Raw genomic sequence first — 67,080 nt, 5'->3', positions numbered from 1 at the left:
AATGGAAAGGAGGAAATGACATATTTTGAACAGGTAATCTACTGCATGGTATTCACCATGCATTGCTCCTTGATTAGTGGGAACAGGTGAAATTAAATCAGTTCTACCAGTGGTGAAACCCAGCCCAGATCTGTTTTACACGTGGCACCCAGATTATCTGAATGAATCCTCATAAGACACTTCAAAAGGAGGACTATGATTATCCCTTCTTTCATGAGGAGTTGGGCTCAGAAAGTTAGAATGCACACAAAATGCTCAACCGCCCACTAGCACATAGTAAATGTGCACCATGTCATAGGTACTAATACAATAATGATTATTTACCAAGATGCCCCACCTAGTAATTGGCAAAGCCAGGGAATTTCAAATACACACATTTGACTCCTAACACCATGTGCTTCCCAATACTTTGCGGAGACTTACCAATTTTCCTCATTCAGTTTTTCCCTACATTCAAATGACAAACCTTTTTTGAGCTTCCTCTCCAACAGCACCTTATTATGTGCAAGGTCTGCTCAGTTTGACACTGCCTTTGAGTCCCAGTCTTGTAAGGTAAGCAGAGCAGAAAGTGCCCTCCTCGTGTTTCAAATGAGGACGCTGAAGCTCAGGAAGACTTCACAGAATTCTTAGCTCTACCTTTTCCTCCACATTCCTGCACACACACAGTTGTGCACACGCACCCCAGTCCTCTGGGGTTTCGGTCATTTGTTTTTTTCTTTAATTACAGAACTACTCTGTATTGATTTATGAAACTGGAAAATTACCAAAGCTATGATATTCAACCAAAGTTGAATTTTTTCCAATAAGCACACTCATCAAAGGTGGTGGATTGGTGGACCAAATGCTAAAGCCAAACCACCACCACCAAAAAAAAAAAAATGTGTTGGCCCACCAGTGTTTTAAAAAGTGTAAATTAGTTGCTAATGTTTAAAAATTGGGGAATTTCACATTAATATCATGATTTTCAGTTTCTCTTTTGAAGTTTGGAGAGCTCGTGCTGCATGGCAACAGCTGACTTGGAGCCCCTTTCCGGAGGGCACGTCTGTCTAATCTGCTCGGTGCCCACCACCCCCTATGGGCATGTCTGGTCTGAGCTCGAGTTTCTGTTCACCACCAGCTCCTGCAGTCATCGGTCACAGTCATCGAGTATGTCTCTCCCGTCCTTTGTCCATACAAATAGCTTTTCTACATTTGAGATCATCCTGTATTCAGTTCTCCACTTGCTTATCATCAGCCATTTCCTACATTGTTAGAAATTCTCTAACATATTAGCATTGTTGTATAGTATTCCATGTACCTTAACTTATTTCTGACTTTTTGCCATTATAAATGACCATGATGATTTCTTGTAGATTACTTAGATTTGGAATCTTTTTGTGTATGTGAGCCTGGGATGACTGGAATATCTACTCTCATCTGAGTCTCCCTTTCCAATGCCATCCATGACCTGTGACTTTGGCTATGGTGGCTACTGCTTCTTAATAACCGACCACTAAGTGTCAGGTCTCTGAGTGCAGGTTCTGAAGTGGTTCTCCATGGAGTCAGGACATTTACCTGTCCACAGGTATGGAAGGAAGGGTTGCCAGGTTGTGATGCCACATGGAAGAGAGCCATTGCAGGCCTCCAGGGCCACCAGCTCCCATTCCCCACTCTGCCCCTTACACAGGCCACCCTGCAATGATGTAGCCCATCTGCCGTTCCCCCCACCCACCCTTTGGAGTCACACTTTTACTCTTGCCCACTATGGCACAATGTCACTTAACCTGGGAATTTCACCTTTTAGAACATGACTCAATATAGAAAAAAGTTGAAAGGACCTTGGCAAAGTCAAAGCTATTGTCATCACCAAGCACATGCAGCAAAGCCTTTGCACACAGCCATGACTCATACTTGAGACCGATTTTAACAAGGTTAGTTATCTGAGATCCCAGATCACAGCCAATTAGAAATAATGAATTTAGAGGGGGCAGAAATTAGAGAGGTGGCTGACAGGTACAAAAAAAAAAGTTCTCATTCACAGCGAGGAAAGAAATGCAAAAGCTATTAAAAAGAAACCAGAAAAATTTTTTTAAAACCCCACAGCAATCTATTTTGAGTCCAATGATAAGAGACATCATCTGGATGGGGAAGGGCAGTAGGTAATGCCAAAAAGTGAAGGCCACCAACAACCCAGAGCACAATCTCATTTAGCTCAAGGCTGAGCTGCAACTGGACTGCCCAAGCCTTTGAGGGGTGGAACAACCGGCCTGAGGACACACAACAAGTGGCCCAAAGGACTGAGGGCACATCCCCAAGGCCCCACCACCACCTGTAGCGCCCTGATCCTTCCCCTCACTCAGGGTCATGTTCAGAGCTGCGAACAGGCTGGGGCAGCCCCACAGTGAGGAGCACTGTGAACACTGGAGCTGACATTCCAACCAGACACCACTGTGGCTTCTGCAGAAGCTGAACATGACCCAGGCAATGGTGAAACAGCCCGGACCCGACTTCTCATCCAGTCCCCAGCTCCACCTGCACCCTGACTGGCAGGAATTTATTAACCCTCTCAACCCCACTCAACTGTGATGTGGAAATTTTGTCCCGTTTCCTGCCTCGTGGGCAATCCCAATGACTAACTTTATTTAACACATGAGAGATTACGAAGTGGTGATTGATGTGGGGGAGACAGCGCAGCAGTGGGGAAAGGACTGGGCCTGCAGGCTTATAAACGTGAGATGATGCTCCATACTGCACTCAATCGTGTGGCCAGCCTTCAGGATTATCCAAAACATTTGCTCCATGACAAATGGGTGTTAGAGAGGCTTTGTTCTAAAACTGTGCAAAGGGAAAATTATAAAACAGACAGGAGCCAGTCACTCCACCAAATAGGAAACCTGGAGTTATCCTTTTGGCCAAACAATATTTATGCTAAATATATTATTTTTTCAAGTAATGCATCTTTTCTGAGGGTTGTGACCCCTATGTGCCTGTTGTGGTTACTTTTGCTTTACTCCTGATGAGGGTGCCATGAGCACTGCCCCACTGCTGTTAAGACAGGCCAACTGGAGACTGGGTAAGAAAACTAAGGCCAAAATGGCAAAGGGATTTGCTCCCCTGAGCAACTGAATGGCAAAGATGAGATTCAGGTCCAAACTCTCTCTCTGCTTCCAAAACTTTGTCAGCAGAATGGCTCTGAGAGACAGAGGCTCAGAGAAGGGAGGCCAGGGGCCTGAAGCCCTGGACATTTTAAATGATGTTGTCCAAAGTGGGGTGGAAAATGTCATCCTCTTAATGAGCATCTGACTTTATTTGGGAAAATATCTTGATGAGACATTTGGGGAGAAGAGGCCATATAGACAGAAGAAGCAAATTGCTATTTCTTGGAATTGCCCAAGAATGTGCAGACAAGGAGGGAAGGAAAGAGAAGTGGAGAGGAGGTGCCCAGAGGTGTGGCTGTAGAAACTAGGGCACACCGTGTGAAATGCCTGCAGGGGGCTGTCCCTGGGGCTCCTGCAGAGATGGCCCGCAATTCAGAGTCAGGATGCAGCAATCCAACCCCTCCCCTCTCTCCTTGCACATCCTCACAAAGGAAAGCCTAACATACTGTCAAACTGCCCTGCGTGCGTGGGATTTTGACCAGGAGAGAGATTCAAAGTTCATGTCTGGGCCCATTAAGTGCAAGATAAAGAAAATAGGTGATCGATTATAGGGAACTGATCAGCATGGCAGTGGGCAATGTAGCCCAGCATCAAACCAGAAAACTGATTCAGTGCAAGGTGGCACACAGGACCCAGGTGTGCAAATCAGCGTTCCCGTGGGGAACCAGGCTGGCATTGTACCTAGGCTGCTTTAAGGCTTGCTTTTGCTAAAACTCCCTCACCCTGAGTTGAAACTGCAGATATTTAATGTATATCTCTGAAGCAACTCCGTAAAGTCTGTGTTAAGCTGCCCCAAAGACAAAATGTAACCAAATCAATCATTTTTACCATTCCCTTGCATTTGCAACATTTTTTTCTTTTTTGTTATCTATAAGAAGTAATCTCTTAAAGTAAACCTAAGGATAATAAATGAGAATCTTCTTTAATATAACGTGACTGAAAAGCAATAAAAGCTTGTCCAGGCAAGGGTCGAGGCGTTCTCCTCTTGAGAGAGTGGCCAAGGCGCTTTCCTTCTCAGACAGTGGACGTGTCATCCCTTTTTCTCCACAGGACTTCTGCAGTCTGTGTGAATTTGTTCACTGCATCTACAACACACAGACTCCTTGGGCCGGAGTCTGCATCAACCAATAAGTTAGAGAAGTCACCCTAAGAAGGAGTCCCTCCCAGGAACTCACTGGGACTTTGGGGAGAGGTTTGGACTTCCATGGAGAATGGTCAAAATGGGGCTGCATATTAATATCACCTCTATGACAAGGGACAAGGGACCTCACCTGACATCTGATTCCAAGGCATTCTGCAAAAACTGTGATTGTCTACTCATTGGACTTTTTCAACATGCAGTGCAGGAAGCAAACACAGAAACCACTAACTCCAACAGTCTCCCTAAGCATCCCTAACCCACACTGGCCTCACCAATCAATGTGACTCCCCTTCAGTTCTACACACATTGTGCAAGAAATGATTCCCCACCCTTGATTCTAGCACTTGGCTGGGAGTATTACCTCAGGAACCTATTTTAGAGCTAATTCCACATAACAGTTCCATATGCAAGAGAAACAGGAATTTGAAGAGTGGTGGCTCTGAAAATTGAGCTCTAGCTGCTGGGTCCATTGGTGAGTGATAGGATGGTCATTTTAAGGAGGTGAGATGAGGGTGAGGCTTCAGAACACAGGGATGGTGCTTTAGCAGAATCTCCGGTCCCTGTGCCCTGGGAGAGCATCGGGCCAGGGCATCAGTGGCCGGGGCTCTTATCCCACCACTTTCTCACCTTTACTGAGTGACCTCGGGAAAGTCACTTTGGGCCAGTTTCCTCTTCTGTAAAATAACTACAATGACACCTGTTCTCCCAACGTTGAAGCAAATTCAAAGTGAAGGTGCAGTGTAGAATGGTGGCACGTTCTGAAGTAACAAGCAGGCAGGCTTGAAAAGTGTGCTCACCCTGCTCATCTCCCTCATGGCAGCTAGAGTGGAGGAAAAGTCAGAGAAAGCCCTGGGCCTTGTTCTAAAGGCCACGCACCCCCACCACATGCCCAGAACAGGTGTAAAGCATGATGTGGAACAACCGTGCTCCAGGCTGAGTGGGACCTTTGAAACAATAAGAATGATGGTGGCAATAGTGACCAAATGTGTACGTGAGCCAGTCACTGTTAAAATGCTCGTTGCAGGTATTACCTCATTGGAGCCTCCCAGTAACTCTAAGACGCTGGTACTGTGGAGATTACGGTCATTTTTGCAGAGAAGGAAACTGAGAAACTTGATCGAGTTATGCAGCTAGTGAATGTTAGAGTGGTGATCTGAGCCTGGAAGTCTGCCCCCAGAACCCATGCTTTCAGCCACTATGCTACAAAAATAATTATTATAAATAATAGTGTCATATCATAGTTATTAATACAGCTATACCTTCATAATAAAATAGTAATAGCAATTATTATTATCCATTGCATTAGTTCCTCCCCACAGATCAGTGAGGAGGAGTTTCCCTATTTTATCAATAGGGAAACTGAGGTTCAGGGAACCACTCAGAGTCCAAGGGTCAAAGCTAAGATGTGACCTCCTGAACACATACACTTCCAGAGGTGTAGCCAGTAGACACAAGCTCACAGAAGATTTTAAAATAAGAATAAAAATTATCACCTTGAGATACTGCCTGGCTCCAGGTGACCCTCAGCTGGGACATGTCTTGCAGATTTAAAGTCCAAATGTAGAAAGGCAGGTTACTCCCAGCCTTCACGGCACACTTCTCAGTCACAGGAAGCGCAGGCAGGGTTCTCTGACCTCTGAACCCAGGTGTAGGTAGCAGGGTGGGGGGTGAAATTTACAAAACGCAAGTGGTAAGAATAAAAGAAGGTTTCAGGTTTCTTCAGATAATTCCCAGAAGTGGAAAAGCTGGGTCATAAGGCAGTTCCATTTTTAATTTTTAAGGTAACTCCACACTGCTTTCCACAGTGGCTGCACCAATCTGCATTCCCACCCACAGTACAAAAGGGTTCCCCTTTCTCCACATCCAGGAGAAATTACTGCGCCAGTACTTGTTTGCTGACTTACTGATGATAGCCATTCTGACAGGTGTGAGGTGATAACTCATTGTAGTTTTAATTTGCATTATACAATGGAATACTACTCAGCCATAAAAAAGAAGAAAATTTGCCCCTTGCAACAGCATGGACAGAGCTGGAGAACATTATGCTAAGTTAAATAAGCCAGTCAAATAAAGACAAATGCCATATGATTTCACTTGTATGTAGAGTCTAATGAACAAACTAAACTAACAAGTGAAAAGGAGACAGACTCATGGAGAGAGAGCAGACTGACAGCTCTGGGGAGGGGGTGGTGCATTGGGAGTACAGAGGGCTCAAGCATAAAAAGAAAAAGGACTCATGGACACAGACAACAGTGTGGTGATTGCAGGGCAGGAGGAAGTGGGTAGATGTGGAGAAAGGTATGGGGGAATAAATGGTAATAAAAAAATACAACAAAAATGAACTACTAAAACAAGGGTTTCAGTCCAATGAGGGAAAATTAATATAATTTGAATGGTGAAAAGGGAAGAATATAGAATATCTTTAGTTGGAAAAACAATTTTTTAATAGAAAAGATGCTGGCCAATTGTTTTCTCCAGGTACCCAGAAAGATAAAAGAATGGAAAAGATTTCAGCTGGGAAAAAGAAAGTATGTCTCCCATGTGAGCTGATAAAACACTAGGAAAGCAACGAAACTAATAGATTTAAGCAGAGAATTAAAACAATGAAAAGGTTATTCAGTAGCTCACAGAACCTCCAGGAGCATCAGATAACTAGGTTTCCCAGCCAGGATCAGTATGGTAAATCATGTCACAGAACTGGGTTGATGAAGGTGCTAGTGCAGCTGCCGCTGGTCACAGACACTCCAACCATACCCCACATCTCCCACATGGGATGGGGCATTGCCACAAGAATTGGTGTCACTGGAAACTGAATGTGGCCACTGCTGCCTGCCTCACTTCTCCCATTACCAGCCTCCAAACCAAAGGTGTCATAGCATCTGATTGGAGGATACTGGGTCATGTATTACACCTTAGTTGCAAGGGAAGGTGGGAAGAGAGTGGCTGACATTTTTAGCATAGGGTAACCAACTCATCCTGATTTGCCTGGGAGAGTTCATTTTTAAACTGCCAGTCCTGTATCCTGGGACTCCCTCAGTCCCAGTTGGGACAACTGATCACCCTTTGATGGGGATGGTGAGCTCTGGGTGGTGAGGTAGGGAGGTCATGATGCTCCAAAATGCAGGAAGTTCACATTCTGAGTAGCTAAAAAGAATGGGATATACCCACCACATTCTCCAAAAGAGGCCACAAAGATTCCAGTCCTGGTGAATTTGAGGAAGAAATGACAACTGCCTGAAAGCAGGGAAGTAGGCTCAGTGAACTCTTGCACATTTTCCCGGTTATAGAATGCTAGAATTCTGGAGCACTATGAACTTGTAATGCTGCAATGACTCTTTCCAATGATGATGTTTGCAGGTACTCGAAGCATTACGTAGAACTGTTACACAGAGCTCCACTGCTGCTAGTGGAGAACCAAAATGAATTTAATAGCTTGAAATGCAACACCATTTTTCATTCCACTGGGCTAAATGGGATGATTCAAAATAAAAATCACTTCCCAAAAGTAAGCCTCACTCTGCAAGTCTTCCTAGAATCTACATTGCAACCCCCAAGGGACATGAGACAGGTACAGGGGCTGAGTTGTAGATATATTGATTGCTCCTCTACCCAGTAAGCGTTCTTTTCCTAATCCTCCTCCTCTCCTGAGGGAGCTAGGGAGTCCCACCCCACACTGAGCCCCATGGCTAAGAATAAGCATGTGACCCCAATCTGGCCAATCACAGAACCCCATTGCCCAAACCCAGCTAGCACGACCCAATCCAGGCCAATCAGGCCCCCCCCCCTGGGGTTTCCTCATTTTTGAGCTAGGACAGAGGAGCCCTGCTTTGGGCTCTTAGCGTCAGAAGAACTTGAAGCTAAGATGTAAGTAGCCATCTTTCCTGTTCTGTGGAGAAATCCTGCTGGCAGCAAGAAATGGAGCCCTTGGGAGATTAGCAGAGACCTGAGAGATGGGGAGTGAGACAGAGCAAATCCTAGTGGCATCAAACTTCTGCTATGGTGTCTGAGGTACTGGCTCCTGCAAGGTACTCCCCATCCCTTTCTAGCCTGTGAGCCACCAGGTCTCCTTGCTACTGATAAAGCCCTTGACTAGCATGCAAGCTGAAGGTATGGGAGTTATAAAGTCATTGGGGGTAAATGACTAGAATGTTACACTCTATAAATTGCTCTGGGTATATTGGTATAAAAGTACTCACATTAAATGGAAGATGAAGCCAATGGTCAGCCAGTTTACACTAACACTCTCAGCTTTTATTTAAAAATGTTTATTTTATACAAGGCCACTGTAATCAAAACAGCCTGGCACTGGCATAAAAACAGGCACATAGACCAATGGAACAGAACAGAGAGCCCAGAAATAAACCCAAGTCTCTATGGTCAAGTATTATTTGACAAAGGAGGCAGCAACATAAAATGGAGTAAAAATAGCCTCTTCAACAAATGGTGTTGGGAGAACTGGACAGCCACGTGCAAAAAAATGAAGCTTGAGCACCAACTTACACCATATACAAAAATAAATTCAAGGTGGATAAAAGACTTAAATATAAAATGTGACACCATTAAAGTCCTAGAAGAGAACATAGGTAGGAAAACCTCAGATATTTCATGAAGAAACTTTTTTACTGACTTGTCCCCTAGAGCAAGGGACATAAAGGAAAGAATAAACAAATGGGACCTCATCAAAATTAAAAGCTTCTGCACAGCTAGAGAAAACAATATCAAAATTAAAAGAGAACCAACTGTATGGGAAAACATATTTGCCAATGATACCTCAGACAAGGGTTTAATCTCCAAAATATATAAAGAACTTACATGACTGCACTCTAAGAAGACAAGGAATCCAATTAAAAAATGGGCAAAGGACATCCAAAGACACATGAAACGATGTTCAATATCGCAAGCTATCAAGAGAGATGCAAATTAAAACCACAATGAGACACCACTTCACACCAGTCAGAATGGTCATCATAAACAAAGCAACAACCAACAAGTGTTGGAGAGGTTGTGGAGAAAAGGGGACCCTAGTGCACTGTTGGTGGGACTGCAGACTGGTACAACCACTATGGAAAGCAGTATGGAACTTCCTCAGAAAACTAAAAATGGATCTGCCTTTTGACCCAGCAATTCTACTTCTGGGACTATATCTTAAGAACACTAAAACACCAATACAAAAGAACCTTTGCACCCCGATGTTCATAGCAGCACAATTTATAATAGCTAGGTGCTGGAAGCAACCTAGGTGTCCATCAGTAAATGAATGGATCCAAAAACTATGGTACATTTACACAATGGAATTCTATGCAGCAGAAAGAAAGAAGGAGCTCCTGCCCTTCACAACAGCTTGGATGGAGCTGGAAAACATTATGCTAAGCGAAACAAGCCAGGCAGTGAAAGACAAATACCATATGATCTCACCTTTAACAGGAACCTAAACAACAAAACAAAGAAACAAGCAAAATATAACCAAAGACACTGAAATAGAGGACAGGCTGACAGTGACCACAGGGGAGAGAAGAGGGAATTTCAGGGGACATTGGGAAGGGTTCATGGAAACAAACTTAAAGGACACATGGACAAAAACTAGGGGGAGGGTGGTAATGGGAGGGAAGTGGGGAGGGGTGGGAGGAGGGGCTGGATTGGGAGTAAAAGGGAGAAAACTGTACTTGAACAATGATTAAAATAAAAAATTAAAAAATGTTTATTGATTTTAGAGAGTATGGAAGGGAGAGAGAGAGAAACATCGATTGGTTGCCTCCCATACATTCCCCAACTAGGGATTGAACTCACAACCCAGGTATGTGCCCTGACCAGGAATCGAACTGCCCAATCTTTTGGTTTATGGGATGGGCAACCCAGCCAAGGCAATACTCCCTCTGAGACTGAGTCACCTCCCCTAAAAACAGGCTAATAGATAGAACCAGCTTCAGAGGGTTGTTGTGCAACTTTGATGAAATAACACATAGAAAATCCTTCCAGCTTGAAGATTTGATAACTTTGGGTTATAATCCAAACTCTTGATGTGAGGTGGCTGAGGTCCAGTGAAGTCAGCTGTGACCTTCTCAGGTTCTACAAGTGGTGAGGACAGGTCAGAGTCTCTGTCAGGCTGCAGACTCCAAGTCCACTGCTCCTTCTACACTGGCCCCAGCTCATGAAGGAAGGGGGTGCCCAGATGATCTGGTGCTGGTGGAAGAAGAAATCAATGAACAGACAAGAGGCACAGATGAGGGAGTGATGGCTGTGAAAGCCTCCCACTAAGGGTTGTTTGCCTGGCTCAGTGGGTTCCTTGGCCAGACAGGCAGACAGAGCTGGCCTTCCCCAGGGCCCAAGGAATGAAGAGGCTCCTCAGAAAGTAGTGGGAGCATCCAGACAGGTCTCGAAGGGAATCAGATCACCAGAGGCATTTCTTCTGCAGTGATTGATGGCAGCAGCAATGCTCACAGTCTACCTGAACGGTCTCACATCCTCTTTAGCTAAAGAGTTGGAAGAACCAAGAGGAAAGGAGGAAAACAGGGCAAGGGAGGATGAAAGCCAACTGCTCAGTTGGCACTAGACTTGAGATATCAGGCACACAGAAATCCATTCCTGCCTAGACTTCAGACAGAATCTAAAACCAATTATTTCATTGCAAATTAAACTTCCAATATTCTAAGTGCTCAGCCTCTGGGAACACCATGAATTCTTCAGGCATCATAAGTCAGAGGTATACAGAGTTACGTCATTATAGCCCCCAGTTTAAACTAGCTTGAGCTGGGAGAAAAACATTAGCCACATGTAAACAAATATATCAGAGAGTTAGTATCTATGTAAATAGTTTATACAAATAATTAAAATGGGGAAAAAAGAGAAGAAAATTTCCCCCAGGAGAGAAAATAAACATCAACTAACAGAAAAAATGTTTGGCATGGAAATTATTATGCTCAGTGAAGTAAGTCAGGCAAAGACAAATTCCATATGATCTCACTTATGTGTGAAATCTAATCAACAAAATAACAAACAAAATAAAAACAGAAGCATAGATACACAGTACAGACTGACAGCTGTCAGAGGGGAGGGGGTTGGGGGGCTGGATGAAAAAAGGTGAAGGGATTAAGCAAAAAATATATACGACACATCAACATGGACAACAGTATGGTGATAGGCAGGAAGGGGATTGGGGGGAGGTGGAAAAGAGCAAAGGAGGGACAAATAGGAAAGCAAAGAGACTTGACTTGGGTGGTGAGCGCAAGGTGCAGGAGGTAGACAGTGTTTTATGGAGGTGTACCCTTGAAAACTGTATGGTTTTACTACCAATGTCATCCTAATAGATTTAATAAAGGATAAATAAGTAAATAAATCATTTTTTAAATATTTGGCATCACAAATTACCAAAGAAATGTAAGTAGAAACCATGATGTGCCAACATATATATTAAATTAGCAAAATCGATAAATAATGATAAAGCCTAGCGATGGCAAAGTTGTAGGAAAATTGGTAAGTTCAAATATTGCTAATGGCAGAGTATGTTGGAAAGGAACTTGGAAGTGTTTCTTGAGCCATAAAATTATAGATGCCCTATGACCCAATGATCACACTCCACAAAATTTTTTGTACAAGAATCTGAAAGTCCAGTGTCCAGAGATGTTGGCACAGCAGCATAATTTAATGGTGCACCAAGAAAAGTTTAAAAAACAATCTAAATATTCACAATATGAAAAGAGTTCAACAAATTATAATATGCCCTCCAAACAGAATGTTTTGGAGCCATTTAAAATGACAGTAGTGAGGGTTATATAACAACTTAGGCAATGTTTTTAATATACCTGGAGCAAAAAGAAAAAATGTATAGAGGCAAGTTACAATTACGGGAAGTTTTTATTTTCAGGGGTGCAAGAATAAAAGAAGCTCAAAATAATGAAAAACATGCTGTAAGTTGGTCAGGTTGTGGGGAATGGGTGATTCTCAGCTTCTCATCAAGGAATTGGGGTCAGTGTCTGTCTGTCTGTCTGTCTGTCTCCCTCTCTCCCCACCCACATCTCCCTCTTTCTCTCCACAGTCGGCAAGTAGAAGGAGATTCTGTATGAGAAGAACAGTGCACAGGGCAGGCTCAGTCCACGTTCCTCTTCCCCTCTCCCTTCAGTTCAGGGCTTCAGGGGGGTGTGACCTGCAGGGGCAGGAGCCTGAGGTGAAAGGAAAATGCCTTGGTGGAAGTCAGAGATAAAGGGCGCCTTCTGGCCGGCACTGCCCACACCCACTTTATCAACAGGCCTTGAATCCTTTCCCTCACTGGAGATCCAGGCTTTCAGCACCCGGAGATTTGTTCAGAGGAGAGACCCCAGGGACCCAAGCAGTAGGGAAGCCTGAGAGTCATAAACTAACCCCACAGTCCCCTGGGTTTTCAGTCTGTAAGGGACTTCTGAGTCTTTGGTCTCCTCTGAGACTCATGAGAATTGTGGAAGGAGGTAGAGTGGGGTAGAGTGGAGCGTATTCTCTCAGAAGGAAACCAAGGCTCAGAGAAACGAACCACCCTCCCCAGGGCTGCACAAGGCTGTAAGCAGCAGAGATGGCAGAAGCCAGGCTGGTGACTCCCAAGCCCACATTCTATTGCTAAAGAGGGAGGTTACTGGCAGAAACCAAGCTCCTCCCCCAAAGCCCAATTTCCCTCGAAACCTCTATAACAAGCAAACATCTGGATTCACCAGAAATTTCCCAAGGGAAAGAACACTAGTTGTCTAGACCTGATCTTTCCAAACTCACCTGGAGGTCCCTGGGCCCATCCCTGAGTTTCCATGTCAGTAGGTCCAGGGTGAGCCCAAGACTTTGCACATCTGACAAGCTTCCAGGGATCATTCATACTGCCGTTCTGAGGACCACACAAGAACCACTGGGCTGGAAGTCTTGACAACAGTTTGAGCTTAAAGATGGACTTGGGACAGAAGGGAGGAATGGCCTTCATGGACACCAAGGAGAAAATGCATCCTTTTGCTCCCAGTAGGGAAGTGCAATGAGAGCAGAGGATGGAGCAGAGGGAGGAAGACTGTGGCTGTGAGAAGGAACCTCTCCTGAACTCAAACACCTGCTTACCTTAAAGCCATTAGAATGGTGAGTGCTCAGTGTGAGTGGTTTAGGGAGTGTGGAGATTGAGGGGGTGAGAGATTGAGTGTCACATGGGAATAGGGGTGGGACACACGGCCAACCGTGGTCAGATGGGCAGGCTGGCGATCTGGATTCCAGCCACCTGGAAATTAGTGAGACAGGCTTTGGACATCCAAGGCTGTCGTTTCAGGGGACTGAGGATATGTCACAAAGCTCCTGTGGGCAGAGCCAGCTGACACACAAATTGGGTGGATGGATGGAGAGGGCAGACTTTTGTGGCATCTATCAAGCACTGGCACAATTTCATCGTCGTGCATTTGTGAACATGGAGTGAAGGACATGGTCTCATTCGATGGCAGCACTACTCTCTGGGCACAGGGAGGGGAGGTGCAGACCCGGGTCAGCACCCTGAGCCACAGTGGCTGGTGTGAAGATGCCTGAGGTCCCACCACAGGAGACAGATTCCTTCAGGGAGGGCTTTAGCATCTTCCAGAACTCTCTGTTAAAATGTCCTCAGAAAGCTGATTTACCCATGAGCTCAACAAATATTCACAAAGCATCAACCAAGTAACATAAAACCTACAGAAGTCATGAGCTAATGCTTTAGTGGGTTTTAATTGGCAGACGGCCTATCTCGTTTTAATTTAAAATGGCCAACAGAGTGAAGAAGCAGGGAGCTGAATGGATAACTTGATGGATTGGGAATTTCATTCTAGTTGTTGGCAGGCTAGAGCTGTTAGGATGGGTGGGTGTACTTGTCAGAGAGGCCAGCATGGCCAAGAGCTGTCCATGGGCAATATGACTCTTGAGAGCCAGAGCCCTCAGGCCAAGTGTCAAAGGAGTGTATTAGTGGTGTGAACCTGGGGGGAGGGGAGAGGCTGCAGGGGACACAGGAAAGATGGGGACTCAGGTGGCCTGGGGGTTCTGAAAATGCTCACTCTGACAGGTGCTGCAGAGAAGGACAAACCCCTGTGGTCCCGCTCAAGGACTCCAGGGGAAGGTGAGGAGTTAGGGCCGGTGCTTCTGGAAGTCCACCCCAGGCATCCCAGAGGTCTCCATTGTTAAGGAAAGCATGTTTGCAGTCCGTTTGAGAGTGGTTCTGGATGTCTCGTTGTGCTAGAAAGTTTTCAGAAGCCCAAATGGCAACAGAGGGGGGTGAAGAAAGCTCTTTAGCAAAGAGCCCAAGCTATTATCCTGCAGGAAGAGGACTAGACTTGGAGTCACAAGCCCCAATTAGAATCTGGGCTCTGCTGCCTAATGGCTGTGCAAACTCAGCAAAGTCATTTCCTTACTTGTGAGAGAAGCGCTAACACCGAAATCCTCGCCTCTGAGCGGCTGTAGAGAGAAGCGGTTAGAGGCCATGACTCTAAAGCCTGACTGCTGGGAACCAAATTCTGGCTCTGCCACATACAAGCTGTGTGACTTTTGGCAGGTTAACTAACCTCTCTTTGCCTCAATTTCTTCATCTGTAAACTGAGGCTAATATTCACTTCTATCTGACAGGATTCCTTGTAAGAACTGAACAGGATACTATGTGTGAAGCACCTAGAGCCACTTCTGGCATTTAGCAAGTGCTACATGAGTGTTTATTTATTTAACAGGTGACCAAGTAGGACATTTAATTGTCAAACCAATCATCTGCCCATGCCTATATAAGGGAAGGGTGGCGGTTTTTAGAGGGAATTTACTGCAGGTGCCAGTACCATGGCATTTCCCCCTGGGTGAGGGAAGAGGGGTCCTTCCTGTGCCTCCCAAACCAATGGGGGGTGGGGGAGCTCAGGAGAGGCACTGGGTAGGCTGGGGAGGGCTTGCAAGATGACATGGGTGAATCGTCCCAGGCTGGATCTCTGCTGAGCTGTAGTTAATGGAGCTTTGATAGCATCTTAAGGAGGTCCCAGGAGTTCAGGGGTATGCAAGGATAGGCCTGGGGCCTGGCCCTTCCAAGAAGCCTGAGGAAGCAGCTGGCGGGAGCAGCCTACAATGCCAGAGCAGGGAGAGCAGCCTGCACATATGGTGGGCCCTGTGCTCCAGCTGAATCATGGCCTCCCCAAATTCATAGGTGGGAGCCCTAGCTTCCACCCCATTGTGGGGCACTCCACTGTGGGACTATCTGGAGTAAGGAATGAATAAAGGTTAAATGAGGTCATAGGGCTGGGGCCCTGATCTAATAGGATCATGTCCTTATAAGAGGAGATGCCGGAGAGCTCATTCTCCTTCTCTGCCATGTGAGGACACAGTTTAAGTAACTGGTCCCTGGCCATTTTTTCATGGCAGCCCAAGCTAAGGCACCCAGGATGCCTGCATGTCCCTGGGCACCAGGGAGCTCTGGAGGGCTGCCTACAAGAGCAAGGGATCCCCAGAGCTGTGCATGGGGGCAGGATTCAAGGTCAGGCAGAGTGCAGCTGGGGAGGCCAGGGCAGAGGTCCCCACAGAGCATTCTCCAGAGAGAAATAGGTTAGGGGTCTGCTATTTGTCCTCCCCGAAGGGACAGCTAAACATAGCACTAGATGAGACATGGGCATCACCTGGAATCCTATCAGAAAGGCAGAGTCTCAGTCTCTACCCCAGGCCATCTGAGTCAGAGTCTGCAATTTAACAAGGCCCTCAGGTGAGTCACATACTTACAGAGGTTTAAGAAGCTCTGATTAATAAAGACTCAGCTCAGGAAATGTTTACATATGGGCACATTCACCCAGATATGTATCATCTCTCCAGCGCTCCAGTGGGTTAGTTCCCCCAAGAAAACTGAAGCCTGGAGGCTCTGCCCAGGACAGCAGCAGGAGGGGAGGGGCGGCTCAGCAGGGCCATCCATGGGGACCAGCTCCAGAATGCACATGGCCCATCTAGCTCCTGCAAAAGCCAGCACCCTTGGGCCACCTCCTCATGCCCCCAGCTCTACCTGCACCCTGCACACCTGACTTGGTGTTCTGGTTTACCTGGACTCCAGATCCATGGACATGCAGAGGGTGGAGCTCTTTGGGTGGGAGCATCTGGATGGTGGGCGTTATGGCTGTGGATTCTCTAACAACCATGTTTCTCTCTCCATTCCAGGCAAGAACATGCTGTTTTGTTTCCACACTTTGCAATTTCTTGAGTTTGCCACCCTCACCTGTACAATCAGACAGCCAGGACTTAGCCATTGGATGCTACTTCTCTTCCAGCTGATTCATTAACACCTTGAAATGCTGGCACATCCTCAAAAACCACCAATTTCCTCTGTAGCCAGTGGCCTTGCTGTGTGCTGTCAGGTGAGTCTCCAGGCCTGCATTTGCTCTGGCGGGTTTGTCCTGGGGGATGGGACTCCCTCCTGACAAATAATCATGCCAGGGTGACCAGCTGCCATCATCTGAAATGGGGTTTGTCAACCTTTGCACTACTGACTTGCAGACCATATAGTCTGTTGTTGGGGGACTTTCTTGTGCATTGTAGGATATTCAGCAGCACCCCTGCCTCTGTCTACCAGATGCCAAGTAGTTTTGTTCAATTTGGGTTCTCCAGAAGAAAACCCAGAGACAAGGATTCTGGGTCTAGCACATCAGTGTACCTCTTATACCTCAAGTAGTTCCCACCTTCTTCTCAGAGTTATAATGGAGATCCAATGAGAGTGGATACAGTGTGCCTATCACGGTGTCTAGTATCAAATCCTCACAGCCCACTTGCTCAATATAAAACTAACAAAGGTCACCCTCCCTCTGTTTGGAAAACATTACTATCATTGATTAACAACAAAAGCTAATGCATCGAGCTCTCGCCATGTGTGGGGCACTGTTGTGCTTTCTCTGCATTAATTTGTATGTTCACTCACTTGTCCTAGGAGTGAGGAAACATCATCATCCACTTAATAGAGGAGGAAACTGGGACATGGCAAGATTAAGTCACTTGCCTGAAGTCACACTGGATGGGTATGTGGCAGAGCCAGGATGAATCTGAATTTATACAGCCCAAAATATATCTCATTGTTTCAGAAACACACATATCAAGGTTTCCCCTGTTTAATAGGAATATATGAGCCTTCAACATCAATTCAAAAGCACTTGAACTCCAGTTGAAATCTGCCCGGTTTCTTGACCCAGTTCTGACATGAGTCTTTATTGTGCACTGCAACAGCCACTCCTAATAATGTCCAGAAGCCAAGAGCAAGCAGATGCCGTCAGCTGTTTCCCTCCTGGTGGAGCAGACATTCAACCTGACTGGAGCTGGACCCACATTCACAATCCTTGCCTTGTCCCTATGGGAAGCAAGCCCAGAGATGCCAGCGGCCCAGGCCTATATAGCTCATGGGGACCTTATACAGCGTCCTGTAGAAGTAACACCTGCTTGGGGGTAATTAGTAGAGTAATAACATGGGTGTAATAATTTATAGTTTTAATTTAATATTTCACCTAAAATGTCAGATGGTGTGTTTGAGTGTGATATTACTATGTTATAGAATTATGTACTTACGATTTTATAATAAAAAAGGGGGCATTATTTGTGCTGGACCATGTATAATAAAGCACAACTTTTTTCTCTTATTCTTCATTCACAGAATTTATTTTTATTTATTTATTCAATTAACAATCATTTATTAGAAATTATTTTTACTGTTGTTCAATTACAGTTGTCTACATTTACCCCCACTATGCTGCCTAGCCCCACCCAGCCTCACCTTTGACCCTCAATCCTACCCCCTTTGGCTTTGTCCATGTGTCCTTTATACATGTCCCCTGACTACCTTCCCCTGCTTTCCCCTATTATACCCCTCCCTGCTGCCCTCTGGTTACTGTCAGTTTGTTCTATATTTCTATGTCTGTGGTTCTATTTTGTTCACTTGTTTGTTTTGTTGATTAAGTTCCACTTATAGGTGAGATCATATGGTATTTGTCTTTCACTGCCTGGCTTATTTCACATAGAATAATGCTCTCCACTTCCATCCATGCTGATGCGAAGGGTTGGAGTTCTTTCTTTCTGCTGCATAGTATTCCATCGTGTAAATGTACCACAGTTTTTGGTACACTCATTGATTGATGGGCATTTAGGCTGTTTCCAGCACTTGACTATTGTAAATTGCACTGCTATGAACATTGAGGTGCATAGGTACTTTTGAATTGGTGTTCCAGGATTCTTAGGGTATAATCCAAGCAATGGAATTGCCAGGTCAAAAAGCAGTTCCATTTTTAGTTTTTTGAGGAAATTCCATACTGTTTTCCACAATGGCTGCACCAGTCTGCATTCCTACCAACAGTGCACTAGGGTTCCCTTTTCTCCACAGCCTTGCCAGCACTTGTTGTTTGTTGGTTTGTTTATGCTGGCCATTCTGACCAGTGTGAAGTAGTATCTCACTGTGGTTTTAATTTGCATCTCTCTGATGGCTAGTGATGCTGAGCATCTTTTCATATGTCTCTGGGTCCTCTGTATGTCCTCCTTGGAGAAGTGTCTGTTCAGGTCATTTGCCCATTTTTTAATTGGATTGCTTGCCTTCCTGATGTGGAGTCCTGTGAGTTCTTTATATATTTTGGAGATCAAACCCTTGTCCAAGGTGTCATTGGAAAATTTATTTCCCCATATGGTTGGTTCCCTTTTCCTTTTGCTGATGTTTCCTTTAGCCTTGCAGAAGCTTTTTAATTTGATGAGCTACCATTTGTTTATCCTTTCCTTTCTGTCCCTTGTTCTAGGGGACATATCAGTGAAAATATTGCTGCATGGAATATCTGAAATTTTTCTGCTTATATTCTACTCTAGGACTTTTATGGTGTCATGACTTATATTTAAGTCATTCATCCATCTTGAGTTTATTTTCGTGTATGGTGTAAGTTGATGGTTGAGTTTCATTTTTTTGCATGTAACTGTACAGATCTCCCAACTCCATTGGTTAAAAAGGCTATTTTTACTCCATTTTATGCTTCTGCCCCCTTTGTCAAATATTAATTGACCATAGAGATATGAGTTTATCCCTGGGCTCTCTATTCTGTCCCATTGATCTATGTGTCAGGTCTTATGCCAGTACCAGAGTGTTTTGATTACATTGGCCTTGTAATATAGTTTGACATCAGGTATTGTGATCCCTCCTATTTTGTTCTTCTTTCCTAAAATTGCTGAAGCTATTTGGGGTCACTTATGGTTCCATGTAAATTTTTCAAATGATTGTTCTATGTCTGTGAAATATGTTATTGGTATTTTAATAGGGATTTCTTTGAATCTGTAAATTGCTTTGGGTAGTATGGCCATTTTGATGATGTTAATTCTTCCCATCTAAGAACATGGTATATGCTTCCATTTATTTGTGTCTTCCTTAATTTCTTTTTTCAGTGTTGTGTAATTTTCTGAGTACAGGTATTTTATCTCCTTGGTTAGGTTTATTCCTAGGTACTCTATTTTTCTTGTTGCTATATCAAATGGGATTTTTTTTCCTGATTTCTGTTTCTCATATTTTGTTGTTCATCTACAAAAATGCCTTCGATTTCTGAATATTGACTTTGTATGCTGCTATCTTGCCAAATTCACTTATTAGATCAAGTAAGTTTTTGGTGGAGTCTATGGGGTTTTCTATGTACACTATCATGTCATCTGTAAAAAATGACAGTTTTTCTTCCTCCTTTCCAATTTGGCTGCCTTTTCTTTTCTTGTCTGATTGCTATGGCTAGGACCTCCTATACTATGTCAAATAAAAGTGGTGAAAGTGGACATCCTTCTTTTGTTCCTGATCTTACTTTTTGCCTGTTGAGTGCAATGTTGAAAGTTTCTTGTATATGGCCTTTAATATGTTCAGGTATGCTCCCTCTACTCCCACTTTGCTGTTGTTTTCATAAACGGGTGCTGTATTTTATCAAATACTTTTCCCACATCTACTGATATGATCATGTGATTTTTTTCTTTCCTGTTGTTTATGTAATATATTATGTTTATTGATATGCAAATATTGTACCATCCTTGCATCCCTGGGATGAATCCCACTTGATTATGGTGTATGATCTTTTTAATGTGTTGCTGGATGTGGTTTGCCAATATTTTGTTGAGGATTTTAACATCTATGTTCATCAGCAATATTAGCCTGTAGTTTTCTTTCTTTGTTGTGTTTTTATCTGGCTTGGGGATTAGGGTGATGCTGGCCTCATAAAAGGAGTTTGAGAGTCTTCCCTCTTTTTTGGATTTTCTGGAATAGTCTGAGAAGGATGGGGTTAGCTCTTCCTTAAATGTTTTGTAAAATTCTCCTGTGAAACCATCCAGTCCAGAGTTTTTGTGTGTCAGGAGTTTTTTGATTACTGTTTTGATTTCACCAGCTGTTATCTGTCTGTTCAGGCTTTCTGCTTCTTCTTGATTCAGTTTTTGGAGATTATATTCTTCTAGAAACTTATCTATTTACCCAGGTTTTCAAATTTCTTGCAATATAGTTGTTCATAGCAATTTCTTACAACCCTTTGTATTTTCATGGTATCAGTTGCAATATCTTCTCTCTCATTTCTGATTTTGTTTATTTGGGTCCTCTCCCTTTTTTTCTTGATAAGTCTGGTTAAAGGCTTGTCGATTTTGTTTATCTTTTCAAAGAACCAGCTCCTGGATTTATTGATCCTTTGAATTGTTCTTTTAGTCTCCATGTCATTTAATTCTGCTCTGATCTTGATTATTTACTTCCTTCTACTTACTCTGGGCTTTTTTTGCTGTTGTTCCTCCAGTTCTTATAGATGTAGGGTTAGGTTGTTTATTTGAAATGTCTCTATCTTTTTTAGATAGGCCTGTATTGCTATGAACTTCCTTCTCAGGACTGCCTTTGCTGTGTCCCATAGATTTTAAACTGTTGTGTATTCATTTTCATTTGTTTCCAGAAACTTTTTGATTTCCTCCTTGATCTCATTATTAACCCATTCATTGTTTAATAGCATGCCATTCAGTCTCCATGAGATTGAATATTTTGTGTGTTTTTTTCCTTGGGGTTGGTTTCTAGTTTCAAGCCCTTATGGTCTGAGAAAATGCTTGAACCAGAAAACTGTTTGAATGTGAGACAGCACTCAGGATCCAGGTGTGCAGATCAGTTTTCCCATGGGGAACCAGGCTGGCATTGTACCTAGGCTGCTTTAAGGCTTGCTTTTGCTAAAACTCCCTCACCCTGAGTTGAAACTGAAGATGTTTAATGTATATCTCTGAAGTAACTCTATAAAGTCTGTGCTAAGTCATCCCAATGATGAAATGTAACCAAATCAATCATTTTTATCACTTCTTTGCATTTGCAATATTTTTTCTTTTTTGTTATTTATAAGAAATAATCACTTAAAGTAAACCAAAGGATAATGAATGAGAATCTTCTTTGATGTAACATGACTGGAAAGCTATAAAAGCTTGTCTAGGCAAGGGTCAATGTACTTTCTCTCTCAGAGAGTGGCTGTGCTGTTCCTTTTCTCCACAGAACTTCTGCAGTCTGTGTGAATTTGTTCACCACATCCACAACACACAGACTCTGTGGGCTGGAGTCTGCATCAGATATGATTTCAATTTTCTTGAATTTGTTGAGGCTTGCTTTGTGTCCTATCATATGGTCTAGCTTTGAAAATGTTCCATGTGCATTTGAAAAGAATATGTATTTTACTTCTTTGGGATGAAAGGTTCTATGTGTATCAGTTAAGTCCATTTGCTATAATGCATCAATATCCTTGTTGATATTTTGCTTGGAAGATCTATCCATTTTTGACAGTGGGGTACTAAATTTTGTTGCTGTCTATATCTTTCTTGAAGTCCTCCAAGATTTTCCTATATATTTGGGTGCTCCTATGTTGGGTGCATATATGTTTATAATGTTTATGTGTTCTTGATGGATTCTTCCCTTGAGTATTATGAAGTGATCTTCTGGGCCTCTTTTTCTGGCCCCTTTTTTGAAGTCTATTTTGTATGATAGGAGTATTTTTACCCTGGCTTTTTTTCCCTGTCCATTTGCTTTGAATATTTTATTTTTCAATCCTTCACTTTCAGTTCATATAGGTCTTTTGTTCTGAGGTGGGTCTCTTACAGGCAGCATATGTGCAGGTCATGTTTTCTTATCCATTCAGTACCCCATCGTTTTTGATTGGAGCACTTAATCCATTTATACTTAAAGTTATTATTGATAGGTATTTATTCATTGACATTTTCCCCTTTGTACCTGTGTTCCTCTCCTACTCTTTTTCTTCATCTTCTTAAAGCAGTCCTTTAGCATGTCTTACAGTGCTGGCTTGGTGGAAGTGTATTCTTTCAGCCTTCTTCTGTCAGGAAAACTCTTTATTTTGCCTTCCATTTTAACTGAGAGCCTTGTTGAATAGAGTAGTCTTGGTTACAGGACTTTGTTTTTCATTACTTCAAATATTTCTTGCCATTTCCTTCTGGCTTGTAATGTTTCTGTTGAGAAGTCAGCTGCTAGCCTTATCGGAACCACTTCATGTGTTACTTCCTATTTCTCCCTTGCTGCCTTTAAGATTCTCTTTTTGTCTTTGAATTTTGCCATTTTAATGATGATGTGTCTTGGAGTGGGCCTCTTTGGGTTAATCTTGATTGAGACCCTCTGTGCTTCCTGGACTTTTGTGGCTTTTTCTCTTATCACAGTAGGGAAGTTTTCCATCATTACTTTTTCAACAGGTTTTCTATCCCTTGCTCCTCTTCTTCTCTTTCTGCTGCCCCTCTTATATGGATATTATTACGTTTCATGTGGTCCTGCAGTTCCCTTAACCCCTCTTCATTCTTTCAGAGTCTCTTTTCCTTTTCTTGCTCTTTCTGGGAGCTTTTTTCTATCTTGTCCTCCAGTTCATTGATTCAGTCCTCTGCTTCATCTAGCCTGCTTTTGATTCCTTCTACTGTCTTCTTCAATTTGGAAATTGTATTCTTCATTTCCTCTTGGCTCTTGTTGATAGTTTCTATGTCCTTTTTCATGCTGACATAATTTGCAGTAAGTTTGTGGCTACCCTGTAGTTTTTGGTAATTCTCACTAAGCTCATTGAGCTGCCTTATAACCATTGTTTTGAACTCAATAACTAATAGTGTACTTTCCTTTATTTCATTTAGCTCTCTTTCAGGGGATTCCTCCTTTCCTTTCAGTTGTGGTTGTTTTTTTGTATTCCCATTTTTGGAGAGACTCCTCTTGTTTGCTTCTCCTACTTAAATTGATCCATTTTGACTCCCTATCTTTGTGGTGTGAACATCTATGGTAGGAGACCTGTGAGATTCAGTGGTACAGTCTCCTTGATATTCTGAATTTGATGCTCTTGGGGTGCCCTTTATGCCATTTATGTTGGCTCTCTGGGTGTAATTGGGTTTTGATTGTTGTTGGGTCATTCTTTGGTGATCCAAGGTGGGTCCTTCCCACCAGCTGGTTGATTGAGGGTCACTCTGCCCACCAAATCTTGTATGCTGCTGTGCATGTGCTGCCAGAACAAAACCACAAAGCCCAGAAAACAAACCTATACCCACAATAATAACTCCCCTCCCCAGCAATCCCACTATCAACAGCAAATGAACCATTATTAATAAAAGTGTAAAGAAATTAAGACTATTATAAGAAAAGAGTGAATATGAGATGACCTACTGAAAGAAGAATGATTTTGAGAGAGTAGAGGGAGAAGCACTAATAAGAGTTGGGAATTGGAGCAATGCAAAGAGAGAAAGTAAAATTTACTTCATAAATTAAAAAAGGGTATGAAGAAGATGGGATGGAGTAAGAGAAGGGAAGTATATGGTAGGTTTAAACAGAATAAAATAAATAAAAAAGAAGACAAATAAATAATTAAAAATAGGAACAAAATTGGAGAGAAAGATCCACCAGAGCACTATCAGCAACACATGAGCTAAAATTAATACAGGTGGGATGGGAATAAGAGGGAAGAGAGAGAGAGGGAGGGGAGGGAGGGAGGGTGGGAGAGAGAGAGAGAGAGAGAGAGAGGAGAAAAGAAAGAAAAAGAAAGGAAGAAAGAAAATTGTAAGAGATGTCTAGAAGAATGGGAAGTAGTTTTGAGATTATAGAGGGAGAGAGAATACTAAGTGAGGAACATAAACTAGGCTAAGACAGGGAAAAATTAAAATTTGAATAAAAATAAAAAGAAAAAAGAGGTAAAAGGATAAAAAAGAAAGAGCATGATGAAAGAGAATAAGAAGAAAGAAAAACAGGCTAAGACTAGGTAAAATTAAAATTTGAGAGAAAAAAGAGTAGGAGAGGGAAACAATAAAATTTGAGATTTAAAATATAAAATTAGTAAAGATCCAGAGATAAAATTGAAAAATGCAACAACAGCTACCCTATCCACAACCAATGAGCAAAGACTGCTAAAGGTAGGGAGAGAACATGGGTATTTTAAGAGCAGGAAGAAGGAAGTGAGACAACCATTGACAAGAAAATTAGTTTTGAGAGGTAGACAGGGAGAAATAGTAAGAGTGTGAAATGGAAACAAATTGTAGCAAAAGAGAAAACAAAATTTAAAACAAAAATAATGAGAGGAAAGAAGGTAAAACGGGGTAAGAGAAGGGAGGGGGAAAATATGTTAATTGAAATAAACTATAATATAAAATCTAGTGGCTTAATATGTACAAACTTGATGGACAAGAAATGAATGTTAAAAAGCAATACAGGAAATAAAGAATAGCAAATAATGGAGAAGACCACAGTGGATTTCATCTTGGTAGCATTTAGTATTTACCACTGTTTTTCTCTCCAGATCCACCTCTGGTGATGTCAGATGTTGACCCCATCTGACCTTAGGCAGCCTGCTCAAGACTTCCATGATCTATTGTCTGGCTGTCTCCTTCAGCTGTTAATCTAGTCACTCTGCACTCAACACTCAAGCATAAGTACCAAAGGGCAGGACAGAGTCCCTCCTGGGGTTGGGGCTATTGCTTCCCCTCAGGCCGCTGCCACTCAAAGGGGTGTGCTCTGCCTGAGAACAGTGGCTGCTGACACATGGGGGTTGACTCTGTACTAGGATCCCTGAGTCTACTCTCTCAGCTCTCTCCCCAAAGCCTCCATCCACAGTCTCTCCTCAGGCATCTCTAGCTCACTCTGCCCCTGACTTTGCCTGAGCCCCAGGTAAGTGGCTACAAATGAAAATTTGTGTGTTGGCCCTTTAAATTACTCTTTGCATCTCCAGCTCTCTATCTCTGGCAGAGAGCAACCTTGCTGCTTTTTGCCACTGGATATTATATGTATACTTTTTGGGCTCTGGTGCTCTAGGCTGGGCATCCCAGCTTAGGGCTTATATCCCTCACTTCCCAGTGGGTTGCAACCAGTTGCTTAGTCATCCCACCAGCACTGCTGCCTATGGGCATGCAGCCAGCCCTCTCACATCTCTACCACACTCCCTACCAGTCAGGTTGTGCCAAAGCTGATTATTCTGTCTGTCTGGGGTTATAAGGCTTCTCTCTCACTATCGTTCAATTGTTTGTTCCGGTGATTTCTCCACAATTTAGTTGTAATTCCAGATTGGTCCTGGGAGGAGGTTAGCATGACCTCCACTCACTCCTCTGCCATCTTCTCCCCAAACTCCCACTCACAGAATTTTCTGGCTGAGTGTTTCTACTTTTATTTTCTTCCCAGATACAAATCAATATGTCATTACCTCCACATTGTGCGGGGTAATTTATTCACTCAACAAATATGTAGAGTGCCCCTAAGGATGCCAAACACTAGTCTCCAAAAAGCTAAATTCAAAGGAACAACTTATTCCCAATTCTTATTCATTTTCCCTGAATCAATTCCTTCCCAAAGTCTCTCTTGGTCTCTGAAAGGGTCAGTACAGTCAATTCCCCAGAACATACTGTCAGAAACCTTAAAAGGCTGAGTAACTCCCAGGTAACCAGACTTAGTTAAAAGGAAAGACTCTCTTGTTCAGATCCCTTTAGATAAATCCACCCCCATCCACCAAACCCACCCTGTGGCAGCACACGGGGCCACTAGTTTCCCCTCCACACGTCCTCTCCTTTCATGCTTCCATCCTCCTTTCTCGGTTTGCAGGCTGACTTCCTCCCACCTCCCTTGGTCTCCTTGCCTCAACTCCAAAGCTGCTTTTTTTTTCAGTACCTCTCCCAGGCAAGGTGCCTACTCCCTGCCTCCAATGTGTTTTCCCTCGACCACCAAGCAATTCTGTGACACCAGCTGAGTGTCTTATAATTCAACTTAATTCTGACACTACCTGCCTGGAGCTAACCTCAGACCCCACAGGTTACGGGCTCAGTCCCACAAGACTGTCCCCCCACATACATTTCAGATGCTGATCACAAATCTGGGTTGTCACCTGGGCTTCTAACCAACTGACTAGAGACTGGAGGTCCCCACAACCCCTTCATTGGGTTCCAGTAGTTTTCCAGAGAAGCTCAAAGAACTCAGAGAAGCAGTTTACTTACTATATCACCAGTTTATTATAAAAGGATATAACTTAGGAACAGTCAATGGAAAAGATGTACTGAGTGGGTTATGGAGAAAGGGAATGGAGCATCCTTGCCCTCTCTAAGTACACCACCCTCCTTGAATGCCCACATCTTAACCAACCAGGATGGTCTCAGATCTTTGTCCTTTGGGGTTTTAATGGAGGCTTCGTTACATAAGCAGGTTGATTAAATCACTGGCCACTGGCGACAGAATTCAATGTCCAGGAGGTTGGGGTGTAGGACTATGCCAGGAAAGGGGACAAAGACCAAATTACTTTTTGTTACAAATCACAGTATCACACTGCCCCTTTCCCACATCCTTAACACATCTTTCTTTGTCAACTTCCTTGGCTCCAGAGAACCAACCAACTGGACTACTCTTTGCCTGGTCCACCAAGTGGGGATAAAATCAAGGTCTGTCCAAAGGATCCTATTTCTCCTAATAAAATTAATTCCTCCTATGTGAAAGCACAAACAGCAGATGTATTCATGCATGTTGGCAACAAAACAATTTAATGTCATCTCTGCTGCATATTAAAATGAAATATTACAGTGATATCCTCACATATCTGAGCAAAACAAACATTTCCCATGTATCTGAACAAAATAATGACCAACTGCAAACCATAAAAAAATCTCTTTCAAAAAGAATGGCTTTTACGTATTGGGCAGAGGTGCCACATCTCTCAGATAAATGCCACCTAAGGAGTCAGTCTCTTTTGCTGCCCCAGTTTAATGATAATATTGAGGTATCTCATAATGTTTCCTCCTGGCTGAGCAAGGACTATGTTTTTCTAAAACACTCTACTAACCTTCAGACAGTGATTTCCTACACACCCTATTATCTTCATTTCCTTTGAGCTGGGGTTAAATATAAACTAGTAATGGTTGGAATATTTTATTTCCTTCCAGCCCCTCTGCAGCTAACCCTATACTTCTCATACTGATGCCAGCCTGGGTAACTACCAAAGGCCATCCCCCTAATTTCCAATCTGTCAAGCTTCCTTCTCATTGTAAATATGCATTGAGTAACTCTTCTCATCTGAGTTCTGAAAAGGATGCTCTGCTCCCCATGAAAAAACAACCACAACTAAGCAATTTCACAAAAATATTGGCCTTTTTGTTCTCAGGAAGTCAGCTGTCCTTCCTACTCACACTAGCTGTTTTAGCCCCTGTCATTTTTAATACTGAACTTGGTCCCTTCTTCCCCATGACAATAGGCATGCTGGGACACAAGAAGATTTATGAAGAGGATGAAGGGTTGGTCGGTCACAGGGAGGAGTCACACTGCATAGCAGATGGCACTCACCCCCAAATCCCCACCAGAAATCCCTTCACTCCCTCAGTCAGTCTCCCAAGCCCCAATCCATGCCCTTTGATTTCCGTGCTGTCTGTGACTGCTTGTGTGCTACAATGGTAGAGCTGAATCACTGTGATAGAAATGACATGGCCTGCAGATCCTAAAACCTCATAGATGAGTAAAGCAAAGCCTGGGGGAGGATGATGTGCTGACTGGCATGTGGCCAATTGCTCCCAGTTCTCCAGCTCTCTCTCCAAATCCCCAGCTCCCCCCTCCACCAACCAAGACACTTTAACAGTCAGTTTCTTCATCTGTTACATGCAGAAAGTGTGTCTCTTCCAGCTCTGTAATGCTGTGGCTTGTCTTCTAAATGCAAGCTCTGAAAGCCAAATAATTAAGAGAAAACAGAAGCTTTCTGCCTAGATCTAAAACTCCTAGGGGAAAAAAAAATTTCCTTTTCTACTGTTCACCCTAGCCTTATCTTTTCATAAGTGATGTATCTTGCTGGTTAACGGCAGCTCTAAATCTGACAGTTAATCGAGCCTTTAGATCAAAGGGCTATGACTTTCTCAATGATTTGGTCTATATCATCTTTCCTGTCATCCCCTCTTCTCGCACTCCACAAATTTGCATCTTCTTGCACATCCTATTTTTAAAGATTTATTTCTCTCCCCCAAACAACAACAACAAATGACTTTAAAATAAGCAGCAGGGTCCTCCACAAAACTGCAGGCACAAAGTGGGTTTTGGAAAGTTGCTCCGCCCTCCCCTTTACAATGTTCTCATGTCAGGAGCATCGCCCCAGGGTGGACTTGAGAGCTCCATCTTTCAGTGTGTTCTTCACATCATTTTGTCCACAGGCACATGGGCCTGTCCGTGCCCTGGTAGGTTTGCTCCCTGTGTGTCAGAAATGAGGTAGGTTCGCCACCTACACCTGACAGGTGAGAACACTAGGCACAGAGAAGGTAAACACCTGACCTGCTTAGTGATGAGGCCAAGGAAAGACCTCAGGACTAACAGTTCCTGGGTTAAGTGCACTTTCCACTACATCATCTTTAGATTGTCATAACGAAATGAGAGACCATTCTGCCGTGGTGTCTTCCTCTGAACACTCTGCCTCTCTGATTCCAATCATTCTTCTGCTCCAGCTGAAGTGCCACCACCTTCAGAAAACATTCCCTGGTCACTTCAGGCCATAGCAGTTCCTTCCTCTGAAATTCAAAATCTGTATGAGCTGCCCCACGACTGTGGCCCTCATCACCGATCCTCAGCTCAGAGCTGCAACACTTTCACGTGACAAATGCACCAACTTCCACACACTGTGGGGTTTGAGCATGACACCAGCACTCAGGAACCTCATCACACAGTAGTAGCTTTAACTGCTAGTGTCACTCATGGTCCTTGTCACTATTATGACTGTGAAACAAGCTACCTCCAAATATAATGACATTTTTTAAAAAGTCTAATGCTCATGGACACTGTGGTCTATATATTTTTAAAAGACACAGTGGGAAAAAACAGCTTGTCTGTGTTCCATGATGTCTGGGCTTCCTCACAATGTGGCAGCTGAGTTCCAAGGGCGAGACTCCTGAGAGGACAAAGCAGAAAGCTGTATCCTTCTATGGCCTGGCCCAAAGTCACATCATGTCAGTTCTGCTGCACTCTGGGAGTCAGAGTAATCTGCACCCCTGTCTAGGTTAAAGGCAAGGAATGCAGGCCCATCTCTTGGTGGGAGGAGTGTCGGTCCCATTGTAAGGGCTTAGATGCAGCCATCTTTGAAAAATACAATTTTCTGTAATCATTACTATTATCAGCTACTATCACTTCCCCTTTACGGTGAGCCTCTTCTAGGTGGCTGCCCACCCCTTGTGACAGTACCGTTGGCCCAGCAGCAGCCCCACATTTGGCTGCCCCAGATTTTCCCATGTCTGTGGACACAGCAGTAGACAAAGCTCAAGGTCAGGCAGATCCCTGCCATGTTCCACCTGAACACAAGCAACAACACTTTCTTTGTCCCAATTGCTTTGCAGGAGGAAGTACATAGCCCTAGGACAGGGTCCAGACAGAGGGATGGAAAATAAACAAACAAATAAATAGGCAATTCCTAAGAGATTTAGCAACAGAGTTCTCTACTTACCAATCATTTATCTCCAGTGACACTGTGCGGATTGACAATATGCTTAGTTAAAAATCTACATTTCTAGCCCCCTTTACCAAGACAGGGGATCAGTGAGAAATAAGCAGAAGTTGTCAAGGGGACTTCTGAAAAAGGTTTCTAATGGAGCTGGCTCAACTGGCAGATGCCTTTTCCTTCCCCTACCCTTTCCTTATTCCTGTCTAGATTCACATACGATGGCTGGAAGGGCAGCAGTTATCTCTGCCTATGAGGTGGCTATGAGAACAGCATGACAGGAAGATGGAGGTCTGGGTACCTAATGACATCATGGAGCCACCATAAAAGTTCTGAACTACCTATTTGTGCAGAGAGAGAGAGAAAGAGAGAGAGAGAATGTACCTTGTATAAGCCACTATTATTTTGCATCTTTATTATTATTAAGTAGCCAAGCACAATTACTGATAGAGTACTTATTGCCTCCAAATTTTGATTAGTCATCCTGACTCAAAACTCATCCACTTTCAATTGTCAGTGATGTTCCTCACACACACATCTGATAAAGACCCTCTGCTGCTCTGAAGTCTTCAATGGCTTCCCAGCACCTCTAGATCAAATCCATACTCTTTAGTATGACATTCAGGATCCTTCACACCGGGCCCCAGCGGAGCCATATCTCCGGCCCTGCCCCCAGACAACCATGCTCCCACCACCACACACTCGTCAGCATTCTAGTTCACACCAGCACTCTGATATCTATAGTCTTCCTATGTGAAATGTTCTATGTGATGAACTCCTGCTTGTTCTCCACATCTAATTCTAAAGTTACCTCCACCAGGAAGCCTTCCCTAATGACTTCAGTGTAAGCCATTGCCTTCTATGGACTTCTCAGGCAAGTTCTTTGTAAAATACCTCTTATCTGTAGCACTTACTGCACTGTAATATAATTACTTATTTTTTTGATCAGTCTGTCTGCCTACCAGGGGTGTCCAAACTTTTGGTATATCTGGGCCATATTGGAAGAAGAAGAGTTGGGCCACTCATTAAATATATTGAAACATGTAATCACAAAAACAATCTCATAATGTTTTAAGTAAATTTATGATTTTGTGTTGGGTCACATTCACAGCCACCCTGGGCTGCATATGACCCATGGGCTGCAGGTTGGACACCCCTGCCAGACTATGAGTTCCTTAAGGCAGGGACAGAGCCTGATGGGTCTGCTTAACCCCAGATGTTAGCAAATCCTGAATGAATGCGTAGGTGGGTGGATGGCAACTGGGGACTCAGAGTCTTTACTCTTCATGCCGTGGAGGCTTCGAGTGATGGCTGAGTCAGAAGAGGATACAGAAATACTGAGCAGACACATAGGAGAGGCGCACCCCAGTGGTGCCCATGGCCTGAGAATACCCTGGAAGCCATCACTAGGGGTAGGACAAAGGGCAGCATAAACATGGGCTTCACATCTTCTCCATGTGGTGTGAAGAAGGCAGAAGAGAGTGAGCCAACCCCATCAGTGGTCTCCTTCCCTGTCTCACTCCTAGCACCACCCCATGCCACAGCCCACCAACTCTGTCCAGGGAAAAACCCCAGAAGTGGGACAATCTCGACCCTGCTCCAGGCTACAAAACAGCAGGGCCAGGTACAAACAACTCTAACACAAGTCCCTCCCAGATGATATTTCAGGCCCTTTGTGAAGTGCTTTCTCACACATGAGCTTGGCTCCTCCTCTCCACAAGGGTAAGCAGAGCCCCGATTATTATTGTTAGGGCCCCATTTTACAGGTGTGGGGACTAGGTGGCTTGGAGAGGGGAGATGTGTCCAGCTCAGACAGCCAGAAAGAGGCAAAGCTTGGGCCTACCCTCACCCCCACCCCCAGGAGCTCAAATGCTGATGCAGTGGGACAAATTCCAGGACCTCACATTAACAGGCGAGCTATGCTGCCTGGTGGCAGCAGGGAATGCCAGGCCCTCTGCTCCTTGCGTGAGGCCCAGTGCCCACAACAGCCCCCTTTAAGGCTGCTGGGCCATCCAGCAGAGCTCCAGTCTTAATTTTAGCTTGGAGGCCTGCCACAGAGGCTTTAGTGAGAGGCAGGCTGAAGTTATGTGGGACAGCTGTCAGCTGGCATTCTGGGTGGGGCCTATTTAGCCAGCAGGGGCACAAGTCCGGGGACACTGAACTGGTGTCCCTGCCCCGAGTCTTTCCCACCCGACCAGGCACACGGCTCACATCTCCCGCGGGTCCCCCAGTTCCATGATGATGTCTGAAGAGCACACAGACCTGGAGGCCCAGATTGTCAAAGACATTCACTGCAAGGAGATCGACCTGGTGAACCGAGACCCCAAGAACATTAATGAGGACATAGTGAAGGTAGGCTCGGCGGGCCTGCCCAGGCGCCGCCTGCCCACAGTAGGTTGGGTTTGCAGAGCTTTGGGCACGGGATGAGGGAGGGCTCAGCTCCACACACCATCAGCTTCCTCTGTCTCTCCAGTCCCTCCCTGACAATCCAGCTTGCACAGCCCCAAAGAACCTGTACATAAGTAAGACCAAATAGGTCACGCTGTACATGCGTGCCCTAGGCATTGACTGGGGCAGGGAAGGCATGTCACAGGTTCCGTACTACTCTGAAGCTCTTCCTATTAGCTCCTGGCCCTTGTCCCAGGATGAAGACAAGGCAGCCAACTTGGGCTCTTTTCCGTGCCAGGAGGCATTTCTGTGGTCTCCCCAGTGGGCACTGGGTTAATCCCTGGAGGCCGGCTTCTGGCAGGGCTGGTGGCCCTCCCACGGGCACTCACCACCTCTGCCCCCTGTAGCACTGCCCAATGTCTAGCCACCTGGTGTGGGGGCCATGCCCAGAACTCAAGCCAGCTCCCTTCCTGACCCCTGGTCCAGTGTCCAGGCCAGGGCAGAGGCCTCTCAGAGGGCACCTGCGCCCCTGAAAGGAAATGCTTAGATGAGGGTTGGGTGGGCAGCCTTTAGGGAGTCCCCCTGCCCACAGCCACTGCCCGAGTCAGGCCTCTTTCCTCACCTGGCTGCCTCCAGGCCCACACCCTCACTCTGCCCTCCACTCGGTACCCATAGGGATCTTCCTAACACAGAATTGCTGGAAGTAGGGTGCCCACCACAGCATCAGAGTCACTGGAAGGGCTGTTAGAAGGACAGGTGCCCAGGGCCCCCTGGGTCCTACCAAATGCCTCAGACTTCAGACAAGCACTCTGTGGTGGAAATACAATGCCACCCATTACACAGTCATTCAGTGCAGTCATGCATTTTCTAGCTGCCATGATTTAAACAAGGAAAACCAAACAGGTGACATTCATTTTCTTACTTTTCTTTTAGCCCAGTACATCCAAAATAGTATCACATGAACATGTAATCAATATAAAACAATTATCAGCAATCTACTGCCCACTCTTGCTTCATCTTCAAAATCCAGTATGTATCCTAGACTTAGGGTACATCTCAGTTTAGACTCCAAATTTTTATTGGGAATTCTTGTTCTATATTTAATTGCATAGAATGTTCAGTGGAAATGCCCATATTGATTCACTTGCCCAAAATGTTGCAAACTTTCTTAAACGTTTGCCAATCCTGCAACTGTGTATCAGCTTTCACATGGCCACTGATTATACAGCATGGCTAAGGACTTGTTCTAGGGCGGCCCTGCACTGCCTTCCTCGCATGCTGGAAAAAGTCTGACTTCTCCCATGGCTTTCAGACCTCAGCACAATCTTGGCCCAAACCATCTTCTCCCACCTTCTATCCCCTATGCTAGGAGCCGGCCACACCAACCAGAACACACTCCTGTGTCTATGCCAGAAGTACCTGCCTCCTCACCTCCACATGGTAAAGCCTCTGCTCAGCCTTCAAGACCCAAGTCAACTGTCACCTCCTCCAGGGAGCCTTCCCCAACTCTTTCAGGCATTTGGAAATACAGAAAAGCCAGCTTTTCTGTGCACCCACTTTAACTCAGGGCATTTCTCTAGAACAGCTCATACAATGCTGTGTGTGTGTGTGTGTGTGTGTGTGTGTGTGTGTGTGTGTGTAAAATCATCAATGGTGGAGATAGATTACTTACAGCACAGTGTGAAAAGTGCTACTAAGGGGAAGACTAGGGAGCAAACTTTGCAAGCTGAAAAGCACCATATAAATGGAAAACAGTGTTTGTCATGGTTTGCACAGTGTGGTCTAGAAGGAATAGTCCTAAACTTGACTTATGATCATGTTTCAAATCTAGGCTCTTCTACCTAAAAACAATGACCCTAGACAAGATATCTAGGTTTTCTGAGTCTGAGTTGCGTCTATAAAATTAGCATAATATCATTTGCCTCCGCCAGATAAATCAACTCAGAGCAGTGCTGTGCAATAGAAATACACCGTGAGGACTAAATGAAATAAGGAATTTGAAAGTGTCTGACACAGTCCCCAGCTCAAAGCAAAGATGAGATCAATGTGAGCTGAGTGGGAGCCTGGAGGAGCTTGCAGGATAAGAGAACTGGGCCAGAACCAGCTTTTACACCCACACTGTCCTCTGGTGGTTCCCAGCTGGCTTCTGGGAATGGAGAAGAGGACCCCAAGGGAAAATGTGGTTTCCAAAGAAGACCCACAGTAGGTAGCATGTGGAGAGAAGCTCTTGGGTCCTACTGAGCCAGGAGTGAGCCCTCGCCAGGCACTAGGCCCAGATTATAAGATGAAGGAGGGATGGGGAGCCCCACAGATGCAGCTGCTTATGCACCACCCCTGGGGGTGAGCCTCAGAATATGTCTCTCACAGGTGAGGAAAGAGGTCCCACAAATAATCTTGTCAATATTATTTGGTATAGTTATTGGACATTCCCTGGCTTGCGTGGTTATTTAACTTTTTCTTTCATTCTTAATGAGAAGTGAAAATGTTTTGAAATTTGGAATGGGGATCTTGAAACAAAGTCAAATAAATACCACGCACAGTCTCAATCATTCTTCAGGGTGGTGCAGTGGTCTGTGAAAGAATCCAGGGAGGAAAGGGGGAGAAAGGAGAGTGGGTGTCACCTGGGTGTGTTTCATCAACTGGGAAAAGGCAACCTGGGAGAAGGAGAAAGGAAAAAGGAGTGAGAAGGTGAGGAAGACAGGTGGAGATGAAGGCTAGGGAAGCACCTTTCAGGGGTGTTTTCGTCAGTGGTGACAGGATCCATGAGGCCTACAATGAGTGATACAGTAAGATGTGGAAATAAGACTGGGCTTCTGAGACCCAGGTTCTGGTCCCTGCCTTGACATAAACTTGCTGTGTGATTCTGGGCAGACCTCTTTCCCTCTCTGGGCCTGAGTCCCTAGTATAGATAGAGGCTGGGTAGAAAAGAGGGAGATGCATCCTCTCTACCAGCTGCTGAGGTTTCATAAAGAAAAGCCAACAATGAAAAGTAGGGGAGAGATCCAATGTGTCCGTGGATTTGTTCCCCAGCAGATGGGAGGTGCTCCCCTTTGAGTTTCCAGAGTTGAAACCTCCCCAAACTTCCCCAAGAAAGGCCTGGTGCTGCCCTTGAACCAGGTTGGAAAACAAGTGCTAAAGTCAGAGGGCAGCCCTGTACAGCCCAACAGACTTGAACTGCAGTCTCCAAGGTTCAGGGCTAGGCCAGGGGCAGAGGGTAGGCTGATAGAGAACTAGAGCTGAGGAGGTGGGAAAGCACACCCCATCCCCTTCGCTGCCCTCCGTCACCATCATTCACGGAACGTTGATTCCATGGTTTGTTACTGAGTGTCTGCTGTGTGCCAGGCACTGTGCTCTCTCAGAGGAGACAGTGAGGGTTAGGAAAGCCTCCCTTCCAGGCTCTTGTTGGGGGGATGAATGTGTGCCAGTGGTCCTGAGGGGTCTCCTGCTCACCAGTGAGGACACCTTTCCTTTCAGACCTAAATTGTAAAGCCTCCAGCCCTCTTCCCCATGAATTCCCATAGGACCCCATCCCCACCCTAAAGTCCAGAGCTATTTCTGAGAGGACTCAGGGTTGTCTCATCAGCACCACACTCTCCCTACTTCACACACCGGCTTCCAGGTGCTATCACAGTGACACTTGAGCCCAGAGGGTCACGCAGGCCCTTCAATTTCTAGCTCCAACCTCTCTCTCCTGAGACACTCAAAGTCGGCCCTTCCAACAGGGCCAGGGACAGACATGATCCCAGCCCACCTGCAACCCACACCTGCCACAAAACACCCTCCTCCTGCAGAAAAAACACAAGCGACAGCTTTTGCTGCAAACACCCAGAGGACCCAGCAGCCCACCAGTTCTACAAGCTCTGCTCTCAGTGTGGGCCCTCTGGACATCTTGTTCCAGAAAGATCAAACTAACCTGTACTTTCCCCTTTTTCTTGAGAAAAATCCAACCGAGCAAATGAGATGAGACTAAACTAATGAAAATACAGAGGAGGTGCCAATGCCATAAATTAGTGCCAGCTGAAGTGTCACAGCAGTGTAAGGGAAGAAGACATTACTTTCATCTGGGAAAATCAGGAGCCAGCTTCATGAAGTGGGGGGAGGGGAGGAATGTTGTCCAGATGCATTAAAAAATGGGAAAATTTTAAAATGTAGAATGGGGGAATAAGGCTTTCCCAGAAGAGGAAACAAAATAAGCAAAGGCCACACATCATTGAAAAGAATGTTGGGTAGATTCAGCACATATGAGGGATGGGTATTGCTCCTCCCCAACATGTGTCCACAGCAGACATGACTAATGGATCACAGCACTTTTCCAGGAAGCCATGGACCATCAGTTAAGCAGAGTTGGCACACAGATTAAACCTCTTTGCTACCCTGTCTGCAGGAGAACAAGGGGACTAAGGCAACGCATCTGAAAGGGAATTTGTGGGAGAGAAGGCAAAAAGTGAGGTCGAAGTAGAATTATGGAAGTTCACCCAACCTGTCAGTCATTCCATATTGGCAATTCTTTCTTCTCAGAAACGTCTTGCCCTAGGTCAAGTACCTTTAGGAAGGGCAACATTGGACTAACTCGCACTGAGGTATTTAACTTAGTGATAACTAAGTGTTATGGGGAGTTCTGGGTATCAGCTAGTCTAGAGTTCTTCAAAATATGGTCCACTTTCTTGGGGAGCTTGTTAAAATGCAGATTTCTGGGACCTGCCACAAGAAATTCTTGTTCAACAGCACTGGTAAATGGTTTGCACTTTCAAGTGCAAACAAGTTCCCCTTATCCTATAGAAGACAAACATGGAGTCCAGAGTTATCAATAGTTTTCCCTAAAGACACACTGTATCAGTTATCTATTGCTGTGTAATGAATCACCCCAAAAATTGACGGTTGAAAGTAACCATCATCTGATGATCTCTCACAGTTCTGTGGGTTGACTACACTCAGCTGGGCAGTCTGTTGGTCTTCCTGGCAGCAGCTCCCGCAGCTGCAGTCAGATGCTAGCTGTGGCTGCAATCACCAGGGGCCTCTACTGAGCTGGGATGCCCAGGATAGCTCTCTCGTATGCCTGGAGCCTTGGTGAGTATGGCTGGGAGGCAGGGCTCAACTCTGATGTTAGGATGGCTTGGCCTCTATCTGTGTGTGCTTTGTGGCCTCTCCCTTAACATGGCCTCTCCACCAGCCTCTAGAACAGGGTATAGCAATGGACTTGTAACCCCACTGATGTCTACAGTAGCGTATAAAAAATGAACTTCTAATATGATGGCTCAGAGCTCCCAAAAGCAGAAGCTGCCAGACTTTCTTAAGGCTTCATTCTGGAAATGGCACAGCACCCTCTCTCTCTTGTTCCAGTGGTTAAACCGTGTCACAGGGCAAGCCCACACTCAATAAGAATGAGGCCATTTGAGAACATAAATGCTCAGAGTCATGACTAATTGGATGTCTCATCTTCAGAAACTGGTTAACCACCCACCAAAAGCTGGTGCACAGCCAAGCCTAGAACTCAACCCAGGGCTATTTCTACTTGCTCTCCATTCTACCTGCACCAACTTTTCTACAGGCAGAGACTGAGAGGGCAGGAGGGACCACAGGCAGAGATGGGCAGGAGGGAAAGGACAGGGCTCATGAGATCTGGTGGGAGTTCTTCTGACAGGATCCTTTCTCTTGTCCTGAAGCCTTCTGTTATCTCAGTCTCTTGACAGCTCTTTTACATGAACGCACATCTTTTCATCACCCAGCCCAGGCACCCCAGGTTCCCCCTGTAGGGTGCTCTGGACCTCAAGGTCCACTGAATCCCTAACCCCTCCTCCTGCCCTCAGAACTAGCCTGCGCTGCTTTCTGTGCCTCAGCTCCTACTGGTGTGTCCAGTCCTGTGATGACTGTGGTCGGGGAGATGGCAGAGGAAGTTCAGGATTTGATGTCAGGCCAACTCAGGCTCCACCCCTGCCTGTCCCTTACAGACTAGGTGAAATACTCGATATAAGATACATGGCCAGAAATTGACATCTAGAAGGGCCAAACTGTGGGTGTTGCTATGGTTATCCCAGATTATACAAAATTCTATTATTGTTATTACCAATTATAACACAAGAAGCAAAGCTTTGCCATTTTTCAGCTGTTTTGCTGCATTCCCCTCATTTTAGCTTCTTCCTACTTTCTAGGCCAGTGTTCTTCAAACTGTCCCAGTGAGGGCTAGCTTTATTAGTGTTATTACAGTCTGTTTATACACCAATACTTTTATAAAATTTCATAAAAGTTACTTACTAGAAAAATCAAATGAAAAGAGGTATCCACAAGGTAAGCTTCAATTTTTAGTATTATTAGAGTCAACAGACAAAATTACTGGGTCAAATTGCTGTGAACATTTCTAATTGTTTACCATCAACTTCTGCACCTGCCTTGTTGTGGAGGGGCGACTGGCTGAGGACCACCCTTAAGTAGCAAGGTAATGAGCAAGAAAACTAAGACCTAGCAAAGCTAAGCCACCCTCCTGGGTCTTCTGACTCCAAAACTAACTCTGTGTCACAAGGGCTCTTGGCCCAATCCTCTATGTGTAGAGTTAAAAACAAAAACAAAAACAAAAAAGTCTGAGAGGCCCAGAAAGGGAAATCCCCATGCCCCAAATCTCACAGTAGTAAGATTTCACTCAATCTCCACTCAATCACTCAGTGGTCGAGTGGAGACTGAAACCAGAGGTCTACCCTCCTGCCAGGAGCTGTTTCCCCAACACAGATACCCCAGCCGAATTGTCCAGAGCCCTGGATGCCCAAGGCTGAGTCATGTGGAAATGTGGGGGAGGTATTTTTGACAGAGGGTGGCTGCTGACCTCCCCCACATCCTCCAGAATGCCTGGCCCTGCAGTCCTGCACCACCCCTGCCCTCTTAGAGACTGCGGGGGCTGTGCTAGCTGGTTCTGATTAATCAACTGACTCTCTTGCTGTTCCAAAAATAAATAAGCCAGAGAAGGGGACACCAACTGAATGAGCAGTCACATTCCCACCTTCCCACCCTTGTCCCCTCCCTCCAGCTGTACACTGAGCCCTGGGGCTATGCTGATGGATCCAGCCGGCCATCCCACCACCCTCCCCAAAAAAGCCATCTCCCCATCTGCTTCTAGAAACAAATTAAGAAATGAAGTCACTGTGTGCTTCTGATACACTGGCACGACTGCTTTGGGCTGCCTGAGCCAGGCCTTATAAATACCTCCCCAAACCAGCCCACTGTGACCAGCGCTGTCTTCATGCCTAATCCCAGTTAGGGGAACAACTGCCTGCTCCCCACGCAGCCCACACCTCTGAGGGTATGTCTTCTGAGTCACAGAAAACAGGTTAGCTGTCCCATGCATCGGGCCCAAAGGCAATTATTGGAAATAATTCAAATACCAGCACCAATGGCTTCTACAATAAAATGATAATTCAAAGACACAACAGAGAGATCATTGGGGATAGAATTATTACCATAAGCAGAAAATTAGAGAAAAGAGGGCCCATCCATTTTATCAGTGCAGACGGAGGTACTTGTGCACACACACATTTATGACTAAGTAGGCTGGGGAACTGTACTTATGATCTCAGATATCAACAGATTTTCTGAAATATGTTTTCATAGGAACTGCAGAACAATTGATCAAATAATTACTATCACTGAGCATCTACCATAGGCCAGGTATTGTGCTACGCACCGCTCAAGAAGTGGAGTGCCTGGCACAAAGTGGGTGCTGAGTGAGTATTTGTTGGGATAGATAGATGGATGGATAGATGGATGGATGAATGGATAAAAAGTTATTTTGATTCCTCATAGCAAGGTTGTAAGAAGTAGAAACCCCATTTTACAGATGAGAAAATGAAGCTCAAAGAGGTTAAATTATTTGCCAAAGTCATTCATCAGATCAGCAACTTCACTGGTGTGCAAACCTAGGCTTGGGACTCTAGCTTTCTGTTGAAGCAAGCCCTCTGTAACCACCACCACCAACAGCTGCTAACAGTTCTTAATCAGGTGTTCTGTGCCAGGCAGTGTTCTGGGTATTCACGTGGTTTAACTTATTGAATCCCCTGACAAACTTTTTAAGTCTAGGAGAATGAGGCATAGAAAACTTCAGCCACTTGCTGAAGGTCACAGAGCCAATAAGTAGCAGAGCTGCACTCAAACCCTAGTAGTGTGGCTTGAGCTGGGGCTTTTCCATTCTGGAGCCTCTTAGAGGCCAGGCGCAAATGCTCAAATGTGTTGAATGGAAGAATGTGCTGGGATAAATGAACAAAGCAGGCTGGGGACATTGCTGACTACTGGGAGCAGGGCATGTAGCTGGGAAGAAGGGGCCAGGGAGCCGGTCTCCCTGGGGCAGGGAGTTGAGGCAGGTCTCTGGCTGACAAGGACCAGACCCCAGAGGGGGCAGTTGCCCTCCCTAACAGCTAGCATCTACCTCGGGGTCTGACCCTGGCTGGAGCTGTGTGAGGCACTTAGATTAGAATCAGGACACTGAGATTTAATCCAGGCCTCCCTCCTCTGGGCTTGTCTGCCCGCCTGTAAGGCAAGGAGGCACAGCTGGGTAATCTGTGAGTGGGGACGCACCCTCCTTAGGAACAGCCACAAGAAAGGCAGGAGAGGTCACAAGTTCTCAGTGGGAGAGAGAAGGAAGGAGGGAGTGCTGGCTGGGACACAGGCAGGGAGGCATATCTGTCCAAGTGCCTCCCCCTGCTGGTGAAGTCCCTGAGGTGGCATCTTGCTCCAGAAGCCAGCCTGGGTACTAAGAGGCATGGGGCACAGGCTGGGGATTGGCCACAGTGGAGGAGGGGCAGGCAGCAGAGAGCAGAGCACCTGGATCAGCAGGTTCCCGGCCCCAGGAGTTTGACTGAACCTCAATAATCATGGTGGATGTACCCAGGTCAAGGCTGGAATGGTCCCAGGTCCACAGTCCCCAGCTCCCCTAAAAAGCAGCAACTGGATTTTTGCCACACATAAACAGATGTAGAAGATGCCAGCATTTTCTGTCCACTCTTTAAAGCCATGAGACATTCCCCAACCAGCTTGGGCTTTCTTTTCCAAATATCCAGTGCACCACTTTTCCATCTCTACCTCCCAACCCCATAGTCCCCCACATTCCCAGCTAGCCACCACCTCCTGGAAGCCCTCCAGGAATAAGTGTCATCCTTCCCATGAGATGAGGACCATATGCATATGCTTCCCCTTCCATCCAGGGGGACCTATGAGGCTGAGACTTACTGGGGCGGGCGGGCGGGGGGGGGTGCTCTGCCTTACTGACTACCTGAGTCAGCTTTTCCACTTCGCCTGCAGCCTGAAATCTCACCCTTTAAACTTTGCTCCCTGTTAACACACCACCCTAGGTGAGGCCTCATCCAGAGCTGTCCCAGGGGGCTCCAGGGATCTGAGGCAGGCACAGGAGCCCAGAATCTAGTCATGTGAGAAAATCAGGCCTCAGACTTTTATGTACAATATGATTATGTCCATTCCCCTCCTCCAAAAAAGTTACACTGGAAAGAAAAACACCCAAGCAGTAACATTTTTAGTACCAGAGAAATACAAATTGGAGATGCTTTTGTTTTCTTTTTGCTATCCCCCTAATTTTCTGCAATGTGGCTATGTTATTTTATAATGAAAAGTAATTGTAATAATACTATTGTGCATGGAGGAGAGAATTTCCTGCCCCTCAAAAAAGTGGGGATGGAGACCTACCCTGGAAGACTGAAGTTTGAGCTCAGGCCCCACCAGCCCCCATGGGGGGCCCCACCCATTAGCCTATGCATTCATGCAACCCACTTTTATTAAATCAGCCCAAGAACAGTGAAGATGGCCACAACCCCCATTTTAGACAAGACAGCTAAGGATTAGTGATGCTAAGTGACATTGCACATGAGGAAGCACCTAGAACAGTGCTTAGTGCATAGCAGAGGCTCAAGAAATGTTAGCTGGAAGTCATCTATTTTTTTAAGTCCACTGATTACGCTCCCACTTCCCAAATGAGGTCTTAGTCACCATTTTAGCAGGATATGTGAGCTGGATTCCCTGAGCACCCATGTTCCTTCCAGCTACAAAGAGGAGGGATGTTGTGGGCAGTGCGGGGAGGAAATCTGAAGTCCATTCAGAACTAGGTCAAGGAAAACAATTCTGCCTTCTTCACAAGGCCAGCTTGGCCACACTCAGACGCCAGCCTCCCTCACTAGCCAGAACGGTGTGGCCCTCACGTTGCCACATGCCAGACCCTGAAATAGCTCTCAGACCTGTGCAGCTCTCTCATACTCACCACCACCACACCCACCCAGGCCACCACCCAGTTCTGCTTGGGCTGCTGCAACAGCTCCCAGCTGGACTCTACGTCCATCCTCACCACTACCCCATCTCAGCAGCCAGAACAAATAATCTCAGCACAAAAGCCTTCAGAGGCTGCTCACTGTATGGATGCTTGTCCTGCTACCTCTCCAGCCTCACTCCAGTCACCTAGGCTTGTACTCAGCTTTCTGGAAGCCCCTGCACCCCGCCCCCCCAAGAGCACACACTGTCCCACCAGCTCCTGGCTCCTAGCGATTCCTCTCCTTCTGCCCAAAACACTCTTTTCAGCCCACAGTATTTCCCTCTACCTGACTACTTCAGGTATCAGCTTAGCTAGATGTCTCTTCCTCCAGGAAGACTTCCTTTCCCCAGGCTGAGTTCAATGTCCTCCTGTGGATGCACACAGCACCCCTGTTCTTCCTTTACCAAAGCACTTATCACTGTGGCACAACTACCTGCCGTAAGCTCTAGGACAGCAGGAACCTTTGCCTGTCCATCGTCTTATCAGCAGGCACCCAGTGAATCTTTTCAGTGTGACTATGACTGTCCAACTCCCTGGGACCATAAAATAATAACATTTGAGAGTCATGCCTCTGGGCCTGCCACTGGCTTAGCTTTGGCATGAAGCAAGTCCCTCAGCTCCTCATGCCTGCTACCCAAACCCATGAGGTGAGGGCTCCAGTCTCCATAGGGACCTCCTGGGTCAGGAGCCCTCCCAGGGGTTCTGATGCTCACACACCAAAGCTTGAGAAGCAGGTGGGTACTGTGATTGAAGATCACCTTACTGCCCCTGCAGGTGGATTTCGAGGATGTGATTGCAGAGCCCGTGGGCACTTACAGCTTCGACGGTGTATGGAAAGTAAGCTACACCACCTTCACTGTCTCCAAGTACTGGTGCTATCGCCTGCTGACCACGCTGCTGGGTGTCCCGCTGGCCCTGCTCTGGGGCTTCCTGTTTGCCTGCATCTCCTTCTGCCACATCTGGGCGGTGGTGCCGTGCATTAAGAGCTACCTGATCGAGATCCAGTGCATCAGCCACATCTACTCGCTCTGCATCCGCACCTTCTGCAACCCACTCTTCGCCGCCCTGGGCCAGATGTGCACCAGCATCAAGGTGATGCTGCGGAAAGAAGTATAAAGCCTCGTGAAGTAAGGCAAGGGGGTGGCCAGGCAGGGGGAGTCAGACCAGGCTGGACCCACAATACCGCTCCATGGGAACTGCTGGCTAGCTCTTTCTCGGGACTGCTATTTCCCCCCAAGACAGGAGCATAGCGCTTTGGGAATCCAGAAAGAAAAGAAGGCCCTGCCACAGAAGCAGTGGCCCACCACGATACCCCCATGACCAGGCATGTGGGAAGATCATTTGCTAAGAGGCAGCTACTGCAAGTCTTTGTGTTCACGTGTACTGTAACAGCACAAACCAGCACTCGGTTCCCACCCGGGGTCGACCTGTCCACATGTGCCGCCCAGGAAACCCACCAGTGACTGTTGGCATTGCAATGGTGGCTCCAATAAAGGGTTTTGGCTGCATTCAGAGAATGCTGTGTTTTGTGCGTGTCCATAAGGCATGTGCATGTCCTGATTGGTTCCAAAAATATATTTCACTGCCCTGAAAAACAGATGCAGGACAAGTTGGTTAGCCCTTCTCTTGGCCAAATCCAACAATCAGAACAGAGTTCGGTTTCTACTGGGGTTCTTCTTGTTAGCTGGGTGTCTACTCCCCTGTGTTCCTTAGGAGATTATTTCCCACTGACTTCTGCTGCTCCAGGACCAGCTAGTGGTCAACAATAGAGGAAAATAGCCTCAGAGCTAGAAGGGGTAGGAGACCCTTGCTGGCACCACTGAGATGAGGGCCTGGGTTCAAACCTTTAGTAACCTCCCCATGGCTCCCCACAAGCCCCCGGCATTGCCAGATGTGATGAGGGCATCATGTCCAATGTGTGTGTGTGTGGACTCACAGTGCCAATAAGAAGCAATAGAAAGGGCATGTCTCACCTCCTCCCCAGCCCCCAATAGGAAAAAAGAACCACTCAGCAATCTGATATTCTTTAGGGATGCTTTTCCCAACTGTGTTACCAGAACTTAGTCCTCAAAAAAGGAGGGGATGGCTTTTCTGGTTAAATTTATTTTTAAAAATGTTATGTATTTCTCTTAAAGATTTTCAGTAGACATCAGCATGTTAAAGGCTCTGAGAATGCCTGCAGTAAAGAATCTTGCTTAGGCCAGTATCTCCCAATCTTATTTGCCTTTTTTTTTTTTAATGCAATGCCCACTGAGGTCTCATAAAATGAAGGTCCCACAGCACTTTTCAAATTTTCAGAGACATCACCTTTTTGGTGCCTGGCCATGAACCCAAGGGGTCATGGGGCAGTGTGGCAGAAGGGACCCATGTGGACGGGAGGGGGCGCGGGCAGCGTGGTTCCAGCCCTGCCTCTCTCCCAGCTGCCTGCTCTGGCCCCAGTTTTGTCATCCACAAAATGACCTCTAATGTCCATTTCAGCTCTCAAATTTTACCCATTTTTATTTTTCCTAATATCATATGAAATTTTCAAACACAGAGGACATTTGGAAAGCTTTGTGGTATCACCTACACACCCACCACTTAGGCTCCACAATGCAAACTTTACGGCTCCTATATTGCCACGTCTCTATCTGCCAATCTCGTCTTTCTCTATGCATTTTAAAATAAGCTGCAGGTATCAGTATATTTTGCTCCTGAACACCTCATAATCAATCCCTTAGATTTTTCCCAGATGACAAATTTGACAGCCCAGAGAGGTCAGCAGACTTCCGTAAGGTGCACAGCTAGCCAGCATCTGCTCCCAGCCCATGCTCTTTGCTCCGCCCAGGGAGGGGCTCGCACATCCGCAAGCGGATTCAGCCTCAAGAGCCCCAACTCCCCCTGCTGAAAAGGACTGAGGCCAGTATTACCAACACCCTTCTTAAAGGGCTGGTCCTTCCCAATGCCTCTTGAAATCATTAGGCCACCAGTTTCAGACTTGGAATCTTGCATTACGCAGAGATTTTTTTTATCACCTTGGCATTTGCTGAAACCTGATTTGACTACAAGTCCCATTTTTCAAGCTTGCTCTCTCACTGGGAGCAGAGTGTGGCAGGTGCTCAATTACCAGTAAAGTTCACAGAACTAAAGAAAGGACACACACTCAGACACATGTATGTCTGAGGAGTTCTGCTCCTTCCAGGAATCCCCTGGAGAAGTAGAACATGGAATTGCACAGCAGGGGTGTGATGTGAGTAGGCTAGAGGAGGGAGGTGGAGTCCCACTCCCTCTGTACTCTGCATCCAGGTCGTGAGGGACTCTTGCTTAAAAGGAAGGTTTAGGGCCCCAGCCCAGAGGGCATGTGCTTCAGCGGTTCCCAGGAATGAACACAAACCCCTTTGTGAGTTCACAGGTGGCCCCCACATCCTACTTCAGGAAACACTCATTGGTGTCTGGCGATCTAGAATCTTGTTAACTCCAGAGTTAAGGCCATGACACACCGTGGATGTGGCTGCATCATATGAGAGGTTTGTTTCTGGGATTTAGAGCATTTTCTGACATAGTGCTGATTCATGAGAGTACTCGTGCCCAAAGACAGCAGGACCAGGACCCCCTCGGCCCCTGCTGCCCCTACCATCCCTTGCCATGGCCCAGATGTACCTCTCTAGTAATCGGACAGACATCTGCAACCCTGCAAGGGAATCAAGTCTGCCAACAGCAGATATGGTCTCCATTCTTGGGGGGGAGAAAACAGGCAAAACAATGTATGAAAAAAAAACAAGTTTATTCAGTGCACCTTTTAAAAAGCAGCTAATGAAGCAGACATCTTGTTACTGGCCACACTATTTGCTAATGGGCATAGTGAACTAGGGTACCACAGAAAGTCACCACAGTAGAACAAAATCAAGGAATTCACATTTTGCATTAATTGGTATCTCACTGCAATTAAATTCAAAAAGGTTAAGCAGTTTGATCCCAGGATCTTCTTAAAGGCAGCCTCCTACAGTCTCAACCCATAGACCCATCTCAAAAGGTCATCAGCTTGTGTGACAGATTTTTTTCAGGGCCAACAGAAATACGGCTCAGAGTCTTCAAGTATTCACATTTCACTTTTGACCATCAGAACAATAAAACATTCCAGAAGAAAACTGGTATGCTCCAACTTATTGGCACCTCCAGCCACACACTGGGTTTGTAAACTGGAGGGCGGAATCAACGAAGCTTCAGGTAGCGTTCTGGGCCCCACACTTTTTCTTTCAGGCTTTTGTTGAAAAAAGACTAAGAGACAGTGAAAAATATTCTATTGGATGAGCCTGGAACAAGAGGGCTGTATGTCCAGGTGTGGTGCTGAAATCAAATGTCACTGATTTGCTACAAAACATGGACACCTGCGCCATAATGAGACCCAAGGTACCACCGAGAATTTCACAGAACTAGTCAAGTATCCCAGTTGGTTTTGGTGCCCAAGAACCTTGCAACTCTAGGGTTCTCAGGAAGGTTGTGCCTGGTCAGAAAAGTCTACTATGAGTCACTGTCTCCTTGATCCCCAGTGACTTTTGTAGGCTGCCAGGATGGCAACTTCCCTGGGAACAGCAGGACAGGGGCGTCTCTGGCTGGTGAGCAGAGGCTCAAATGCCAACAGAGCCCACCATTGCTACATGCACCATGAGAGCGCTGGTATGGTCCTGGATGTGGACAGTGAGGCTCCCAACCAGCATGCTAGCAGCTCCCCAAGGAGCTGGCTGGTCAGTGGCTACACCAGCAGTGGCTGGTGCTGACACTGCACGTGCCTGTCACAGCGACCCTGCACCATGCCTCTGGGCCAAAGACGACATTTACTGTCTTCAGCCTCCAGTCGGTCTGCAGACCTTGAACTAAACACTGCAGCTTTGAACACTGGCATCTCAGTGCATGTCTCTCTTCTCCCTGAACATTAAGACCCTGCTATCTCACCCTGCTATCACACACATATGTGTGTGTGTGTGTGTGTGTGTGTGCGCGCACATATGGGTATGCACTGCAGGGTGAAGGGGGAGAGGAAAGCGTGTATGGAGAGAATAGCCTTTGGGAAATGCCCCTATTGTGTCACAATAAGTCCAAAAATATGTGTAGAAATTTAAAGTTTTTAAACTGCCCCAGAGCACCATTGACTTGGCCAGTCTGTCTGAAAACATCCAATCTACAATGTCCTATATCTAACACAGTCATATACTACCTGAAGACTGAGAGAACATTTGAGAACATATTTACCAGGTAAGTCAAGCCTTTGAGACCCGTGGTGAAGTGTTCTTCTAGATAAAACACACCGCTTGCAGCCACAAGGCATCACTTGTGCCTCCTAGACCAGGGTCAACATGTCATCACTGCTGGTCCTTTTGGCCAAACTGGAAATACCATCTCTTACAGAAAAACTAAGTAAGAAAACCATGGGATTCCTCAAACTGGTGAATGATGTAGAGAAACAAAAGTGCTGCGAGGTAAGAGATTCCAAGGAATTTATCCTTCAAGCTGAATTCAGCTGGTAAAAATTTTTTGTTTAAAGTGTTCACTGCAGGTTTTTAGAATATTCTCAAAAGTGTGTGCCGTTCACCACTGATTCCAGGATATTTGTATCACTGAAAGAGGAAACCCTGTGTCTATTAGCAGTCATCCCCCATTCAGCCCCAGCCTCCAGCTCCTGGTCACCGCTATTCCATGATCTCTCTTGGTAGGTTGCCTCTCCTGGACATCTCACACAGATGGAATTGTATAAGTATGTGGCTATTTTCAACAGCTTCTTTCACTTAGTGTAATGTTTTCAAAGTCCGTCCATACTGTAGCATGTATCAGTACTTCATTTCCTCTTATTCTGAATAACATGCCATTACACAGCTATACCACATTTTACTTGTCCATTCACAGTTGATAGATATTTAGTTTATTGCCATTTTTTGGCAATTATAAATTGTGGTGCTGTGGACACTTATGGACAAGTTTTCATGTGTATGAATGCTTTAATTTCTCTTAAGTAAATACTATTTCTAGTGCTTTGACTTTGTGAGGAATTGTCAAACTATTTCCCAAAGTGGCTGCACTATTTTACATTCATTCCCATGGGCACTGTGCAAGCATCCAGCTTCTCCATACCCTCGCCAGCACCTGCTACTGCCCATCTCTTTTATGATAGCCATCCTGCTGGGCATGAAGTCGGATTGCACTACAGTTTATGGTTTTGCTTTTCCCTACTGAATAATAATACTATCTTTTTACGTGCTTATTGGCCAGTTACATTATCTTCTTTGGAGAAGATATAAAAATATGAGTATTCAAAAAATATGTCTATTCATTTGTTTATTCAAATACACATTGTGTTTACTTTAAAAATTGGCTTATTTGTCTTTTTATTGTTAAGTTGTAAGAGTTCTTGATATATTCTGGATACAAGTATGTAATTTGCATATATTTTCTTTCATTCTGTGAATTGTCTTTTCACTTTCCTGACAGTGTCCTTTGAAGCATAAAAGTTTTGTGCCCCATTTTTATGAGATCCAGTTTATCTCTTTCCTTTCCTTATCTTTTGGGAGGCGTATCTGAGAAACCCCTGCCTAATCCAAGGTCACAAAGATTTATGCCCATGTTTTCTCCTAACATTTCTGTAGTTTTAGCTCTTATGTTTAGGTCTTTGGTGCATTTTGAGTTCATTTTTATGTAGAGTGTGAGGCAGGGGTCGATTCCACTCACTTGCACGTGGCTAGGGAGTTGTCCCAACACCACCTGCTGAAAACACTGTCTTCCTATTAAATTCTCTTGTCACACTTCTCAAAAATCAATTGGCCATAAATGTAAGGATTTCTATGTGTACTCTGTGTTCTCTTCCATTGGTCAATATGTTTGTCCTTACACTAGTACCAGACTGTCCTTATTACAGTAGCTTTGTAGTAAGTTTTGGAAGCAGGAAGTGTGGATCCTCTTTTTCAAGGCTTATTTGGCTATTAAAGATCCCTTGCATTTTCATATGAATTTTAGGATCAGCTTATCAATTTGCACAAAGAAACCAACTAGGATTTTGATAGGAGTTACAATAAGTTGGTATACTGATTTGTATAGTATTGGTATCTTAACAATATTTACGTCTCTGACACGTGAACGCAGGATGTCTCTCCATTTGTTTTCTTCAATTTCTTTCAATAATATTTTGTAGTTTTCAGCGTATAAGTCCTGTATTTCTTTCACTAGATTTATTCTTATTTTATTCTTTCTGATACTATTATAAAATATTTCTTTTTTAAAAAATCTTCACCTAAGGATATTTATATTTACTTTAGAGAGAGAGGGAGGAAGAGAAAAAGAGAGAGAGAAAGAGAAACATCCATCAGCTACTCCCTGCATGTGCCCCAACCAAGGATCAAACCAAACCCACACCCTAGTTATGTGCCCTGACTAGGAACTGAACCGAGACCTTTTGGTGTACAGGGTGATGCTCCAAACAACTGAGCCACCCAGCCAGGGCTAAATCAAATTATTTCTTAATTTTATTTACATATTGTTAATTGCTAGTAGAAAGAAATACAATTGATTTTTGCATATTGATCTTGTACTCTGCAATTTTGCTGAACTCATTAATTAGTTCTAATATGAGTGTGTGTGCAAATTCCATAGTATTTTCTAAACATAAAATTGTGTCGTCTACAGTTTTACTTCGTTTTCAATTTGGATGCCCTTCTTTCTTTCTTTCTTTCTTTCTTTCTTTCTTTCTTTCTTTCTTTCCCACTTGCTACTTAGATATTAGCTTGTTAAACGTTTTTAATCCAAGTTTTAATCGACTTCCTAGGCCAAACCATCTCATAAGAGAATTCTCTGCTCCTAGGACCATCCTCTGACAAGCTGGTACCCAATGATGCTAGGATAGATCCACTCAAAGGCAAACACATTCTGAGGGGCCAGGAGTATATAAGTACCACCTTCCCGTTTGAGATCCCATTCCCACTTCTTACTCCAAGCTCAGGACACTGAGCTTCCAAACATAACTGGTCACCAATCCTATACCTAACCCTTTCACAAAATCACAGAATAAAGGAGAAAAAAGATACTGGAGTGAAATTACAAGTCCAGGAAACATAAACAACCCATCCAGCAGCCAGGGGCAGCATTGGAATCAGGGGAGCAGAAGTATCTGCTGGAACTCACAGGAGACCCAAGGACAGTCTGGTGGCTGAGTCACCCTACCATCTTCCCCCATGGAGACCACTTCCCCACCCTGTGTGAGCACCCCCCACCCATGCAAACTGCTCCAAGGTGTGGAGCTGTACAAATGGAAAGGTGCCTTATTACACATACATACAAGGCCACCAAGGAGCAGACTGTCAATGTCACGCAACCTGATCGAAGGGAGGCAGTCCAGCCCAGAGCTGGTCACATGGAGGAGAGCTGCGTGCAGCTCCTCTGGCTGGAGCTGTGCCGGCTTGGGAAAAAGCTGGATGAGTTGCTCTTTTTGCTTGTCTCTCCCGGCCGGGAGCCCCTTAGGTGGCTGGAGGAGCAGCAGAGGAAGCGCTCTGCCAGCTCATGAAAGAGGTGGCCTGTGAAGAGCATGTAGATCCAGGGGTTGCAGCAGCTGTTGAGGCTGGCCAGAAGCATGGCGATGATGAAAGCCGAAGCTGCAGGGAGAAGGGAGAACAGGGCATCAGCACTGGAGTGTTAACACCATTTCCTGAGAGCTGCCTTCTTCCAGTACCAGGAGCTGGGCCACAAGACTGAGTACTAAAGAGACAAAGTCTGCCTTCCTTCCACATCCTTACTCCGGCTGTGCACTCAGCCTGCCCCCCGACCCCTCCCAGGCTCAGCCAGCCCTGGAAGGCTCCTGATCTTTTGTCTCATCAAATGTTTCCTCACTGTGTGCTTCCAGCAGCAGGGGCTGTCCTCTTCATGGCCACTTATTCATTCACGGCCCACCCAGCAAGTGTGAGTGCCTACTTCTCAGAGTCGAAGAGCACAGAGTCCAGCAGCTGCCAGACCTCATTCATATTCTAGCCCCATCAGGAACAAGTGATTTCAACTCCCCCCAAATTGCTGTTTCCTAATCTCTAAAAGGGGACAAGAGTACACAAACCTCACGGGAATGCTGCAAGGCCTACAGAGTGCCTGGAACACAGTGAATGCCCAATACGTGCGTGGCTGCCATCACAGCCATGTGCCAGGAACCAAGGCTAGGTGCTGGGAACACACATGCACAAAAAGAATGAGTAGCACCATGAGGTGAGCACACTGAGGAGGGGTGCCACTCTCTAAGAGCGAGTCATGGCCGACCTCTCAGAAACCATCACTGAAGCTGACTCCTGGAGGATGCTCATGAATTGGCAGGCAGAGAAGAGAGGAAGGGTGCTTCAGGCAGGAGGAACGGCACAGGCAAAGGCCTGGTGGCCAGAAAGTGGATGCTACCTTCACAGCTGAGAACATTGCAGGAGTTTCTGTGAAGATGCCCCTAAGAACACAGCTTCCACATGACAACAGATTTACACAAACAAACAGAAACAGTGGCATTGCCCTGACTGGTGTGATTCAGTGGGCCGGATGTGCTTCCACAAAACAAAAGGTGGCCGGTTTGATTCCCAGTCAGGGCACATGCCTAGGCTGTGGGCCAGGTCCCAAGCTGGGTTGTGTACAAGACGCAGGATCATAATTTCTCTTGATGTTCCTCTCCTGCTCTTTTTCTCTCCCTTCTCCTATCTCTAAATAATAAATAAATAAAATATATTTTAAGCAACACTAACATTTTAAGAGGCACTATGTAGAAGCCATTATACTGAGAACTTACTGAGTTCCAGGCAGAATTAATAATCAGAAATCAACTTCAAAATATTGACTGTCACAAATTTAAGTTTCAAAGGAAAAGAAAATTCCTAACCCTAAATACTTCTGAGCAGAAGGGAAAAAATCTGGGTTTCTTTCAATGGACTTAAATTGGACAAACTTCAAACATCTCCCAACAAAAAAGGAGGGGCCACACCCCCCAGAAACCCAAGGAAAACAATATTCCCAAGAATTCTGTTCACAACCACATCCTTATGAGTGCAGGCAACTGCAAAGGCTCGAAAACTCCAATAGTCTTCAGTGTTTTCTACAAAAAGTTCTCAAAAAATAACTCCAGAATTCTAGAGCTAAATCCAGGAAATAACTTTTCATAGGGATGCAGGAATTGCGAGAGGTGAGTGAAAAGGGGCCATACACTAAACCTGACTGTCTCGGGGGGGCTGCCTGGTGGGCCTCACAGACTCAGAGACCAAGAGGAAACACACAGGATGGTCTGAACACAGAAATTCCCAACTAAAAGTGTGTCTTGGAGGGAAGTCACATCCTCGGCCTGAGCTTCCTTGACAAAGGTCAGTCTTTACCATGAGTAAGCCTGTGTACTGTCTTTTTGTATTCAAGGGCACACACCTTTGGAATGTCGGAGTAACCTTTTTTTCCAGACACCTTAGGGCACGCCATCCCACCAGAGCAGGAGACCACGGAACCCCTCCTGGTACCTTGTTCCCTGAACACCATCTCTGATGCTGCAAAGTTAACTATCCTGTACCCACCAACGTAAAATAAGTATGTGTCCATTTTGCTTTTTATCCAATACTAGAAATTTGCTTTAGTTTCTCTCACCCCCTCAAACTACCAACAGTAGACTTCACGCACATCTCCTCCTTTGATTCTGATGTATAAAATAAACTGCAAAACTGCCGTCCTCCATGGCATTTTCTCAATCCATTGAGATTTTGCTTCCTAGCAACTGTGGTCAGTCTGGCTCAAATAAAGCCATAATAACTCTCTACCGGTTTGGACGTTTTGTATGCCAACAGCACCATCAAGGCAGAGCAGAGTTGTTTGTCTGCCAAGTGGCCCAGCACCAAAGGGAGGAGGGCAGTTATTTATGATACGAATTCAGTGGTTCTCAAAGTGGGGTCCCCAGACCACCTGACACTTGATAGAAAAGCCCCACACTAAAACTACTGCATCAGACTCCTGGGGGCACAGCTGAGTGATTTGCTGTGAGCAGCCCTGCAGGGGATTCCGGCGCACACACAGGTCTGAGAACCACTGGTCTGATTACTCCATATACCTGGAACCAAAACAAATTACGACAGACCAAAATATCAAAAATTCTTGTAAAAGAAAAAGTTTAGAGAGTGAAAGAGAGAAATCAAATCCTTAGACTAAAATAATTTTTAGAAGAAAAGAGAGCCCTGGCTGGTGGGGCTCAGCTGGTTGGAGTGTCATCTGGTGCACCAAAGGGTTGCGGGTTTGATTACTGGACAGGGCACATGCCTGAGTTTCAGGTTTGGTCCCATCAGGGGCGCATACAGGAGGCAACCAGTGAGTGTTTCTCTCTCGAATCACTTTCCCCTCCTCCCCCTGCCCCACCCCTCTCTACAAAGCAGCAACGAAAAAATGTCCACAAGTGATAATAAAAAAAATTAAAAGAGAAAGCATGAAGGGGGAAAAAGCCAATAATACTGAATTCTTCACTTTCTATAAAACAGAATGAAAAAAATTTTGCTCTGATTTGAATGGGCAAGAAGATGAATTTAAGCTTAGAAATTCTGATGAAATATCACCAAGACTACAAATAGGACATCTTCAACTCATAATTCAACATATAAAATGAAAGAGGCAAAATCAACACATAAAAGTCAAAAATTTAAAAGGCATCAAAAAGTGGACTATCAGATACCAGGCGAAGAGTGCAGGTGTAAATGGCTATGAAATGGGATAGAATGAAGTTCAGGCTTGGACAGAAAGGCACTGGGTTATAAGGTGTAATCTTAGTTGTTCATTTAAGCTACTTGCCTCACTCTTTACATTTGTATCTTTTAAATTTACGTATTCTATTTAAAAAAACTTACATAAACAACAACAAACAAGTAAACAGTTAACAAATTCCCGAGCTGCTGGCCAACCTGAGTGGAAGAAGCTGGGACCATTGCCAGCACCTCTGCCCCCACCTGGTGGCCACAGACACAAATAACCTGCCTGCCCTGGCTCCTGGGGAAGGGATGACCCTCTCCAAGCTGAACCTGCTCACATCAGGTTGCCAGTGCTATGGACACATGCGGACTTTTTTTATGTGACAAATACCCTAATCACCCAAGACTTGAGTCCCCAGTGGTGGAATTTCAAACAATCAGCAGGATAGAGGGATATTTGGGAATAAAGACAAGGGCTGTGGAGAACATTTCAAAGGGAAAAAGCAGCAGAATAAAGACATATAAATGAGAATGGCCGAGGGCATTCAGGGACTGCCAGAGTTGGGGAAGGGAAGTTTCATGAGAGAGGAGACTGGAAAGAGCCAGGCTGAGGAGGACCCTGAATCCAGGCTGAGTCTGGACTTTAATCTGTAGGCAGTGGGGAGCCATTGATGGTTTCCACGCAGACGAGTGACTGCACCGCACCTGCCCTCTGCACTTACTGTGTCTTTTTTAGGCCACAACACTACCCTTTCACAGGATTGCAGAGGAGCAGGAACAGAATAGGGCATGGAAAATACTGTCCTTACATTTCACAATTATGTTTCCAGGGGGCACATGACAATGTAGCGATGCTGCCCATTTGCATTACCACTCAAGCTCACACAGAACAGGACAGTCTTCTAAGTATCCTCATCCCCATTTTATAGATAAGGTAAGGGGAGCTCAGAGAAGAGAAGTGACTTCCCCAAGGACACACAGTAAGTCACCCTATGTTCCTACCTGAATGTAACAAAGTCTGGTTCCTCTTAAAACTAGATAAGCATTCACACCTGTCAGACTGAGTCCCGGTTACAAATCCTCTCGGTCCCAATGCAAAGAAACAGGCTGGGTGGGCAATCACCCTTGAGGTACAATTTGAGGAACAGAGTCAGACAGCAACTTCCCTCTTCCCACAACAGATGGAGGCCCCCTCCAAAGCCAAGCACTGCTCACTCCCCAGGGAAGGTCTTTTAAAATCCAAGTGTAAGTGGGAAGAGAAACAACTGCCTCTATCAGAGCACCATCCTTCCTGGCAGAAGTATCTCCTGGTCTAGACCAGGGGCCAGCAAACTACAGTCCAAGGGCCAAGTCCTGCCTGCAGCTGATTTTTGTAAATAAAGTTTTTATATTCATTCTCATCTTGTCTATGGCGCTTTTGCACTACAAGGGCAAGGCTAAGCAGCTGTTGTAGAGACCTTGTACCCTAAAAGCCTTAAATATTTACTGTTTGGCCTTTTACAGAAAAAGGTAGCCAACCTTGATGCCTCCAGGAGGGGCAGATGTTTACAGGCACAGAAAAAAGCTAGGAAAGGGGAGGGACAGACCCAAGTGGCAAACTCCACCCACTTCTCCCCAAGGTACCAGGAACAGAACTGCTTTCAAGCTACCTAGGCCTGGCTCTGCCACTTTGCAACTGTATGTTCTTAGACAAATTACCTATTGTCCATCTGTGAAACAGAAATAACAAAAAGAATCTCTTTACAGCACCATTGTCAGGTTTAATTAGACAGGATTCCAAGTGCTCACCATGATTCCTGGCACTCAATGCTAGTAAGCACTTAATAAAGCTTAGCTGTTGTCATTATTACTAACTACAAGGATGTGTATGTGCACAATAAATGTTACTTTTCTTATCAGTAACAGGGTCAGCGCCAATGTGCACATGTGAAACAGTGGGGGAGGCTGCTGCCTGGGCTGGCCTGTGTCTTGGAATCTGAGGAATAGAACACAAGATACTCACAAGGATTTTGGGAACATTGGGAAGAAAAGTGTAAAAGGGCTTTGTGAATGGCAAAGTGTTTATTCAACTAATTAGCATTATTATTATTAATGGGTATGAGATATGATTAACTGCATAATTTTTTATTGATTTGAGATGGAGGAGGAGGAGAGAAAGGGGGGCAAGGGGAGAGAGAGAGAGGAAGAGAGAGAGAGAGAAACATCATCAATATGAGAAACATAATTAGCTGCCTCTCACATGCGACCCAACCAGGGATCTTATCTGCAACCTAGGCATGTTCCCTGACCAGGAATCAAACCTTGGGACTTTTTTTTTTTGGTACACAGAACAACAGTCCATCCAACAGAGCCACACCATCCAAAGCTGATTAACTACATAAGTTTTTAAAGCCCAAGGTCTGGGGACTCCTGATCCCAGGCCAATTTAAAAAAACAAACAAACAAACAAACAAAAAAACCCCTGCCTTCTGCCCTTTTTTCAATGACCAAAATATTAAAATTAAAAAAAAGAAAGAAAAATCAAAACTCAGAGCCCTTGGATTGGGTTAAGTGCCACAAAAAGAACTTTAGATTTTGGAAAAATCTTACTCTGCCAGTGATGTAAGAAACCTAAAAGGGAAGTTGGCAGCAGCTCTCCAACTGACCCTCCATACTTCCCCCCGGGACCAGCCCTGCTCTGCACACTGCTCTCTGGTTCCTGCCTAGAAGGGAGGGCAAGTGAGAGGCACTGATCAGGGGACTGGTCCTCATACCTGCCTGACCTCAAGCTCAGAGGAGGAGGGAGGAGATTATGAGATGTGCATCCTTTCATGCTACTCTACTGGGTGCCAGCCACTGAGCCAGCCCTGGGGACCAGCCCTCAAGGGATTTACAAACACCTGTGGGAAAGAGAAGAGAAGTATAAGACAGACACTCTATTAAACAGGGAGTTGCAGCATCTGGAGGAGGGGCTGGTGGGCCCAAGACTGGGGACCACAGGTGATCTTCAAGGAGGGAACTCCAAGCAAGGAAGGTGAGTAGGAATGGCCACACACCAAAAGCAGACATCCCATGCTGGGCAACTATACCCCAGGAGACAAAGACAACTCTATATGGCCACTCAGCACCGTGACTCACAGAGGGGTGGGCAGCTGAGGGCCACCCAGGGCTGTATGCCCAAGCCTTCAATCTACCTACCAGCATGGCTTTACTCAAACCCCAAGAACTCCCCTGTTCAGATCTCCAGGCACTCCCTCCACTCAAATTTCCAGTGAAGGCCCAAATTAGCCGAGAACAGCTGACATGCAGCTGCCCAAGGCCTCTCTGAGCTATGCTGTTCCTGAGACATTTCACATATAATTCAAAAGCATGGCTCATCTGACATCTCTCATCTGATTTAAATCAAGCTCATCAACTTTTATACTCCAGAACCAATCGCTTTTATACTCCAGAAACCATCAGTAGGTTCAAGTCCTCCTCACCTCTCCCAAATCAATACCATTTCCCCTGTTCCCCTCAACTCCCACTATAGGAGATAAGAAATTACGGTCTAAGTCCCTTGTTTCTACAGGGGCTGTGTAGAACTTGGGGGCCATGGTCTAAGGAAGACTTTTTTTAATGGACATGTATATAAAGATTGAAGGCCAATATGTAGCACAGAGTGGCTTCTTTGAAAAGACCACTGAGGACTTCCAGTCAAGGTGGTGGCATAGGCAGACTTGGCTCGCCTCTTCACACAACCACATCAAAATTACAACTAAAACATAGAACAACCATCATTCAGAACCATCAGAAATCGAGTTGAATGTAACTCTGACAACTATGGAATTAAAGAAACCACATCCATCTAGACTAGTAGGAGGGGTGCAGATGTAAACGGGCTAGTCCCATACCTACATGTGGTGGATAAAAATTCAGGAAGGATATCTTAGGAGTGAGGATCCCCAGCCCCACACCAGGCCTCAAGGCCCAGGGTTCCAGTGCCAGAAAGATAAGTCCCTACAACGTCTGGCTACAAAAACCAGTGGGGACTGAGTCAGTGGAAAACACTGCTAGAGCCCCAGATACTTCCTCTTAAAGAACCCACACACAGACTCACCTACTCAGACTCATTCCCTCTGAGCTCCAGCACCCAGGTAGCAGCTTGAAAGACACCAGTGGCATACAGAGAGGAACTGAAGAGTCTGGCATCAAGATGAGCAGAAGCCATTGTCCCTTTTCTAAACCCTATGGAGCCAGCAAACTAGTGCCATATCTGAGACTACATCAACCTGGCTAATACTGTTTGACCCACCTTGGAGATCCCCAGGACTCCACCCCACCCACCTTATCGGCCCACCCAAGCTATTTTTCCATATGAATGGCTAGCCTTGGCTCAAGCTGCACAGCTCCCTAAATCCTCTTAAACAAGCAACAGCTGGCCTCAGTGAGCCCCAGGCCTGGTTCAACCTAGATTGCAGCAGTCAACCTAGATTCCCAGCTTGGCTTCACCTGGGAATCTCCAAGCCCAGCACAAGTCACAGCCATCTCAGATTGCTTTATAGCTCAGGCAGTGTGGCCCTGGGCAAAACACAGTTTGGGGCGGACCTTGGCCTGCACAACCTGGGAAATTCCAGGGCCACATGTCCAGTGGACAACTACAGACCATGTTGGAGCACCATCACCCTGACCCTGAACAATTGACCTTCCATGGAGGGCAGAGGTTGGTGGTAAGTGGTCACAGCCAATCCTTGCAGCTGACTACCAGAGTAACTAAGGCTCAACTACAAGAGGAGAGTGTACACAGCCCACACAAAGGGTATACCTCGAGTACCCAGCGTGTGTGATTGGGGAAGTTGTGCCACTGGATGTTACAGGACATCTACTACATTAGACCACACTACCAAGACATGGAGTCAAAGCAGCTCTACCTAATACATAGAAATAAACATAGGGAGGCTGCCAAAATGAGGAGACAAAGAAACACGGGCCAAATGAAAGAACAGATCAAAATTCCAGAAAAAGTGTTAAACTAAATGGAGATAAGCAATCTATTAGATGCAGAGCTCAAAACACTATTTATAAGGATGCTCAAGGAACTTAGTTATGACCTCAACAGCAAAAAAAATGATCCAATAAGAAATGAAGGATACACTAATTGAAATAAGGAACAATTTATAGGCAAACAACAGTTGAGTGGATGAAGCTGAGAATCAAATCAATGATTTGGAACATAAGAAAGAAAAAAACAACCAATCAGAACAACAAGAAGAAAAAAGAATCCAAAAAAATGAGGACGGGTTAAGCAGCCTATGGGACAATTTCAAGTGTTCCATTATTCACATTATGGGGGTGCCAGAAGGAGAAGAGAAAGAGCAAGAAATTGGAAATCTACTTGAAAAAAGAATGAAAGAAAACTTCCCTAAACTGGTGAAGGAAATAGACATGCAAGTCCAGGAAGCACAGAGAGTCCCAAACAAGATGGATGCAAAGAGGCCCACTCCAAGACACATCATATATTAAAATACCAAAGGTTAAAGATAAAGAGAGAATCTTAAAAGCAACAAGAGGAAAGAAGTTAGTTACCTACAAGGGAGTTCCCACAAGACTGTCAGCTGATTTCTCAGAAGAAACTTAGCAGGCGAGAAGGGATTGGCAAGACATACTCACAGTCATGAAAAGCAGGGACCAACAGCCAAGATTGCTCAACCCAGCAAAGCTATCATTTAGAATTGAAGGGCTGATAAAGAGCTTCCCAGACAAGGAAGGGCTAAAGGAGTTCATCATCACCAAACCATTATTATATGCAATGTTAAAGAGACTTATTTAAGAGGAAGAAGATCAAAACTAGGAACAATAAAATGGCAAAAATACCTGTCTATCAACAATTGAATCTACAAAACAAACTAAGCAAACAAAAAGAACAGAGACAGAATCATGGATACGGAGAGTGTTTTTGATGGTTGCCAGATGGCATGGGGGAATGGGTGCAGAGGTGAGGGTATTAAGAAGCACAAACTGGTAGTTACAGAATAGCCATGGGGATGTAAAGTACGGTATAGGAAATAGAGTAACCAAAGAACTTATATGCATGACCCATGGACATGAACAATGGTGTGAGGACTGCCTGAGGGAAGGAGGGTGCTGGGTGGAGGGGGGCAAAGGGGAAAAATCAAGACAACTGTAATAGCATAATCAATAAAATATAAATAAATAAATAAATAAATAAATAAAATAAGTAAGAAAAGATCACAATTTTATAGCATAGGAATTGTTTTAAAAATCACAAGTGTGTGATCATCCCATGTATCATAAAGATTAACAGCCAAATGTGTTGCCTGCAGAGTGTTAAATAGGCTTCTATTATGTCACTTCTCAAACCTAGGGGATATGTTGGGTTCACTGGACTGAACCTAAGGAATAACCACATCCTGAAAACAGAAAAGCAGGGCTCTTTTTGCAAACAACCAGCCCTTCTCTACCCTATGAGGACATCAGGACCCTGCAGCCAATTCATGCTATATGTGTAAAGGCAAACTGTAAGTTTTGGTAAAAGAGATAAGATATTAAATACTCACTATTCTGTATGTTGTCAATGGGCCAGATGCATGGGCATTGCATAGATATCACCTGGATGCTTGTTAAAAATGCAAAGCCAACCAGCCTTCCTGAGTCAGAGTCTGCAAGACTATCTATTTTAACAAGATCCCCCACATGATTTGTGTGCACACTGAAGATTGAGAAGTATCCCTCCAACAGGGGTAAAGATAATAAAGTAACTGTCCAATGATCTTAACATGGGATATACATTTACTTCTTTGCATAGCCAGCTCATACTCATCCTTCAAAACCCTTTCCAAATGCTGCTTCCTCTCTGAAGCCCTCATGATTTTTTTCCCAGACAGAGAATCAATGACTCCCTCTTAGGGCATTCACAGTACTTGATAAATAAATCTCTCCCTTACAGCATTATCCTTTCATACTGTCATTATTTATGTTTATAACCTGTGGCTAAAGACTGTCTCATTTGTGGCTCTATCCTGGCCAGGAGAGACTGAAAAGTAGAAAGAGTTCAACAAGGGACTAAATTCAGCTAAGCATGAAATTAGCAGACAGAAGTCCTAATAAATCAGCCACTCCCACTAGCACATTGGGAAGGCAAAAAGACAATTTCCCTGCTTGATGACAGGAGGTGGCCTCCTAACAAGATGATTGGACTGAAATCCAATTCCCTCTAGAAGAATTCAGTTCACATTCAGATACCAGGGTCAGGTGGGGAGAAAGAGAAAGAAACAATGAACGAGAGTGACCATGGCAGTGTGAGCACGGGCCCTGGAGGGCAGAGGCATGTGGTACCCGAGCATCTGGCAAACGGGCAGACAGCATCCAGCGGAGCACAAAGGGAGGCTCTGGCAGAGGCTGCCCCTCCATGGCCAGGAATCAGGATCACAGGAATCGGGGGCTGGAACACTGAACACCACCTGGTTACACCCCATCCTGCCCACCGGTCATGTTGCAGCCTCCTTGGATTTTCAAAACCCAGAGCTAGAACCTCCCCACCTCCTCACCTGCTGCCCCCTCCAAAGAGGCCTTCGTTTTTCTTCACTCGTGACACTCTCTGACACTCTGGTTCCCAGCTTCACTGGGCTTGCTGCCACTCCTCAGCTGAGAGTGCAGCCCCTCTGCTACAACGCTGCTCTTGAGCTCAAAACAACTCCCACCCCCTCAATTGTACTGACTTGCCCTAGGCCCTGGCCTGTCTTGAAGCTTCTCTTTAAAGCAAACATTTATTGACCACTTACTATATGCCAGGCACTATGCCACTGGCACATTGCGCCCTCCCCTCAAGTCTATTCTCAACTCCAGAAAACTGAGCTCCAGGTAGGTTTGGTCAACTGCCCAGGGTCACTGCTGCCACTCCATCCAGCTACCCCTTGGGGTATAAGACCCCAACACCAGCCTGGCAGCAACTGGGGATGTCCCTCCCAGAGGTCTGTGGGGTGCCCAAAATTCTGTGACCAACCTTGGCCTGTCTGTCCCACATTTACGAATATGGCAGCTGTTGGCCACGAGAGGGCAGGTGAAGGCCTGAGGAGGGCTCCCTGCAAACTGCTCGTGGGAGGTCAGACAGACCCCAGCAGAGGCTGTGTGGACAGGACCCTTGGAAGGCACTGAATAACTGTTTGTGGAATGAACGCATTGGCATTCAGAAGAGGAAGAACACCCCCAACTGGGGGAAACAGAGAGGTTTCATGAAAGGGCCACTGGAAGAGGCTGCCAGGCCCCATGTTGGGCTTGTCCCTGCACAGCTGCTGACAGCATCCTCCTCGCAGAGTCTGAGGTAAGTGGCACCCCCCTGGAGTTGTGCACAAAGCAAGCCACACATGGGGCCTGAGCTCTGAAGGATGGTTCTCCATGGAAGAGACTGTGGTGGGCACTCCTGTGGGGGGACCAGCGTCAGCATGGGTGCATGGCAAAAAGACCTTGGGAAGTCGGCAGGCCTGGCAGGGGACACAAGGCCGACTGGCCAGAGCCCAGAGCAGAAGTGACAAGGGTACACTCATCTGCTGGATGTTAGTTCAGGTCAGGCCTGCGCATGGCTCGAAACCAGTGCCTCTCAACCAGGGACAGCTCTGCCCCTGAGGGGCGCTGGGCACTGTCTGGAGATGGTTTGGGTGGTCACTGCTGAGGGGAGTGCTGGTGGCATCTAGTGGGTAGGGCCTGGGACGCTGCTGAGTTCTGTAGGGCACAGGACAGCAGCCCCTCCCCATGCCACACTCCAAACAAAGATTATCTGGCCCAAAATGCCAAAAGCCAAAGTTGAAAACAGCTGCTATCAACCAGGAAGGTGGCAATGAAAGGAAAAGGGAAGTGCTGACAGGAGAGGTGTGCAGCTAAGACCGTGCGATCACTGGACCGCGGGGGAAGTCAAGTGACACAGGCTTAAAGCCCGGAGTGCTGACAGGGCAGTGCCGTTAGCAGCCTTGAAGCTGGGTGTTGCTGGGAAGGGCCCAGGAATTGGGGTGTCTGAGCCACAGAGAGGGCACAGGGCTCTGGTACAGTGGTTCTGACACAGAGCCAGGAATAAGATGTTTTAACAATTGCCCAGGAGACCAGACACTGAGGGTAATAGAATGCCCTTGAAAATGCTGGCCTGAGGACAGGGGTGGTACAGTCTGGCAGTGTCTGATGTGAGATACTTGGGTTCAAATCCCAGCTCTACCACTTACTCAATGTGCTCTCGAGCAAGCACATCATACCTCCCTGGGCCTCAGTCCCCTTGTCTGTAAAATGGGAGTAATGCCCCCTTCCCTTGGTGTGTTTGGGTGAGGATGAAGGATGAAGCCAAGCACAGGGTCTGGCACGTAAGAAGGGGTGGTACTGATATCAGATAATCCAACTTCTCAATTCACTGAAACTGATGCCCAGAGAGGGCCTCATGTTGCATCGGGAGACATTATCTCCATTGCTTGGAGGGGAATGGCAGAGGCCCATAGACCACCCAGAGATATGCCCCAAGGGGACTCTCCTCACTTCCTAGTGCTATGTTGGGGTCCAGGGGCTCTGGCTGCTGGGACTGATATATGGGGTCTGGCAGAGCACAGGTCAGCCCCATCTAGCCCCTGGGAGTGAGCCTCATGGACTTGTCTTTGCTTACCACAGTGGTCAGGGCAGGGCAAGGTGGTGGGGTCATCAAGTGAGCCTGCCCCTCAGGCAGCTAACAGGCCAGCCACTAACCCCAGGCCCAGCCCAGTCTTTCCAAAGCCCTGATCTCCTTCCACAGACCCTCCCACAACCCCTGCTCCCCCTCCTTACCCTCTCCCCAGCCCACTCAGACATCCATCAAATGGGAAAGAATATGCAGCAAAGACTCACCCACCAGATTTTTACTTTTGCTGTTATTAATCAAACCTTAAAAAAAAAAAAAAGAAAAGTCACCTTGGATCAAAAACCCAAAGGGTTAGCACTAGCCAGAAACATAAAAGAAGTCAAAATTGCTTAATCAGACAAGAGTATGGTTATTAACTGTCCCTCTAATTACAGTTTATGCACAGAAGGGCAACGCTGAGAGCTCTACCAGGCCAAGTGTGATCTATCCATTCTTCTCCTGCCCACCTTCTCCCACCACTCTCCATATCTATGGTTGCCTGAGAGCAGACCCCTCTCCCAGTTGCCAGCCCGCCCACACCTCCAGCAGTGTCCTTGTAAAGTGGGCAGGGCACACTGGAGGGGCTACAGTTCCACAGAAACAAGGAGAGGCTGGGAAGCTCATTTTCATATGGGAAAAAAAATGAAAACCAAGCCTCCTGTGCATTTGAACCTTCCTTCTGGCACAACACCCCTGAAAAATGTTTGGTTGCCCCCAGTGATGGGTACTCACTTCTTCACTAGGTAGCCCATTCTACTGCTCAGAAAGTGGCCAGCTGGAGGGCTGCTTAGAAAGTCCTTATTTCTGTGAATCCAGCTCTACACATTCATCCTGTCTTTTCTCATGCACTTCCCTCTACCCATATCCCACTTATTTGTTCAGTAAGCACTGGTTGAGATCCCAGTGGGTGCCCAGCCATGCTAGGCACCAGGCACATACCAATGAACAGGACAGGCAGTGTCCCCGAAGGCTCCCAGTCCACCTCTCCAACCTTAACAAGGGTCTCTCCACATACCAACTGCCTGACACAGAACCTACTGTCCAGCAGGCTGTGCTTGCCTCCCCTTCTCCCTCCACCCAGGCTCTCAAGAGAAAAATGTGCATCTCCTCCCTCAGGAATAACTGCCAAAATCTCAAAGTCAACCCCAAGAATGCAAACAAGAATTTTAGCATGTAGAATGGGGGGAAGGGGAGGAGAAGAGCGACCCTGATCATGTGGTGCCCACAGGCCACGGGACACACCATGTCATCCTCGTAACAACTCCATAAGTAGACTGTGCTATCTTCATGACTCACAGGAAGAAGCAGTGATTCACAGAGATGGAACAACTGGCTCAAGGACACACAGGAGAAAATGGCCAGCAGCCTCCAAATACAGGCCAGCCGTGGGGCCCCTTGCCCACGCCGTGGAGTCTAGAGCCCTGCAGTGTCTGCCCGCTGTCCTGGCCTAGGCCGTGGAAGTCCCTGCTCTGTTCTCTGGGCAATTGCTTGCTCCTATGGAAATCAGCAAGTTTGAGAGAAGAAGGAACTATTCTGAAAGATGAATATGGCTCACCTACAAATGTGAGTGAGATTTTCTGTTCATTCAAAAGGTTCTCCTCTAGCTGCCCAGCACCTGAGAATGGTGATTAGAGAGGGGCCACACTGACTGCTTGGTGAGCACAGGCAGCACATCCCGCCCCATGCACCAACCTGTCCCCCATCTCTGCCCACTGGAGTGCGCTCTGCACAAGGGACACACTGGAAGGAAAGAACTAGAGACCAGGCTCAAAATCAGCTGCCCAGCCCCAGGCCCTGGGAAAAGGAACTCAGCCCCCTCTACCTCCTTCTTCACAACTACCCCCAGGCTGGAGTTCTCAGGCACAGCGGCAAATTCCCTCGAGTTCAAGGGGAAAAGCTGGTGCCAAATCTCTGGCTGTGGAATTTGATCCTGAAGGACATGTGTGGGGCTTGTCAAAGCTGCACGAGTGTCTGGTCTCAGCCCTCCTCCTTCCATCTCACCAAGGTGGGGCTCCATCGCCCTGGCTGCTTTAAAGAGGGAAGCTGATTAGGTTACCACCTCCTCCAGCTGATCAGGCTACCCTGCTCCTTCTCCTTTTGGGGGATTTGCCCAGTACCTCCAGGTTTGACAGGAGCAGCCAGCTATCACTCTTATTCATTGTTTTTCCTTCCAAACAGTAAAAATATTGAAATTGGGAGTTTTCCTCTGCTTTGGCTCTTATGAAAAGGAAGCTGCATGTATGTAGAAGCTCACCTCTACACAAACTTTATTTTTATTATTACTATTATTATATTATACTTGTCTTAGTCTTTTTCCCCCTTTATCTAAGTTTCCTTACATCTACTTAACCTTTCCCCAGTACCTGGATGTTAGTGCCCCATGGCAAATTACTTTGGGAGTAAGATGAACTCTAAGCCCACCCTTGGTGTGAATGAAGGTGTAGGGCATTGGGAGCAGAAGTCATCTGAGGGAGAGCAATGGAAAAGGGGCACCTGGGTTTCTCAAGAACACCAGAGAGCATGAGCTCCAACAGAAGCAGGGACTTGGCATCCTGCAAGAGGCCACGAGACCAGCTGCCAAGGCCAGTGTGATTTCTCCACCCACTGCGATCCATAGCTGGGTGGTTAAAGAGCTCCTGGTCCTTTCCCAGGGATTTTCTCGAGGAAGCTGTCTGCAGGAAGAGATCCCACATCTGCCCCACTCCTACCTCAGTCTGAGCCTATCTGTCCAGGTGTTTCCCTGAAGAACACCACACTGTTTACAACAAGCTCCCTGAGCTTCCAGTCTCTGATCCCCAGGAAATTAGCAGAGCAAGGTGCCCTGATCTCGATATTTTGCATCTCTTGTAAATCACTTTCCTCTTGGACTCAAAAGCAGGGGCTGTGCATTGATTCCACTTTGCTGATTAACATCTCCTGAGCTTGCCGATAGTTTCTAGATTGAGTCATATCTCCAAGGTGACTGTAAACGTC

General features: G+C 45.7%; 2 protein-coding genes across 2 annotated transcripts in view; one reads left to right on the top strand and one right to left on the bottom strand.

The window, feature by feature from the left end:
• Nucleotides 1-32,062: 32,062 nt before the first annotated feature.
• On the top strand, nucleotides 32,063-44,330 carry CAV3 (caveolin 3). The gene is made up of 2 exons (XM_028517863.2): nucleotides 32,063-32,483; nucleotides 43,588-44,330. Exons 1-2 carry the CDS (start codon nucleotides 32,367-32,369, stop codon nucleotides 43,927-43,929), a joined length of 459 nt encoding a protein of 152 aa, XP_028373664.2. The 5' UTR covers nucleotides 32,063-32,366; the 3' UTR covers nucleotides 43,930-44,330.
• A 6,190-nt stretch (nucleotides 44,331-50,520) lies between these two features.
• OXTR (oxytocin receptor) overlaps nucleotides 50,521-67,080 on the bottom strand; it is a 21,483-nt gene continuing 4,923 nt past the window's right edge. Inside the window, exon 3 of the mRNA XM_028518739.2 lies at nucleotides 50,521-51,425. Within this exon, the coding sequence (XP_028374540.1) occupies nucleotides 51,184-51,425 (242 nt within the window). The 3' untranslated portion in view covers nucleotides 50,521-51,183. The remainder of the gene's footprint in view (nucleotides 51,426-67,080) is intronic.

This window comes from Phyllostomus discolor, chromosome 7 (assembly GCF_004126475.2).
Source record: "Phyllostomus discolor isolate MPI-MPIP mPhyDis1 chromosome 7, mPhyDis1.pri.v3, whole genome shotgun sequence".
Classification (NCBI taxonomy): Eukaryota; Metazoa; Chordata; class Mammalia; order Chiroptera; family Phyllostomidae; genus Phyllostomus; species Phyllostomus discolor.
The sequence above is the reverse complement of the archived record's forward strand: the minus strand, read 5'-3'. Positions and strand labels throughout refer to the sequence as shown.

Excerpts from the sequence above, each read along its gene's own strand:
- CAV3 (XM_028517863.2), top strand. The coding sequence starts at position 32,367 with ATGATGATGTCTGAAGAGCACACAGACCTGGAGGCCCAGATTGTCAAA. Across the intron at positions 32,484-43,587 it reads TTAATGAGGACATAGTGAAG|GTGGATTTCGAGGATGTGAT; the intron begins GTAGGCTCGGCG and ends CTGCCCCTGCAG.